The sequence below is a fragment of the Electrona antarctica genome (genome assembly GCF_951216825.1).
Source record: "Electrona antarctica genome assembly, chromosome: 14".
In the NCBI taxonomy this organism is placed as follows: domain Eukaryota; kingdom Metazoa; phylum Chordata; class Actinopteri; order Myctophiformes; family Myctophidae; genus Electrona; species Electrona antarctica.
This window is the reverse complement of record NC_136795.1, coordinates 16,137,224-16,195,007: the sequence shown is the minus strand read 5'-3', so window position 1 is coordinate 16,195,007 and position 57,784 is coordinate 16,137,224. Positions and strand designations below refer to the sequence as shown.

At 42.2% G+C, this 57,784-nt stretch overlaps 2 protein-coding genes and 1 long non-coding RNA gene across 5 annotated transcripts; 1 reads left to right on the top strand and 2 right to left on the bottom strand.

Moving 5' to 3' along the window:
- Positions 1 to 6,781: 6,781 nt before the first annotated feature.
- On the top strand, positions 6,782 to 10,295 carry LOC306936693. Its single transcript, XR_013791522.1, has 2 exons — positions 6,782 to 8,775; positions 9,018 to 10,295. It is a non-coding gene; the product is annotated as an uncharacterized lncRNA (long non-coding RNA).
- Positions 10,201 to 38,577, bottom strand: nacc1a (nucleus accumbens associated 1, BEN and BTB (POZ) domain containing a). 3 transcript variants are annotated; one of them, XM_079520298.1, is made up of 8 exons: positions 38,212 to 38,577; positions 30,265 to 30,418; positions 27,281 to 27,556; positions 26,057 to 26,684; positions 20,489 to 20,659; positions 17,719 to 17,824; positions 15,525 to 15,622; positions 10,201 to 12,141 (listed from the first exon to the last, which is right to left on the bottom strand). In XM_079520298.1, exons 2-8 carry the CDS (start codon positions 30,388 to 30,390, stop codon positions 11,825 to 11,827), a joined length of 1,722 nt encoding a protein of 573 aa, XP_079376424.1. In that variant the 5' UTR covers positions 30,391 to 30,418; positions 38,212 to 38,577; the 3' UTR covers positions 10,201 to 11,824. The 3 variants fall into 3 exon arrangements, with proteins under 3 accessions (XP_079376424.1, XP_079376423.1, XP_079376425.1); XM_079520297.1 differs by having other exon boundaries at positions 10,203 to 12,141; positions 38,121 to 38,577; XM_079520299.1 differs by having other exon boundaries at positions 10,414 to 12,141; positions 20,489 to 20,656; positions 38,121 to 38,577.
- LOC306937022 (Ig mu chain C region membrane-bound form) lies at positions 37,934 to 55,609 on the bottom strand (the record flags this gene model as incomplete). The annotated part of the gene is made up of 5 exons (XM_079520697.1): positions 55,440 to 55,609; positions 54,896 to 55,189; positions 54,471 to 54,616; positions 45,846 to 46,073; positions 37,934 to 37,996 (listed from the first exon to the last, which is right to left on the bottom strand). Exons 1-5 carry the CDS (start codon positions 55,561 to 55,563, stop codon positions 37,934 to 37,936), a joined length of 855 nt encoding a protein of 284 aa, XP_079376823.1. The 5' UTR covers positions 55,564 to 55,609.
- Between the last annotated feature and the right edge of the window lie 2,175 nt (positions 55,610 to 57,784).

The following is a 57,784-nucleotide window of genomic DNA, read 5'->3' as shown; positions in this document are numbered from 1 at the left end:
ATTGGTCCTCACTAATGTTCATGATAAAACACCACCATCTTTTCCTACTCAGTCTGTGTCTCATAGGAGGGCTTTGGGCAGTTCGGACACCCGTCCACCAGTGACATCATCATTAGGCAGATTTGTTTTAAAAAAATATTTGTTTTAAAATACATTTAGATTTTTATTATCGCGAGAACGATGGCTTCAACTTTTGCATTGCAACTTTTCAGGAAAAGAAAGCCTGCCGTTTCTATTAGCTTGGATTCACCATCGATGATGTCACTGGTGGACGGGTTTCTGAACTGCCCACAGCCTTCCTATGAGACACAGACTGAGTAGGAAACTAGAAAAAGTGCCCTTCTGGGCACAGGTCTCCACCAGGAGGATAGGACTGTGTGAGATGTTTGGCAAAATGTTTAGGAGTAATATAAACAGGTTTTTTTGTTTGTTAGTTTTTTGCAACAATTTTCTTCATTTTGTTGAGGAAATGCAGAGTGCCTGGTGGCACTATAATAGGCCAATGTGAAAAGGGTTTAATGGCAATTGGACGATTTGAGGCATTTTGTTCCAAAAATGTGTTTTGCAAAAATCAACCTGTTGGTGGCGCTATAACAGGCCAATGTGAAAAGGGTTCCTCAGCCTAGTAAGAAAATGTGTGAAAGATTTCACGTAAATTGCATGCTGCGTTCATGATTTGAGGCTTTTGTTCAAAACGGGGCAATCTTGCAAACTGTGAAAGCCAATTATAGCCAATTAGGATGGAATATGAAATATCGGACAGATCCGACTTGAGCACATGACCATAGAGATACTGTGTAACGATTTGTGAGATTTTTGGACAGAATCTGGAGGAGTAATATAAAAAAAATTGTTTTACAAAAGTCGGCCTCCTGGTGGCGCTATAAAAGGCAAATGCGAAAAATACAGGTCAAAGATTTGTCCTTGGCCTCTAGGGAGTGTGCATGCAACGTTTCACACAGATCGGTGCAGTTTTAGGTAAAACATTTGAAAAGCTGCCTCATGGTGGCGCTATAACAGGCCGTTCTGGAAAATGTGGGGCAGAGGTTCATCGTTGGCATCCAGGGAGTGTGTGTGCAAAGTTTGGCATGGACCGGGTTAACGGTGCCGGAGATTAGCTGTACACAGACGGACGGAAGGAAGGACGGACGGACACACACACACGGACGGAGTGCAAAACATACTCTCTCCCCATGCCTTCGGCCTGGTGGAGACAAAAATGGTGGTATCTTATCATGAACATTAGTGAGGACCAATTATAGGAAGAGAAGTTGAAAAGTGGTGAAGTGGTCCTTTAAGTAACTGGACGAAAGTCCCCCTGAACATCTGGTTTAAGGAATGTAAGGATCAAAAGATGGATAAAGAGATAAAGAGATTGAAATGGATAGCATATGATACAGATTTTACACCAGCCCAGATGGATGCTAGATTCAAACGATGGATTTGGGATGGTATAACAACATATTGTCTGATTTCATCCAGTACAGGCCTAGAAAGCTTCCAATATCTGAAAGATAGAAAAACAGGATTTTTATAGGTACCTACAGTTAAGGACCTGATTAACATCTTTATTGAAGCCTACAAAGGTGAACCCACCAAAAAGCTAATATCAAAACTATATTCGAAAATACAGTCTGCTAAAGATCACTCCACATCTTATGTCAAACTTAAATGGGAAAAGGAGGCAAATCTAACCATCGCAGGAGGACTGGCTGAATATATGTAATATGATATCCACAACCACTAGTTCTGGCCTATGGAGAGAATTTTCATGGAAAAACATGATTAGGTTCTTCATTACCTCGAAAATAAAAAGCCTACAGAGTGGGACCACGGAATCAGGGAATTGTTGGAGAAAATGTAATAAGGCAAAGGCAATGGCTGACCACTTCCATGTATTCTGGGATTGCCCAATAATACAAAAATTCTGGCTAGAAATAGTCAACACAACAATCAGATATCAACACAATAATGGGTTTCGAGATTTAATTTGAATTTACAAATATTTATTTGTGTAACATACCAGAGGATCTTAATACGCCAGATAAATACCTTCTTAAAATACTGCTAGTGCATGGCAGCTAAAAAAGCAATAACCAAGAAGTGGCTGGATAGAAGCCCGCCTAAGAGAGGAGAGTGGACAGCCATTGTACAGAACATATACGAAATGGAGGAACTTACTTTTTCCGTTAGGATATGTACAGAGAAATTTCACAAATACTGGATGAAATGGATATTATACATGGTAATAGACATTTTGTAAAGGATCATTGTATGAATGAATAAGAGGTGAACGTGTTATATGGGATACTTCTGTGGGGGGGATGAGGTTACTTACTTATACGTATTCAATTAAACGGTCATTACTCTGTCATTAACAACGTCATTATGGTATTTGTTGTGCTCATGTTTTTTGTCTTTGGTTTATTCTTTGCTTCGTTTTGTTTTTCTCTTCCCTCTGTTTTCATTTTTTACTTTATTTTTTATTTTTCACCTCCCTTCATTGTTTTTCATTACCCTGTACATTGGACACGAAGATCGATTATTCTCAACAACAGTAGAAATGGAATTCCGATTCAATTCAATTGCCTTTATTGTCTCCGAGGAGAAATTTGTCTTGGGCACCAAGAGACAGCGTTATACATTACACACACACACACACACACACACACACACACACACACACACACACACACACACACACACACACACACACACACACACACACACACACACACACACACACACACACACACACACACACACACACACACACACACACACACACACACACACACACACAGTTCATAGTTCATAGTACTAAAATACAGTTCATAGTACAAAACATAATTATCCTACCCACACTGTGCAAATATATCAAGGTTCAAGTATTGCAGTACACTCTCCCAGTAGTTGGCATGGGGAGAGAGTATGTTTTGCACTCCGTCCGTCCGTCCGTGTGTGTGTGTGTGTGTGTCCGTCCGTCCGTCCGTCCGTCCGTCCTTCCGTCTGTGACCAGCTAATCTCCGGCACCGTTAACCCGGTCGATGCCAAATATTGCACACACACTCCCTGGATGCCAACGATGAACTGCCCCAAAATTTCCAGAACGGCCTGTTATAGCGCCACCAGGAGGCCGCTTTGTGCAAAACAAGTTTTTGGACAGTACACTTACAGATTTTGTCCAAACATCACGCAAATTGGTACACAGTCTCTCTAGAGCCATTCAACGAAACGGGTCTTTCAGATTTCTCAGACTCCATCCTGATTGGCTAAGATTGGCTTCCAAAGTTCGCAGGAGTGCTCAGTTTCAAACAAAATGCTGCAAATCATGAACACATCGTGTGATTTCCGTGAAATTGTGCACGCACATTCCCACTAGGCCGAGGAAGAAATGCCACATGAACATTTTCAACTCAGCCTCATGGTGGCGCTATAACTGGCCGAAAAGAGTTTTGACCTCTAACTGCACGGATCTGTGGATAACTTTGTATGCCAACTCCCTAGAGGCCAAGGAAAAACCTTTGCCTGGAATTTTTCACATCTGCTCTTTATAGCGTCACCAGGAGGCCGACATATGTAAAACACATTTTCTAATATTACTCCTTCAGAATTTATCCAAATTTCACGCAAGTCGGTACACATCTTCTTCATAGTCATGTAATCAAGACGGGTTTGTTTGATTTCTCATCATCCACCCTCATTGGCTACGATTGGCTTCTAAACTTTTCAGGAGTAGCCCGCTTTGTACCCGTTTTGTACAAATCGCCACAACTACTCAACGCAGCGTCCGATTGTGGTGAAACTGTGCATGCATATTCCCACTAAGCTTTGGAAGAAATGCCACTTGACAGTTTTCAAATCAGCCTCATGGTGGCGCTACAACAGGCCAAGCCGTGTCACACACACACGTTTATATTGCTCCTAAACATTTTGCCAAACATCACACACACACTCCTATCCTCCTGGTGGAGACCTGTGCCCAGAAGGGCACTTTTTCTAGTTAGTTATTGAGTGCTTTGATTGACAGTGGAACAAAAGAGAATTTATATCTGTTTAGCTTGCAGAATGGTGATCTGTACCGTCTGCCAGACGGCATCAACTCATATTCCTTATGGAGGATGTGGTTCGGGTCTCGGGTGATTTTGAGGCCCTGCTTCCTCACTGTACTCTCAAATATATCTTGAAGAGAACATGAACATGAACATGAACTCTGTCACTGGGAGCGAACGGTCTAAGAAGGACTGAAACTATTCAAATAGGGGACCCTTACTCTCCTGGGACTGTATGACCCGTAACACAATGAATGTTAATACTATAAATGTAACAAATGACTTGTAACAATTACGAAATGTACTGTGATGCCCAACATGACCCACCTGTTTACCAAAAAATAAAAATAAAAACAAAGTTTCAAAAAAAGAATTCAGCCTGTCAGATGACAATGGTGGAGTCCTTACGTAGTTCAGTAAGGCAGTCTCTTTCTGCTTTGGACATGTTGTTAAACACTTTTTATTCCCCTTTTCTTTTCAGAGCACTTTGCATGTCGACAAGCCGACAATAAGTATCAAGTGAGGCATTTCTATTTTTGGCAGAAAAGTAGATTTCTTTCTGAAGGTAACATATCAGACATCAGGGTGGGTGTATAGTCGTCCAAAATGCCACTGATGACAAGGAATGATGGTACAAAGTAGACCTTTGGTATACCTTTGGAGCATCAACCATAAAAGAGTGTGCTTATCACGGTTACTTCGCACCCCAGGTAATGACCCAGCAGGAACTTTATCAAAATGAACCGACCACCGTGTTATACCTGTTATTTATACCCTTCCTAAAATGTATAAATCACAAACTGTTACTTTGGTTGGGAGACCCATTGTCAGTGGTATTGGCTCTTTGACTAACAATGTTTCCACCTTTGTAGACCATTTGTTGAAACCATGGGTCGTTTCTCTTTCTTTATACTCTTTATACTGAGGACCCCCACACGGTAACTCTGTCATTTCTCGACCGTTTCGGACGGGGGCGGCTCGGCGGAACCGGGCCGGCAGCCTGGGCGTGTTCCTGTGGGTCTGGAACTTCCGGGGACCCCAGGGGGACCCCCACACAGAGTTGCACCACTCACTTCACACGGGTGTGATTCTTTTTTCTCAGACAAAGGGACCCACTGGACAAACCCAGTACTGCTTGTATAGTGCACTCACTGAACTTGTTCTCACTACAAACTATTTTGAAATTGAAATTTATGTACAAGTTAAGGGCACTGCTATGGGCAGCTAACCTGACTCTGCCAGATGGCAGCAGCAGTGAGTTCCTCAGGAGGGAACTTGTGAACTCAATACTGCCGCATGGCAGAGCCAGGTTTCGATGGCTCCCAACTATGCCAATCTATATATGGGTTTGTTTGAACATTCCTTTGTTTTGAATTCTGAGGTTAATACATTACAACTCAGATTTATACAGAGTACTCTGTCTTCTTTCCCAAGCTTGACAAATAAAATCTGCCACAACAAAAGTCCCTTTGGCAAAACATATCTCCATTTTTACATAGTCTTAAATCAAGGAAATCCCCACAGATAGAAGACATACCAAAATATCCCTTATGTCTTCATATTTAGAGCAGTAAAACAAAAAGTGAACTTCATTTTCAATTTCACCAATTCCACACTACATGAATACCAACGTTATATAGATGATATATTTATTATTTGGAATGATAGAGCTGCTAATCTGGGTCTCATTCATCTATCTAAATGCCAAGTCTCTGTACGTACGCGTGTAATCCACCACCGACTTCAAATTCGGCACACGAGTTCCACACCACCGCAGGGGGTGCAGTGCCCGGTGTCGAGTCGGTCGGACCCACAGTTGTCCAGAACCGCCACAAAAGGCCTCTGCCCGGGCTCTGGACAGGGCTCCTGCCAGCGTCCCTATATGGAGCAGGCCTGTTCTGACCTCACAGCACTCCATATTTGGGCATGGCTGACACAGAACTCCACAAGCTGGCCTGTTCTGACATCCCAACACTCCATATTTGGGCATGGCTGACAGAACTCCATAAAAGGGACACAGACATATCTGGGTGCATGGGGCTGCATGCATTCCAAGTAGGCCAGTGCCCAACGGGCACTGCCGTAGAGGCCCCACGGGCACCGCTCTAGTTATTTAAATTCATGTATTGAACACCTTAAATTTACCCTTGAATTCAGTGACAGCAGGTTAGTTTTTTTAATGTTTTAGTGAAAAAAGAGGTGGGCAGATTTATACCGTAAGCCCACTGACAGGAATACTTTACTTCATGGGGACAGTTTCCACCCTGGACACCTTATCAGGTCAGTTCCACGAGCTGTGTTAATGTGTTTGCTGTGGGTGTTGGTGTTCATCATGTTTTACAGGCTGGGCTGACTTGAAATACAATCATAGCAGTTAATAATATGTAGACTTTAGACAGCTTGTTTTGGCAACAACCTGCTGGTCGTTGCCAGGCTGTTGCCTCTCGCAAATTTCAAATGCTTCCTTCCTTCCGTGTGTGTGTGTGTGTGTGTGTGCGTGTGCTAAGACTATAATATCAGGTACTAAAAAACAAGGGAACACAGTGACGAGCTACAGTATAGGACATCATGTATGAAGTTTTTTTAGTTAGTTATAATTAAAAATGTGATACTGGGGAGAAAATATCATTTTAATTTCAATATGGCCAGACTGTTTACTTCACAAATTTACATGTAAATGGGCATAATTCAAATATTAAAATATCACAGTAAAACACAATTGTTATAAACCTTTTTATTAAGATATTGATTTTTTTTTTTTAATTCATGTAGACATTTTCTCTATGACGTTTCTTTTTTACAGTAGTTAATGTGCAATTACCTTGGATAATGTTGGGTCACAGTAACAGGGCTTTCACAAAGTTATTGGCACTTGGAACACAGAGACAACAGGATGAGCAGTATAGGAGTATTGGCGCTACGGGGTTACAGAGTGCTAGGAGCAGGGGCAAAGTCAAGACATGGGCAGACCATTACTGTACAGGTTTTCAAGAAGCGCTGTTTCTGGGTAAATATATACCTCATGCTGCGAATGCACAACAAACAATCTGACTTCTATGTGTGCCTCTATATAGAATATACAGTATTTATCTATACATGTATATAATCATTTTATATGTACTGTGTAGCGATATAAGGTTTCCCCATGCCACGCCTTTATTCAAGTGTGTAGGTCCATGTGTGTATGAAAGTGTAAACAAAGATGCTGATGTGTATGGAAACTATAAATTACCGTGGACACAGAAACACGTCTTTTCATCTTATTTGTCTTCAAATGCAGACAGGCGAGTACAAACCACAGAAACCCATTTTGTGATATGAGGTTAGTAATTTGCTGCTGAATGCTAAAGACCAGCTGAGCTTGCTTGACCATTTGTATGTTGCAGCAGAAGTGACATGGACATGTCTGCTTCTGCTTGCCTGTAGTCCAAGTTATCATTGCTTTTAAATATGTTAGCGTCATCTTTCACATGTAAAATTAACCGGCCATTTTAACAATTTCACCAGTTATTTTCCAATTAAATTAAGACTAAAACATACCAGTTGAGGGATGATGTTAACGTCTCATTCTGGCTTAAGATGGGCTAGACCTCACAGTTTCTACTTTCATGCTACTATGGAGAAACATGCCCTAATTCCTGAGACTGGTTTGAAACTGGGCAAATTGGTCAGGCTCAGGCTGGATCACTACACCTGTTGTGGTGTACATAGTGAGCTCGCCCACGTGCTTGCTGTATGCTGCTCCAATATTACTTTAGAAATCATGGCTTCTGTCCCATTATTTTATGTGATTCCATAGTGCTCAATGTCATACTGAACTCTGTAAAAGCCACGGCGCTACACAGACACAAAGTCATTGAAAATCACTCAGCTTGAGAAACCAATTGGCGACCAGTCATCGGACATTTCTGCAATGGGTTTCAATGACAAACTGTGGAGACAGAACATTCCTTCACATTGGAAATGAACCCAGACGCCTGGACCACATTGTTGTGTGATTCCTGTAGCCAGCATCATCAGACTTGTGTTCTGTTTAACCCATTCAGGAGGGGAACCCCTTTTGGTGTTTTAAGCATTATGTTTATCTATTGAAAAATAGCAGATCTACAAGCTCATACGAGCTTGTAGATCTGCTATTTTTTTTTAATCGTGAAAATGTGGCACAAATCTTTGAATATATATTCTTTCAGAGGGAATGTTTTACTCAAATCTTTGCTTCTGGGGTGGGGTCCCTGGAACAACATATTTTCAGATGGGGGTCGGCAGCCAATTACATATATTTTTGACGGTCTTTTTTCAGAAAACTGTCAGGATTTAGAAGGCATTTGTAGAATCATCCTCAGGTTTAAATGGTTTAAAGACTATCTTTTGACTAAGCTCTTTTGTTTTTCTCATTACCCCACTCATCATAATCTTGACCAAAACACATCGAGATAACACCCATTTTCCTTTACATATTACTCGCCAAATATTGGCAACTTGACTCAATTACCTTGAGTGAGAAGCAACACATTCTCAACAGTACATCTTTCTTTAGCAAAATGCTAACTAGCAAGACAATACAAACAGTGAGAAATGAGCATCAGAACATACATTTTGGTTTCAGAAAACCAATCAGCGATTCAACGTTGTTTAGGGTGCGGCAACTGGGCCATACAGCAAAGTCCTGAGTGTCCATTTAATTCTGAGACCATTAGTTTGTGCCAATGCAGTGTTTTCTCAGGCTTTGTACAGACATATCAGACGAACATGCTCTGTGCTGTCCGTGTTTCATGGCCGCCTCAATGCTTTTCCAATGGAAGTCACGTGGTTTGACCAAACAGTTGTGTGTGATGGGGGGAGGGGGGCAATCAAACACAAGTGTTTGGTCAAACCACGTGACTTCTATTGGAAAAGCATTGGGGCGGCCATGAAACACAGGCAGAGCACAGCACAGTTGTTCTTTATGTGTGTACAAAGCCTCAGGGTTCCACACAGGTGCTAATGAAATCTCCATCACTGTGGATCTGGATGTGTCAGCAATGCTGACAATGTGCAAGTTTGATTAATGACACGTGTTGTAATCAAACCTGCACATATATTTGTTCCTTTCCTCTATAACAGAAAACCTAAGTGACTGGAGTTGAAACACAGACTTGAAATAAGATGCATTAAACACCAGTGCTCTTGTGGTGGGTTGTCACTTTTCATTAGGCCTTTATGCCAGCGGTACCGGTATTGTGTCAAACATACAAACCCATCAATTGCGCTGGACAGTAAAATCCTAAGCGTCAGAGGTTTAACAAAATGTAACCAAATGCACCCATAAGGGTCCATTTGGTTACATTCACTGTGCAGATAAAATAAAGTACAATTACCACTCAAACTAGAGGCCAGGGAGTATAAGAATGGAGCTATTAGGGGCTATTTTTGAGTCTCAAGATTTAAATTCAAATTCAGGATTTTGCTGTGTAATAAAAACAAATGCTGCTACCCCTACAGCACAAGAGCCAATTCGGACCCTAACAACTTATCTCCATCACCTGGAATATTGATTATATTTCAATCTTTTTCAGATCTGCATGCCAACCGTTCTCATGGATTAACTTGTAGAGATATAAACATTAGATTGAACGCCAACATCCCTGATGCTTCAAAAGACACAATTAATAGAAACAGGTGCGTAGGGGTCTCACACACCAATCCTAACCATGAGCATCCAACAAAAGAAGACAATAACATTTGGGACAACAGTCTTGTTGATTTACATTGAGTTTGTCACACTCATTTACAAAAGATGGGCAACAAAGAAAAACATAATACATCACCCCTAAAATCTAAATTACACTTCGGCGAGTCGTATGATGAAGAATAAATTAGGCTAAAGGGCTTTATTCTTTAGATGACAACTTTTCCCCCTTCCTAAAAAGGTGCGTGAACAACTAGTTAAGGTGCAGGAACTTCCCTCTTAGCGCTCCTGGAAGGTGCAAAAATCATCACAAATATAATGTGATGATACATGTCAAAGAAAACTGTTAGCCACTCTGCATTCGCATTGTAAGTAGCGGACAATACAGCATGGCTACAATAATACAAGATGTTTTTATCAAAGAAACCGACCACACACACACACACACACACACACACACACACACACACACACACACACACACACACACACACACACACACACACACACACACACACACACACACACACACACACACACACACACACACACACACACACACACACACACACACACACACACACACACACACACACAGTTTCATGACAAGGCACATATTCCAGTATCTTTTACTTGTCAATTTAAAATGAAAGTTACGAATGACCACCTCTGGCAGTCAGTAGGGATGAAATAGAACTAGGAAGAGGCAAGCTAAAGCCTGATGTATACTTTACTTGATTTATACAACTGGGTCACATGCTGAAAGTAGTTGATCTAAGCACACACAATCTCTACAACTTTGTGAACTTGTAGATCAGCCATTTTCGGCACTGTCATACGGCAAAGTATACATTAAGCATAAGTAGTCATATGCAGCACGTCAATCAAAGCTGTACATTTCCAACCTTGGCTGACAAAATTAGGAGAAAGCATGTGTTGTAAGGGCTGCAAATACCTGTACAAACCTATACAACCTACTGAAAAACTGCCACCACAGACAGTTCAGTCTCAGAGTCGTCTCACTTGGTCTCGACATTTCTCGAAAGATAATGAATGGAAGATGAAATGCTTGGCTTCAAATGTAAAGGATCAACTGCAGTGTCCACTCTGTGCAGATAAAAAATAACAACTTAAAAAATAAATCAACAACTAACCAGTCTTACATTAAGACTACTCTGACCGTCATTATATATATACCAGACCTTTGAATGCAAAAATAGCACTTTTCCTTTTTCAACAAGACATTTCTCTGCAAAACCGCTCCTTAAAATACAATAAAACACAATGATTGAGATTTTAAAACAATCCCTCTCGCTCTCTCTATGCACACACTATACAGACGTGTGCACTTTTATATAGAACTTTTTATCCTCAAAAAATATCTCTTAACTTTTTGTTTCATGCCTGTTCGCTTTACAGTTTTCTTACAGTTCACTGCATTCGAAATCTCCCTCCTGTACGGGTCGCTGGAAGGTTACACACAAAGAAACATGCTACAAATGACATTAGATGAGACGTACGTATAAGACACAGCACAGACACACAATGGAGTGTGATGGATTTGCTCTGGTCGTGAGGGTGGCGTGGAAGGTGTGAGGGCATGAGGAGGGAAAGGAATCAGCAGGGCTTTTGTTTAAGTTGTTAGTGTCATTTTTTATCTCCATAGTTTAAGGCTGGAATGCAGTTGAGCACCTTCGCATCCTTTAGCCCCATTAATCCATCCATTCTTTCTGTGCGTCCAGGCAACCAGCCAGCCAACCACCTCCTCAGCCTGAGGTACTGACCCTCACACTCATCCCGACGGGGAATGTGTTTAATATAAGAGGGCGATTGCAGTTAAATGGCTAAAAACAAGCGGAGGAAGCTTGGGGGGCAGGCGGCGGAAAAGAAAAATCTGAAAGTGATCTTTTTCACTCCCTGGTTTACGGCGGGGTCAACAACTGCCATTCACCCCCCCTGTTACGTAGTGTACAGTGAGAGTCTGACGGGAGAGGTCAAGGCAGGTGGCGCCCCCTGGAGGACGTGAGGCGGCGAGCAGAACCAGGGGGGAGGTTCTCGCTTGTGTTTCCTCATGGCACGTCAACCTTTTCCCCAGCTTCACCTGTCAGAATAACGTCCCTCCGTCCACGCCCACGCCTTGAAGCGATTCTCCGGAGGAGCCGCCGGAATCCATGCCGCCGCCCACGCCGCTGCCGGGCTCCAAGGTCGCGGAGTCAAACGGCGGCTCTGGCCCCAATGCGTCGTCCTCCAACTTGACGGCGTCGGGGAGGAAGGCAGAGTACGCGTCGCTCTCGGCCATCAGCAGCTTCAGCTTGGGGATCCAGCTCTTGCGGACCACGCGGCGCGCGTTGGTGCACATGTCCGCCGCGATGGCGTTCATCTCACTCTCCTTGAAGCTAGTGGCAAAGTTCTGGCAGTAAACTGGTGGGCGAGAAGGAAAGAGCTTACGGATCAGGGCTGCGCTTCACAATGATGTTACATGTGGGAGTTACAGTATCTATGGTAAGTTTCTGTATGACTATTTGGGCTGATATCCTATTGAGAGCAGACAACCATACAATGGATGAGAGCATGCTATGATTTTTATGTTTTTAAATGAAGAAAAAGGCTGCACTGCTCATACGCAATGCACTATATTTTATTGAAAGACAACTAACAATTCGACCAGATAAGGTATTCTTCAGGGATTGCTTTTTCTTTGATGATTTCTCTGTTTATGTTAAAATTTTGACCACCTCCAAGCAGACGAGGCCTTAGTAATCTACTGCACACAACAAGCAGACGAGGCCTTAGTAATCTACTGCACACAACACATCTTGCATATCTCATATGTGAGGTTCTGAGTGGTGTTAGGCATACATGGCCTTTGTGCAAGACCTGGATCTCATTATATAGTTAAAAGTTACCCTTGCTGCCCACATTGCAACAACAAAATGGACAGTCAAAGCTGAATAGCCAGAAAGCCACCCTATCAACTTTGTTGGAGGGTCTTTGTCAAGCTGGCATTTAGTTTCACAGGGTAAATGTCGCCATCTTGTGGCCACTATGAGCTATTGCTTATTATCTGTTAAAGTGGACAAACTGACCCAAAAAGGAAAGATCCCACGTCCAGTATATAGAGTCTATATACTGGACGTGGGATCTTTCCTTTTTGGGTCAGTTTGTCCACTTTAACAGATAATAAGCAATACGTTAACTGCGACCATGAGACCCGTTTCTGAACGTGTCTATATTATAGACACGTTCAGAAACGGGTCTCATGGTCGCAGTTAACGTATTTCCTGTAGGTGGCCAATGGTAGAGTGACTGATTTTAGTCTGCTCAAACGTTACTCTTTTACCCGCTTTTTACTAACACTAACTTTACAAAGATGCCCAGAACATCGGGATGAACCTGAGCCATAGAGTAATGGTTGAGACGAAGCAGTGAAAGGTCCTGAAAGATACATAACGTCAGTCTTACCAAATACCCAATCTTTCTGTTGTATGAACACAAGGCTGCTGTACTTTATACCTCATACTAAGCATTTAAAGTATGAGGTATAAAGTACAGCAGAAAGATTGGGTATTGGGTAAGACTGACGTTATGTACTGTATCTTTCAGGACCTTTCACTGCTTCGTCTCAACCATTACTCTATGGCTCTGGTCTCAGCCACCGCGGTGTATTTTTTGACATTCCGTTTCTCTCCAAAGTTGAATGTTGCCACTACTGTTGGAGCAGCCATAAACTACACAGGTTCATCCTGATGTTCTGGGCATCTTTGTAAAGTTAGTGTTAGTAAAAAGCACGTAAATGAGTAACGTTTGAGCCGACGAACACAAGTCACTTTTCCATTCACTGTAGTAGAAGAGGTGCCTGTTTACACCGCAGCTATGTCGGCTCCGCCTACAGGAAATACGTTAGCTGCGACCATGAGACCCGTTTCTGAACGTGTCTCTAGGATACACTGAACTGAACCTTCTCACTCACTGCATGGTAATCTAGAAAAGGTTATCAGCACTCCTAACCTGTGCCACCCGTCTGCTCTCACTCCTAACCTGTGCCACCCGTCTGCTCTCACTCCTAACCTGTGCCACCCATCTGCTCTCACTCCTAACCTGTGCCACCCGTCTGCTCTCACTCCTAACCTGTGCCACCCGTCTGCTCTCACTCCTAACCTGTGCCACCCGTCTGCTCTCACTCCTAACCTGTGCCACCCGTCTGCTCTCACTCCTAACCTGTGCCACCCGTCTGCTCTCACTCTATGATCCTTGTTTCATTTCCGGGTTATTCAGTGAGGTGGGGGCTGTTGTTGTGAGCACAGTCATCGTTAGCAGTAGCTCATACCCCTTAGCTCTCATTACAAACAGTTACATGTGCGCAGCGATGCGATACAAACTCACAAATGATTTACGATCGCCGGGATGCGCGACAGCTCACCATGGACAGCGCTCGAAGCTTTACAGATACAAGGCTTTGAAAATCCTGTTATAATGGAGGCTCAATGGAGCTGGATTTAAAAATCCCATAGCTGGTGGGGACGGAGGCTCTCCATAGCAACCGGAGCAATGCTAAAAGGTAAATTGACGGTCGCCGCTTTCATATATGAGTATACGGTTGTCTACGAACATGTACGTAGTTAGCACCTAAGGGCAGTATTATGCGTGTCTTAAGTACCAGGTCTTATTACTTAACTTAAGACCTGGAGGCGTGATCAATGCCATTTGGCTATTCTGTGAGTGGCCAAATGGCATTGATCACGCCTCCAGGTCTTAAGTTAAGTAATAAGACCTGGTACTTAAGACACGCATAATACTGCCCTTAGTGTCTTAGCCTAGGGCTACGTTTTTATAGCAGAGAAAAAGTGTAATAACTACAGTGCAGCAGGAATCAACAGAGCACACTACGATATGAGTTTCATGAGTTGTATTCACATTGGGATTTGTTCACTTCTACCAGTTAAAGACATTTAAGAGAGTTAAAGAGAATTTTGGTAGAATCTTGGTTTGTATAGCAGCTATACAAACCAAGATTGTACCAAAATTCTCTTTAACAGGTACTACTATACTATAGCTACCTGGTAGCTATACTATAGCTACCTGGCCATGATATAAGACCAAATATTATCAATAATCTTTAATCAGTTGCTCTGTGAATGGGGAATGACTTCTCTCCATGCACTCAAAACAGGTCTCCAAATCACACTTTTAGCATATAAACAGACATATATTATACATATATGTATATTTTGGGGAAGTGAAAAGGCTCTATCTATTCAAACTATATTAATCCCAAGCGATGCCTGCAGGCTTCAGGTGATATATTTCTTTGCTTTGTTTTCATTATGTGCTAAAAAGTGATTTTGTTTTGCCATGAGAGTGAATGGACAGAGAGAAAACAATCTGCAACTCCTCATCTCAAAGTACCAACTCTTAAAAATGATTGACATTTATTATTATTAAAAGTAAATAGCATGGTCACATTTCACATCTGTACCGTTCAACATCGCCCGTCTTCATTCCTACACTTTCCAGTGGACATGTTGCCCTGATGAAGACCGTTATAGGTCAAAACATGTAAGTATCTTATCCCTTTTTAACTTTGAGCGCCCGGATCTCCTTTTTTATCTGATGTTTTATCCCGACTGATCCAGGAGCACCTTTTTACTGTTTTAACATTTTTTACGTATACGTCTCCGGTGAGCACCTGGTTGTTTCTTTGTCTCTGCATTTAGTGAATGTACATTGACATCTCTGCCCTGCATCATAGTAAGAAATACACACGCTTTGAGTGCACCCTCACGCATGCAAACATGCATACTCACATTTCACTGCATGCAGCACTCTGTTGTCCAAGGGCTTGCGGCTAGGGTCATTGGTAGAAGAGCGGATGCCTGTTCCACAGCTGTTGGCCAAAGTGTTTCTGAGACAGGAGAACACAGTATAGTTATAGTTAACCACATGAACCCTAGCGTCCCTCCCTAAGCAGATCTACAAGCTCGCAAGCGCTGAGCTTGTAGATGTGGTGAGATTTAGAGGGACCATTTTGTGAACACTCTCTGAGTCTCTGTGTTACTTAGAGCTTCACTAAAATGTGAATGCTTGTCTCGTCTTTTAGAATAAAATGAAAAGTATTTTCAACTGCTAGGTAAACATTAAACCATTTCAAGATGTCTGTCTGGGTTGAGATAACATGTGACTTAATTTTTCTTCAACATCACCTGGGGTAAAAACAGCTGACGGTGATGACATTAATTGCAGGTGTGTTTCAGTTAGCTGTTGCTGTCTGCCAACACAGTTAACTTCATGCAGACACAAAATAACACTTAAACGAAATGCACCCACAATTAACAGTTTAGAGGCCCCAGACGGAGATCACCGTCAAGTTCAAGTTCATGGTCAAGTGCCCCAGACGGAGATTGATAAACGGGACGGAGATTAATGATATCAAAACCGATCGCATCGCTCCACAGCCTAGGAGCGCTTGTTGCCCAATCCTCGGTGTTGCACAACAGTGACACGTCATCGAAAATGTTCCCTGTCTGTTTAGCGGACGAAAACGAAAATCTTAAAACGTTCATAACTCGCGATCTAAATCATCCCGTCTAATTCTGAAAAAAGATCCTGTGTTAGACGGCGCTCCGCTGTCCAGTCGCTAGTCGCGATAGATTTATTCTTACCTCACGTTGTTGTCGATCAACTCTAGAGTGTGGCTATTGTTAGCTGCTACACAGACATTCACAACAACTTCCGGTGCCCCGGTAAAAGTGGTCCGGGCGCTATAAATGTTGGGCACATTTTATTAATGGATTAAATAGGTCCGGGCCATCAAGGTGTTAACCTTCCGCTACGCTTACCTCAAAAGGTCTGCTATGAAAAGCAGACAGATATTAGTTGCATAGATAGATAGGAACTTGGATTAAAGCAAAATAAAATCTCACAACTGAAAAAATGTGTATGGCCAAGTCCTAATGTGAAACAGTGTGAAAGGAGCCTCCCACACTAGCACTGTTTCCTTAATAATATGTAAAATTATGCTTTAGTAATATTGTTCCTGTAGGAACAATATTCCTGTAGGAACAATATTACAACAATAACATCATACTACATACTGTCAACCAGGTGAAGAAATCACAGACTGAGGCTTTATCCTTTGCTTTTAAGACATATCCAAGAGACAGAGACTATTAGGGTTTCATGGAAAACACTAAACATATCTAGTTTGACCACTTCAAATGCTCTAATCTTTAAAGAATTTACCGAAAATAGCCGATCTACAAGCTCTCAATGCATCGCAGACACAGACATGCTGGCTTCTTTGGAATCCATCTGACTGAAATCAGTCATGGTGGCTGAGAACTTCCATGTAGGAATAATGCAAAACAAATCTAACTATATGGATCTCAGGATGCACAGCGGTGTAGATCCAATGTGGATGTCAGACTTCATGTGGCCAATCTGTGTGTCATGACCTCAGTCGTCTATTATGACACATCTATGACTATGACATGAATTTGGGAAATGTTTCAGCACAATCACAGCCCAAAAAGGTATAAGAAAAAGGTTATTACCATAACTACAGTGTTACCCTACACAGCAAACCTTTAATTTAACTTTAACAGAAACTTACATTTGTAGAGTCTCTCACCTCAAATTAAATCTGTAATCCATAAAATGTATGATTCAAACCTGGGTCTCCTGCGTAAGCACCAGACAAAGCTCCTTCAGGGAAGGGGACATATTACTCTCTATGCAATAACACTTGTCAACTTATCCGACCACAGGATTCTAAGAGCACCACTGTTGGGTTAGTTATATTATAATATACTCTACCAAACAGTTAGTTTAACATTTTGTTCGCACAAAGGAAAAAGAAAAATACGAGAAAGCATCTGTGTACTTGCCATCTGGTATTTATAAACATTTTTGGAAGATTTTGAAAGTGTGAGAACTGATTTAGAAGGCATTTGTGGAATCATCTGTGTAATGATTGAAACAAGCAGACAGAGGGAAAGCTACCTGTCAAAGAAAGCAGCCAGCAGCCTCCTCAGCAGCACCTTGTGTCTGGTCCCGGCACTGACGTGACAGTTCATCAGCTGGGCTCGTGATATGAACACTGATGTACCTGCACAAAGGATATATTATAATCGCATGCCAAAAGTATTATTATGCACAAATGCACGAACACACACACACACACACACACGAACACACGAACACACACACACACACACACACACACACATCTCCGTTACACTTGAACTGTTTTTGGTTCACAATGTGTGACGCGCACACACACACAGTTTATATGGGAAGGTATGTAAGCCTGGCCATAAGGTAATACAGATAATTGCAGGCCGACATGCCTTCTAATATTAAACGCAACATGTGAGCTGATCTGCATGCCAGTGTTCAGCTCAGTCATTCAAGGACAGTTCCCTTAGAGGTACACAATGTGACTGTGAAATACATCGACGGCATCTGACTGTCTCTGTTTCGGTTTCTACACTTAGCTAATGAGATGTACATTAGCATTTTCAGTTCACCATCGCTGCTATTATATCTCTGCTGTTGGGAAGAAACCATTTCACTTTTTTTAGGAAATGAAGAAAACCATATTTCGAAAACAAAGCAATACTGCCACATCAAAGTTGGTGTTGTGACTTTATATGTCAATGACTTGAATGAGATGGGGAGAGGTGGTGGAGTTAGTTGCTTTAGCCGACAGTTTGAGGGCCCAATGAAGTTAAGAGGTTTAGTCCCAAGCGCTTTTTACTACTTTTCATTGGTTCAATATTTTCAAAACAACACACAGACATAAAAGGTGTTCAATAGCACTGATTTATGCCAAAAAAGAAATCAAACCTCAAAAATGGAGTTATTAAATTTGGTTTCCTCCCGACAGCAATGAGGGTCCCAAGTCCCATCCACTTTTTTTTCCCCACTTAATTTTTATTGAGAAATTGTCAATGACAACAGGAAAGAAAAAAGACAAGGAAAAAAAACAAAAACAAAACAAGAGACAAAAAGGCTGCATTGTTTCATATTACAGGATACGTTCATGAATTCCTCATACATTATCGATAGGCTGGAAGAAGAGATCCCACTTTTTATAGAACTTATCCTCTTGTAGTCTAAGTATGAATGTTAGTTTTTCCATGACATACAATTCCTCAGTAATGTCCATCCAATGTTCTTTCGTTGGTGGGTCCTGTTGGTACCAACGTCGTGTGATTGCTTTCTTACTTATTGCTAAAAGGATCTTGATTAAATATTTATGTATTAGAATCTCTTCAGGGATATTTCCCAACAATAAAAAGGAACTAGTCTGAGGTATCTTAAAACACAGAATGGTCTCCATGGTGGAGTGGATATCCTGCCAGTATTTCTGAATTTTAAGTCCAGGATATATGAGCGTGGCCCGCCTCCTTGTGGCCACACTGTCTCCAGCATGGCTGTTCTGTTTTTAATTGTCTTGATTTAATTTTAGGTCTCAAAATCTCATTAGGTTCTTCCAACAGAATTCTCTCCACATTCTTGAGTTGATAGACGTATTTTGTGTTTTGCACATATTTTCCCATTCCTCTGTAGTGATGGTAATCTCTTTTTCCCAATTAGTTTTAATGTACTCTGTGGAGTTAGTCCTAGCTGACACCAAGGCATTGTATACACTAGACACTGCTCTTTTGGACTCATGTTTATATGCCTGTATAAAAACCTGTATGAGATCATCGTTTGAGGCCACCGGCTCAGAAGCTTTCACCTCACCCATGAAGTACTCTCGTACTTGAAAGTCCTTGTTATCTATACACATGCACATATTCTTCAGTTTTTCAAAACTCAAAAACACATTGCCCTACATGGCAGTCCTGAAAGAGGAAAAGCCTGCCACCTCAACACCCCGATTGTCCTCCATTCTGAACTGTTTCACGACTTTGAACCAGATATTTAAAGTAAATATTGTGAATGGGTCCAAACTGTCATAGTAGGACTTTGCCTGTTCTTTATTTCCAATTCAAGTCTGAATAGGGATGTTGTCCCATCCACTTTTAAAAATGAGTTTAGACCCCCCCCCCCCCCCCCCCCCACACACACACACTTTACCCTGTTTTTACCACATCAAAAAACATCGGTCATCATCTATTGTTTACTGAGAGAATGTCCAGATGAGAATGCACATTATCAATGAAATTCCATACCACGCTTCACTGTTATATTGCACCTAAGCAGGATTCTCACAGAACACACACATTCACACACACTTGTAGCTTTCCTATTTTCAGCGTGCAACACTGTCACACAAGTAATCACTGGTAGTAATCAGTTAACTTCTGCTAAATAACTACCAGCAGAGTCCATTGTAAAGGCAGCAGCCTTTTGACAAATGCTTGGCTGGTCCAAAACTGGATCACAAAATCGTTTGCATTTGCCATGATTTCGAGATAATAGCTCTGAAAAGAAACCTCAGTGATCATGTGCATAGTTTCACTTGCACATAATATTGTATACCATACACTGATTTTTCAATAACCCTAACCCAATTATTAATGTATTATTTATTATTTAGGCTACTGTCATTTGAGTTCGGAACTGGGTTACATGTATGGTGATTATTTCTGCTGGTTTATGTTCCTTTTGCCCATTTGTCATACAAATAAATATCACTGGTTAAGAAACGAGGGGTGGCCCGGGCCCCTCCCCCACACATTTTCAGCGCTCGCTACACCCATGGTTGTCACATAATACACACATTAGCATTGCTGCATGTGTACAGGTGGCGCGCACAAACCTGAGACTAGCTCCAACTTCTCGGCTGGGTCTCCCTCCTCGTACAGTTTGGGGTGACAGCGGTTTCCTATCTGCGATATGAGCTCCGTAGGGAGACACGTCAGGTCTCTGCCCCGCATCCGTCCCCGTGTCTCTGTGTGGTCCGGCAGGGCATCAACTCGCTCACCGGCTGCTGGAGAGAGGAGGATGAAAAACGTTTAAGAAGGTTCATTTGCATACAATACTATAAAAGCAAAGCACACGTTTCTCCCTCAGTATGTGAGATCAAATTCAAAACACTAGTAATGACCTACAAGGAATAGGAAACCAGTGGCATGGCACGCCCCATAGTCCAGCCCTACATCCCTATCCCTTCCCACACACTTAGGACATCCGTCCTCCAATCCCTCCCTACGACACCCTGGCCAACACCAAGCGTCCTTGACTCTTCTCCCCCTGCCTTCAAAGCTGTGGAATGACCCCCCCCCCCCCCCTGTCAGGACTGCAGACTCACGCCCCATCTTCCGCCGCAGTCTTATAACTCATGTCTTCACACTCTACCTCACTCCCTACTAGCATTCTTTGTTCCTTGTATCACTTCTTGTTGCTTATTTAGATAGATTCTTATGTTCTCCAGATGTATGTTGGTAAGTTGTTCACATGCTATGTATAATGTTATCCAGATGTAATGTACAGTCAGTTAACTGTTCACATATTCCATGTATATGAACACAGTTATTACACGGTTGAGGTTGTATTCGTGACTTGCATTGTTAACGACTTGCCTGTAGCATATGTGAACAAGTACCTGATATACTCTGGATAGAATAACTAGCATCTATCTAAACAGGCAATAATAATTAATTAATCAAGGACTTATGAGGTTTGGGAATATTTATTGGTCAGAATTACACAACTGCACATCAGGTGGGGTTTAAACAACCTGAGGTTAGGTTCGTCCTATTTTGACTACATTTCCATGAATCCTTGGGATAAGTATAACCAAGACCTACTAGCACAGCTGAGCTGACTGAGGGGAAAAAAATAAAACCACAGGCTCGGCTGAGGATGTTTACCATTCAGCGATTCAACCAGACCAGCTCAGTCTAGGCGCACCACCGAGACTGAATTGGCCAGCACGAGACTAAACGTCAGAAACATATACCACCACAATGGCATAATGTAGTTGTTTTCCATGACATATGTGACACAACCCGTCACACTCCCTATAACCTCACAGGAGTGTGCACTGAACAAAAAAACTATTGAAGGATATTTGGTTTTCACTGTTACTATTTTAAAATGGAAAATAACAAATGTGAACCCATAGTCATACTGTATATTGTATCGCTATTGGCATAAATATTGAGATACTGTATGAACCTTTGTCCATATTGTGCTGCCCCAGGCAGCTTGGGCCAGGCTAGCATGTGCGTGGACGTATCAGGCACCAACCTCCAGTAGCACCTACTTTTCCTCCCTGCCATTATTTAAATTACGTTGTTGGCAACTTGTATGTGGAGACTTTGCTATCTTTGTGAATAAATTTGGTGTAGAGAGAAAAAAGGAGCAACCAAGTATAGTCCCCGGTCTAGACTCTAGTGGCAGCGGTGGCCGAACGGATAGCGGATCGGTCTTGATACCGGAAGGTCGCCAGTTCGAATCAGCGGTCCGACACGTTAAAATTACCACCGCTGAAGTGCCCTTGAACAAGGCATTGAACCACTACGATGAAATGTGTTCTATGAGCAGGGCCTGGCTGGAAACAAGTTCTTGAGCTTAGCCCAGATACCCTGGGTAAATATAGTAATCATTTCATTTCATAACTAAAATAATGTATATGCCTTATTAATGCAACAGTCATGTAAAATGTTATCCTTTATACTTCATGGCTTTTGGCATATGTAACCCAAATGATTTAACAGGCTATTATTAATTGCATGTTGGTTATTAAGCAACCACTGCATTGTTTGTTTATTTTGTTTGTAGACCACACGCACGCACGCACGCACGCACGCACGCACGCACGCACGCACGCACGCACGCACGCACACACGCACGCACACAACTGGAGTTGGAAACAAACAAACAAGTTTGTTGTTGCTCTCCAAATGCCTTAAAATGCATAGATTTATACGGTTGTCTGCAAAACATTCTGGTTTGGTGGGGGAATGCTAAGAGTGACCTCAGTATTTCTAAAATCCTGGCTCCAGCCCCGATGATGCAGTGTTAAACTATGTGTAGCTCGCTGTACATACATTAACCACATTCAACCTGGTGTCCCTATTTTGTGTCTTATTTTGAAGTAAATTGGGTTCTGGGTTCTTTTCCCAAATGTTCAAAGTGTATTCTCTGTAAGTCTATGACAAACTATCATGCCAACCACGGGTAGTAGTGAACGACCAAAAATATCTTACAATACTAACGGTTTGTGATTTATCCTTCCATCACTTTAAGTTGCAGGCATCTGTGGGATAACTAAAAGAACAGAATGGTCCTCATTCACAACGACATTTACGCTCATAAACGTGACGTTACGTGAGCGGAGCGTGAGCGGACAGGCATTTACGTGGATTCCCACATTACGTGGGAATTCATGGCCATCTCCGTGAACTTGACGGTGACGTTGGTTGATCGGAAACTCCGCACATAGCTACGCCAGCTCTCATGGTAGTGTAAAGGCCATACGCTTGCGTAGAAGGCTTTAGTCTTCATGCTGAATCAATAAAAAGTTCCCAAATCTCAGATAAAATATGTAGGCATGTGTCCCCAACATTGGTCAGCACATAAAAAATGATATAGCCTATATAAAAGCCAAGTATCACTTGTATATGCCTATATGCATGCATTCTAGAGGCAAGTTGGCCTAGAGTCCCATACGGAAACTGCCCCCGAGCCCGACGCCTTTTTATTTATTTATTAGGATATTTCTAGCATGCGCGATTGCGCTGCACTCTCGGCAGACAGTGCAACGCGTTGTGAGCTTGTAGATCGGCTCTCCTATCTCCCCCCCTGCAAGCAAAATCGAGGGTTACTAACTTACTGCGGCCGACCACATTAGCCTATTGATTGGCATCAGCATGTTGACAGAGACTCAGCCAATTAAAGTTTCACGTAGGCCTAATGCCTTTGCTGCAAGCACCTATATCTGCCTCCATTTGCGTCGTGGTATTAATTTATAATAATGTATGTTAAATCACATGGATGCCACACACAGAATAGTTTAACTCTTACCATTTGGTAAGGAAACCAGCTGCGCAAATTGAGCTGGTGGGGTTGAAAATGTAGGCCGGCAGGCCCACCTCAATTAAACTCACTGGATTATAATTTCTTCAGACAAGAGGATCCCAGGTCTACGAGGTAGGCCTATAATTATTCACTGTAGGCCCTCAAGACAGTGTCTTGAGGGCCCATGCCCCTCCCTCCCTCTCTCTCTCTCTCTCAAAAGACGACTTCCCCGCATGGATCAATGCAGGCTGCATTGACATATATCCGATAAAAATATCGGATATATGTTTTACCTCTGCAAAGGTGTGAGTGAGCACCCGCCTTGGTCCCGAATTTAAATAAATAAATTGCGGAGCACGCGTTCACCGCTTGGAAATCTTTTAATTTCCTTTGGTGTCCTTTGATGGATTGATGTCAGTTTGTACATATATAGTAGCCTACAGTGGTAGGTCTACGAGTATACAATGGTGCAAAAACGATATAACATCAAAGCCCTAATTTATGAGGGCTTGTTTGTGGTCCTGCTCCTGTGTAGAATTATTAAATGAATAGAGTGTGGGCTATATTCATATACAGCAGTGACCGCGGCTGTGATTTCTTTCCAGCAATCATTTTTATTGTAATTTGTGAAGCCGCTAGTCACTGGAAAATATAATTATGTTGTTGTTGTTCCACCATCAGGGACCTCCATTTCATTTGAGCTGCAAAGCCTTTTTTCTTTTTTTGTCAGATCTCAGACAAACTGCTGTCTGCTGAGTCATGCTTGAAGCCTTTTATGGTGTGACATGAGTTGTCGGGTGATTTTCCGATCACTTGGCACCCGCTCGCATTCATTATGACATACACCTGTCGTACACACCACTCTTTGAATTGCACGGGAAAGTAGCTTCAACGTTCGGATGAATACGATATCAATACGCATCACCTTTACACTGTGGCGTATTTCTCCTTTGTGAATGAGGACCATTGGGCCTCATGCGCCAATAAGTTCCTAACTTTTCCTCTTACATTTCTTCCTAAGTGAATTCCTAAGAGTAGTCCAGTCAGATTCATGAAACGTTCTTAAGTAGGCAGAATTGTTCGTAGGCATGTTCTTATGATGATGAATCCAAATCCTCGTAACTTGAAGGGGTGTGCCAGTTCATTCAAATTATCATAGGTAGACGCCCCATATATCCTAATTAGCATCCTCATTACCATAGGGAACCACCCCACCAATCCCATATAAGGCATTGGGAATTCACTTTCCTACCTGTGTTCACCCAGGTGGGTGTGGTTTTGCATGACTCCATGGCCTTGCCTGCAGTCACACCTGTGTGTGATTGCAGCACACAGAAATCACAGGACCTCACACATAGAAATAAAGTTGAGTGAAGTCAAGAATACCTAAACTAAAGTCTAAATATGGTGGAACACCAAACTCCAAACATTAAAAATCAATAATACTGTGGAGGTACTGAAGTGAACAGAAATTTTCATATTTTCAATATTCATGAATGTATTTTATTATTTATCTCACAATAGTCAATTTGGGGGGGGGGGGGGGGGGGTGATTATGTGGTGGGTATGGTGCATTTGTTTGGGTTGGGTTGTAAACTCTAAACCAGTGGTTCTCAAACATTTTCATGTCAAGGACCCCCAAATTGACATGCATTCTGCAGACCCCCATATGAAAATATTTTCTGCTAGGGAAATGCTTTGAAGATTTATCAAAATAGCCGATCTACAAGCTCAAAATGGGCAGTAATGGGACGCGTTTGTGAGCTTGTAGATTGACTATTTTCAGTATTGTCAAGTATAAAATGGGATTAAAGTGGTAAAATGTTCCATATTTTGCTGTGGACTGAATGGAACTTCCTCAAGGACCCCTTGAGGTCCTCAGACCAAACTTTGAGCATCATGCAGATGGCGCTGTTTTTCCTTTATGTTTTCAGATTGCACTTAAGAACGAAAAAGGCACCCTAAGAGTGCTCTACAGTGTGCGTAGATTCTGTTCTTACCTACGAACAAATCACAGCTAAGAAAAGATTGAGGGATCCCAAAACCTTCTTAAAAACGTCCTAAGTGGGTCTAAGAACAAATTTCCTCTTAAGAACTTCTTAAGAACGGTTGGCGCATGAGGCCCATTGTCTTTAACACCATTGAACAATTCAAGTCAGAGTTTGACACACAAGTGCAATAATAACAAATGAGTGTGAATGCAATACTTAATTCATACAGCGTTGTGCGCAGAAAATAAGCAATCTATAAGCTCACAATGCCTTGCATCGTATATACTGTAGTATAAATCAGGCTTAACCCACACCTTGTAGCCCTCCTCAGTACTGTAGTTCACACTCACACAGTGTCTCCAGTTCCTTACCTGCAGCACCTACGTTGAGCATGCTGTACATGGTGTACATATTGCAGATCTGTCTGTACTGCTCCTCGGCGGTTTCGTCGACCCCCTCCTCCTCCTCCTCATCGTCGTGGTAGCTAATGGGCGAGTCGCTGGCGTAGGCACTCATGGTACCGGGGCTGGCTCCCTCGGACACAGCCAGGCCCGCCACGGAGCTCCCATTGTGGCCGCTGCTGCTGCCAAACCCTCCTCCTCCTGTCGGCACGCCGCCCAGGCCGAGCCCGGTGGCGCCCGCCGTACCCATGTTGACCAGTCCCTGGATGGCGCTGCCCCGCACCGACTCCTGGGAAAAGCGAGCCGCCTTCCGCAGACCCCCTCCTCCCCCGCCCCCCGAGCCGCCCCCGTCCCGGCTGCTGCCGCCCTCCCACAGCCGCTTTGCCACGGGGGTGCACACCACCGAGTAAGGGGAGGCCGCCTCCGCCTGGCTGGCCGGCTGCTCCGTCTTCACCCGCGACACCATGGGGAGCGGCGTCAAGCAGGGGGCGGGGCGGGCTCCGCTGCTCCCGCCGGTCTGAGTGACGGGACTCTGGGGCTCAGAGGGTGGGGCCTCCTCCGGGTGTAAGCCCTGCGAGTCACAGCTCGGCGAGGACACCTATGGGTTCACGTGGGAATCAACGCCGTGTCAGGTCGCACCAATTCACAGAGACAAAAGAACATTGCAGAATACTAGACTTCAGAGTTCATAGAGAAGTTATTGTTTTACCCAGTTTTTTCTAAACTTCTCGTCAGACAAAGCCCAATCTTTTCTGCTACAACACATATGGCAGTGGTTCTCAAAATCGCGTACAGGGAGCGACATACAAAAGCCTATACCGCCTGTGACGCATGCGGACTGCCTCTCGTCTACCAAAAAACACACCGCTTTTGGGCCAATAAAGTATAGTTTTTTACCTCAATGGAGGCAAGCGAACTTGAGCCACGAGAGGCCCCGCCGAGCGAGCTCAGGCGGTTCGATGAGCCGTCTCAATGCATGTCGCATTGTGAGCTTGTAGATCTGCTATTGTCATTCTTTGAAAAATGTTAAATATTTTTGAAGAACAAATCTTGTATGGGGGTCCCATACTCACTTCATTTATATATGCATTTGGTCCACGGCCAAATGCATATATAAATTTGGGGGTCCTGGACATAAAAACGTTTGAGAACCACTGCCATACGGGACCTGGCATAGCAGCCGGCAGTGTTTACCTTGAGGAAGAACTCGGTGCCCTTCTCCATGATCTGCTGGATCTGGAGGAACCCGGCGGTGTACATGAGGAGGAACTGGTCTCCCACGGTCATGCTGAGACGGCCGGTGTAGCAGAAGGCCAGGATCTGCTGGAAGCTCTGGGGCTGCACAGCCGGCGGCAGCTCCACCACAGCGGGGCTCTTCCCACAGCTGCTGCCACCTCCACCGCCACTGCTGGTGCTGCTGAAAAGGTCCCGGAAATAAGAGCTGCTGGCGGCCAGGACAGCTCGGTGGGCCTGGGGTGGAAGAGCACAAGTTTATGGGTGACGCTGCCACTGCTAAAGTGTCTATTCATTAACTCCTGTATCGACACTATTACCTTTCACGTACATAATACAGTACAGGCTTACTTCACTTATTTTTTTATTTTTTTAATATGCCCTTCCTCACGGCCTCAAAAATAATACAAATAATTAGTCGTATACTGTCGCTGTGGGGCAGTTGCAAAGTAGTGAAGTCACGAACCATGCAAAAATCACAACTGAGTGGTGCAACTCCCCCCCTTACACCCCCCCCCCTCTCTCTCTCTCTCTCTCATTAGCAGGCAACAGTGCAGCACTATTTCTCTCTCTCTGTTTCTGGCACGACAGCGCCCCTACTGGTACTCATGAGTCACACATGAGTCACACACAAACATAGGTTAACACGAGTCACATAGGTGTCACACGGACACGGACATTGCTGTTCCTTGGAGTGGTTGCACCACTCAAAAATAGTACATCTACAAGCATTGCGTTGTGCGCCGATAATTAATGACATATAGAGAGAGACAACATCTAGCTTGGAAGTGGTTATGTCTGTCAGTGGATTTCATAACTATTTAACGAATAAAAAGTATTAACAAGATAATGTTAATAATACTGTTTCGTATCCACTGGAACACAGGTTATTTTTTTCCATGTCTTGATTTGGACAAACAAGGTTTCCGCCCGAGAGCCTCAATATATTTTGGTCTGGTATTCCACACAACAGCTTGATATCAATTCACACCAGTATTGCATTGGTGATTTTATCTTTGGTGGGATGCTATTTTAATGACGTCACGCGCACGTCGCTTAACACCTACAGGATTTTAGCAGGTCACACAATGGACCCTTGATATGAATCCAGGCTCATTCCAGAAGACTTTGTAAACTTTGTTGATGTGTGACTGTGAATTTAGGATTATTTTTAATCGATGCATGTGTGTGCGCACGTGCTCCTGAAGAATCTTTGGTGGGACGGTGTGGTATCATGTGCAATGACCAATGCAACACTGATTTACACACAATATGAATGAATGAATGAATGAATGAATGAATGATCTTCGTGTCATGCCACTTTGGCCCATCCCATATGGGATTATATGACACATTTAACAGAATACAGTACAGTCCTTCAGTGTACAGGACAGTACAGTCCTGTACAGTCCTTCCTGTTTATATTCCATCTTGCATTATTTAAATACATAAATGAATATTTGTACATTATTATTTGAACAAAATGAAAACAAATAAAAAAAATCCATGTAAATGGCCCTCCTCCTCATTGACCAGGCCTGATATGAGGAAAGAGGCAAATGAAAAGATGTAATTTTGAAATAGACGTTTCAGTTTCTCCGAGTCATCCAACCGTACAAATTCATAATTTGGATCTATCTTATTAAATAAGATAAGTAAACGGGTAAATAAATGTTGTAACCCATTTCATTGTCCAGGTAAAGTTCTGTACAATAGCTGTTTTGGAGTCTATTTCATGATATACAGTACTTCACAGTGACAAAGCTGTTATGAGAAAGAGTTAAGATGCCATGAAAATAGGGGTGGAATGTTAGTCCTTCTCAACTGACCCTATGAAGACGCCATTCTAAGAGTCTGAGAGGAAAACTCATGCTCTTATGGGGAGGCGTAATAAACACATGAAGATGTTTAGAATTTACACGCCTATAAAATATTTCAATGATTTGTTTCCTTTGGTCCATACCGGTGGTTTGAAATGTTTAGCTTATTGACCACGACTCACTGTATACTTGACATTACTGACATTTTCCATGGCTTACTGTGGTTTGATTGATCTTTGAGGAAGCCAATGTTTCCATTAATTTCAGTGCGGCAAGAAAATCAACTTGCAGAGACTTTAAAGTTTAAACGTGCTTGCAATAGGTATTATCAGGTTATTGTCTCATCATGAAAAAATGTTTTGATATGTCCTTGTTGCGTTTAGTGCATTTTAAATATCTTAAATCAAAGGCAGGTGGGGCCTTGAGGCTTGTGAGGTGTGGCTGCTTTGGCCATGCCTCGCGACCCCCGCCCCGGCCCACTAGTCCGCTACAATAACCTTAATAATAGAGAAAATACATCATAAATAAGTACTGAAACCAGATCATCATTAAGGAAAGTTTATGCATGCACTATGTGTACTACAGTATGTAAACTCTAAACATGCTAATGGGATTGGCTGTCATCTGAGCCTTAAGGCCAATATATGTTTTACCGAATAGTGTCAACCGACAGTTTTGAGCATTCATACCGTGACTCGCCGACACAACAGCGTTGCCACAAACATAAAGGACATGTATGTAGCCTGGAGCATCTTCCCAACCAATCACAGTATGTGACATTTCATGAAGCCGTCCGAATAGGTCTCGTCTCACAGTAAACATTCTAGCCTAGGGGCGGCAGTGGCTCAGGGGTACAGTGGCTGGTAGAACAGCCGATTGGGAACCAGTTAAATGCCGGCTCTCCCAGAGTTAGTGTCGAAGTGTCCTTGAGCAAGACTGAACCCCTAATTGCTCCCGATGTGCAGGTTGGTGCCTTGCATGGTTTCCTCCGCCATCGGTGTATGAATGCGTGTCAACTGAACGGGTGAATGTAATGCACAATCAACGTAAAGCACTTTGGATAAAAGCACTACATAAATGCACCATTATTTAGCCTCTTCACTAAGGGGTTAAACTTGGTCTCACCTTGAAGGCGTGGCCCTTGACCACCACAGAGACGTCACAGTAGAGGCCCTGTAGCCGCTGCTCATTAAGACATTCAAGAACGTTGTTGCCAAAGTTTGGGATCGCCATCTGGAGGGTCTGGGCCATGGTGCGCCCACATACACCACCGCAGAGTCTAGAGAAAGAACGGAGGAGAGAATGAAGGAAGGCAGAAAGTAAGGGTGAGGCAAAGGAAGACGGGGACAAAAAGCAGAGTTCTTTATGGACTTCATTATGATATATGTGTATGTGTGTGTGTGTGTGTGTGTGTGTGTGTGTGCGTGCGTGCGTGCGTGCGTGCGTGCGTGCGTGCGTGCGTGTGTATAGACAATGTGAGAAAGCAAATTCAGGTTAAGACTGAAAATCTAATATTTATATTCAGTTAGGTAATATAGTCAACAAGGCAGAAAACAGCTGATTAACAGTGGCCTGCACAGCCCATGTAGCTACAGCAGTGGTGGAGAAGTACTTAACTCCAGTAGGCTACCTGAGTCAAAGTATAGATACATGGTAAAATATTACTCCACTACAAGTAAGAATTTCAGTAAAATTTTTACTTTTAAATAATACTTAATTATCCAAAAGTAAATTTTAATGGAGAAAATATCAATAATAGTGAAAATAGCACATCTACAAGCTGACAAAGTGTTGCAGTGCAATGCATTGAAGGTTTAAGTTGCTAATTCTTAATGTACTTTTTTCCCCTCTTCCTAGAACTGTAGTGGAGTCAAACGTACAATGTTTGTCTTTGAAATGTAGTCATAAGTATCCAAAAATACAAATACTCGTACAGATTCTCAAAACATTTACTTCGGTATTTAGGTAAATCTACTTTATTACTGTCCAGCACTGAGCTACAGTACATACCAGACAGATGTCCACCCACTTAACTCAATTTGACTTGGTCTAGACAGACCAAAATGAATTGGGAAGTGTTGCATAAATGGGCAGCAAAAACAATTCCATAACACACTCTAAAGATGATAAATGCTTAACAACATGCATTATTAGTACCCCAAGGCAGTGGTTGACGGTGGTTCCCAAACAGTGTGCCAAGGAACACTGGCCAGTCCAATGTTCCATCATGAGATTTTGACCACGTATTATTACTGCAATATACAGAAACTATACAAAAACAATCGTTGTACTTTGTACTTTCTATACCTATAATATAATAATATAATATAATATAATGTTTTCTTAAAAAATAAATTTTAATTGTAACCACTTTCATTACATGCTTAAATTAAGGTTTTTAGTCTTTAGTTGTTGTTTTTTGTCTCCACCAGGCCGAAGGCATGGGGAGAGAGTATGTTTTGCACTCCGTCCGTGTGTGTGTCCGTCCGTCCTTCCTTCCGTCCGTCTGTGTACAGCTAATCTCCGGCACCGTTAACCCGGCCGATGCCAAACTTTGCACACACACTCCCTGGATGCCAACGATGAACCTCTGCCCCACATTTTCCAGAACGGCCAGTTATAGCGCCACCATGAGGCAGCTTTTCACATTTTTTACCTACAACTGCACCGATCTGCGTGAAACGTTGCATGCACACTCCCTAGAGGCCAAGGACAAACCTTTGACCTGCATTTTCCGCATCTGCCTTTTATAGCGCCACCAGGAGGCCGACTTTTGTAAAACACATTTTTTGATATTACTCCTCCAGATTCTGTCCAAAAATCTCACAAATCGTTACACAGTATCTCTATGGTCATGTGCTCAAGTCAAGTAGTATTCCATCCTAATTGGCTATAATTGGCTTTCACAGTTTGCAAGATTGCCCCGTTTTGAACAATAGCCTCAAATCATGAACGCAGCATGCAATTTACGTGAAATCTTTCACACTTTTTCTTACTAGGCTGAGGACTATATCCCACCCTTTTCACATTGGCCTGTTATAGCGCCACCAACAGGTTGATTTTTGCAAAACACATTTTTGGAACAAAATGCCTCAAATCATCCAATTGCAATCAAAGGCGTATGAAGAAATGGCAATCGGTACACATGATATCTGTAGTCGTGTGATCAAGACGAGTCTGTTGGATTTCTCAGATTGTACACTGATTGCCTTCCAAAGTTTTCAGGAGTGGCCCGTTTTGTACAAAATGCTGCACATATCCTGCTCATCCAGAATTCTATCCTCAGAGATGCTATGAGTGATCTGGCTCTGCATTTCCTCAACAAAATGAAGAAAATTGTTGCAAAAAAAAAAAAAACATCCTCCTAAACATTTTGCCAAACATCACACACACTCCTATCCTCCTGGTGGAGACCTGTGCCCGGAAGGGCACTTTTTCTAGTTTTGTTTTGTTTTTACAAATTTCCAAAAACAGTGAAATGCTCAAAATATGAAAAATAGATATATATCTTGAGCATTTTAATAATAGATCTACAAGGTTATGACGTGTTTGACTTGCCCATTTCTGTGCCCTGAGCATGGGCACAAAAAGATTGCATTCCCCAGGCAGGGACGTGCTGGGCCCATAATTCAAGGAAGTGGAGTTGCGGAGGCCCTCTAGCGAATTGATGCAAAACGAAAACGAAACACAGACGAATCAAGGGCGTGCGAGCGCATTTTAGGTCACTTTAGGTCCTACAGTGACCTAAAATCATTGTCCATGGATGTCATGTTTATACCTGCCACAGAAGACAGTGCTGCATTGTTTTACACAAAAGGGATTTTTTTAGTAGCTCAGGAAACAAAGTCCAGAAATTCTAGCTTGATCAAACCAAGTGATGAGACAACCATGGGAAAATCAGTCAGTAGGACTATAAAGACTATAGGCCCAGACCGGCCTGGACTGGACCGGCCGTTCGGGAGTTGTCCCGGATTTCCCAATGGCCAGCACGTCTCTGCCCCAGGGCATGCATTTTACAACCAAGAAGTTCTGTGAACCAGCATTGCCAAACCCCAATCCTTCCAGAAAATTAACTACAGTTAAGTAAAGGCAACATTATATCACTTGATGCAGTCGACCCATCCTCCCAATAAACTGCTTCACAAATTCCTACCGATTATGCCTAATTCAATAGTAATTTGTTTTGAGACAGGATTCACAGGAACAGTTTTATTAAAACTTCAACAGGTAATCTCTGTGTTGCCTTAATCCTGTTCTTCATTGGCTCTTTATTGCACTTTTTCTCAGTGACTAGGCCTATAAAATCCAGTGTCCTTAGATAACTGGGTCATGTTCTGGTATTCTATGTGCAAACGCCAGAGTGGCCTAAACAAACACCATATAGCATGTGTCAATTCATTTTCCATAAACAATCCAAGATAAACATACCACATCACCCTGTACCCTCTGAGAGCATGCATGCCCTGTAAACATTTTGTAATACAGAACCTATGTTTACTTTTACTTTGGAAATGAATATTATGCACTGTGCAGACTAGGCAGGCATATGTCTCAGTACTGTTAAGTGGCTACATCTTTCATGCCCACTTCAACCACACTGACATTCAAAAGGCAGCATAAGCAGACGCAGTGCAAATGTTCTCTCATGCATACAAGAGAGAGTCCCAGCTAACAAAGACAGTATACACTAATAGCCAATGCTATAGGCCTACAGCAGTGATTCTCACCATTGTTTGAGGGCCTATGCACAGCTTTGTGTGTTTGTGCATGAGCACGGAATGTGATGATTTGATTGGCTGAGCACGGAATGTGATGTATGATGATCAGAGCGCGCCTCACTTCACACAAGTGTGATTTTTCAAGGGACCCTCAGTTTATTATGCAATAGTCCATGGACCCCCAAACTATATATATTTGTGTGTGTGTGTGTGTGTGTGTGTGTGTGTGTGTGTGTGTGTGTGTGTGTGTGTGTGTGTGTGTGTGTGTTGATTGGCCATGGGCTTAAAAAGTGAGGTTAAAAAATTCTAAGCATTAATGAGATTGTGCTAAAGGAAGCAAATGGACCCGGAGTAAGGGTCTATTTGGTTCCATTTGTACACTCTCTAAGTTACAGACCCGTAAGTGTCAATTTGGTTCCTCAAAATCAAGACCATTTAGATGGGGTCCCCCCTGGCCCCTGGAAACTTCTCAATGATCCCTGGGGGTTCCTGGACCCCACATTGACTATACTGTTACACAGATTGATGAGGACAGTAGTGGAAATGAGTCATTATTACTTACTTTATTGCTGACTAAGGTTATAAACCCCTATGTATATTTTATAATCTTCAAATAAAAATCAACCAAACGACAAAAAAAAGCAGTTGGCAACCCCTGAAAAAGAAGAAATTAGGGCAAGACCGTAATATCAGACAATATTTAAGGTTTTTCTGTATTGGCATTGTCCCAATGTTTTTTTACACTTTTAACCTGTCATCCTTATTTTGGACCCAAGAATCTGGCATCGATTAGGCTCTACAAAGAATGACAACCAATGTATGTCAGTATACGGATACCAACTGTGGATCGAACAACAACATACCCAAAACTAACAAGCATGTGTGCACATAATATGATACACTAAAGTCCTGAGCGGTAGAGCTGCAATCCATAAATTGCATGTCATACTCATGTCATACCCAGGATTTGAACAGGATTTATTTTTTGGAGACCAAATTTCTAGAAAACTGATAACAAAATCCCTACTTGTTTTTTTTCTCAACTGATTTGGGGTCACCTCTTAAGAATTCAAGAGGGTGCCCAGTGATATCCCTTGAGCATTTTTTTTGTTATTAACCCCTTAATGCCAGAAACACTGAAAATCCACCCAAAATAGAGTTATGGTATTTAATGCAAAATACTTGGTCTAAATGAATCAAATTGGCTTTCTACAGTGTTTATGAATGTGGATGATATGCACAATGAATTAGATTTATGATTAATGCATTAGGCCAATATGTTTCGTCCCCCCTTATTACTGTGGGAGAGTTCAATCATCCAATCCACTAAGCAACTCATAGCAAAGGGTTGAATACCAACCACTTGCCATTTTGGCACATTTTTTGGAGGCGCTACCCACATGTTTAGCTGTGTTGCTCATTCCACAAATTGGTATTATTAAAGTGGAGAAATAATGGACCAAAGTTAAGTTCCCGAACTTTTGTTGCTAATTATTTTATGGGAATTTTGGCATGAAGGGATTAATATGCATTAATTAATAATGCATTAATCATAAATCCAATTCATTGTGCATATCATAATTCATAAACACTGTAGAAAGCCAATTTGATGCATTTAGACCAAGTATTTTGCATTAAATACCATACAACTCTATTTTGGGTGGATTTTCAGTGTTTCGGGCATTAAGGGGTTAATAACAAAAGAATGCTCAAGGGATATCACTGGGCACCCTCTTGAATTCTTAAGAGGTGACCCCAAGCTAGTGAAGCTACAAGAATCAGTTGAGAAACAAACTTGACGAAACCACGCTCAGCCAAAAATCACCCTTTCGCTCCCGGACTATACCTGACAGACTGATACCAGCGTCTACAATTTTCAATGGAAGTGGAAGCCACTTCTAACCACTGCAGGCGTGATTGTTAATGTATTATATCTACCATACACAGATTGGTTCAAATTATACTGTATTCGTTAAAATAAGTTCCTGCTTTAATTTAACTCGGAGTGTAAACATTGACAATGAATATGGGTCCACTTGTACACTCTCTGAGTTAAATTAACGCTCAGGATCTTGTTGTGTGTGTGTAAAGTGTACCAACTTTAGTGTGACTGTGATGAAGGCTGCAGCGATCCGCCCCATCATATCCAAAGCCTTTCATTTGGGCTTCAGCCAAGCTCCGGGGTAAAGAGAAATGCTCTCTTTGTCTCTGTGTCTCTCAAGCTCCCTCTCTCTCATACTAAAACACAGATGCGCACACACAAACTCAAACAAACCCACAAAAGCCATACTGAGTCACACACACACATTAGACAATACTGCTTGTTTACAGTTTGGCAAAGGGAGCCACAGCGTGCACACACATGTGCACACAAGAACACACACACACAGGGCTGAGAGCAGGGGCGTGTTTGCACAGTTTGCCCCGGGAGTGTGACAGTGTGTGTGTGTGTGTGTGTGTGTGTGTGTGTGTGTGTGTGTGTGTGTGTGTGTGTGTGTGTGTGTGTGTGTGTGCGTGGCAAAGAAAGGCTGTGGGGCCTGCAGAAGGGCTGTTTCTGGAGAAGAGTGGGATCATTCTGGGGTCTTAATTTGATTAAAGATATAAAGTTAGAGTACAATAGCACCAATGAAAATAAAAGTTAACCCAAGCTGACCCTGTGGCTTAGATCTCATACCAGCCGGCAAAGACACAGCCTGGCGAGAAAAGTGGGTCAAACATACAACATACTTCAAGACCAAGTCTTTTCATAGCAAGCCTGCAGAATGTTTTGCCAGCATTTGAAGGGCTTATGTTATGTTATGAAGGGCCGGCTGCCAACATATTTCAGAACTTATATTAAGTCTAAAGAACATTTTCCACTTCATCCAAGTCCAAGTCTGAAAACAGCAACAGCTAAAGTAATTCACATTGCTATGTTGATTATTAGTAGGGAGATACTGGTAGGTAGCCTATACTGTAGATGCCCTCTCTCTCTCTCTCTCTCATTTCCTGGTTCAAGTGCCCATGCCTACAATATGGCTGTCTTGCTCGTCTTATCAAACCACAAGGTACATTAATTCAAGTTGTACTGAAGCTGGATACCATGGTGCATACGCAGCATACCAAATGCAACACACTTCTACTGTATATATTGACACAACTTTAATCCTTAAGTTATAATAGCTACGTTATACACTTTGCACTGCAGTGAACCGGTCCGGGTATATTATACCTTGTGAACTACGTGCGTCCTTCCTCCCCGTCCCCGATGGAAGCGCCAGAGAGAGGATGCCAGATCAAACGGAGTAGATAAGGTCGCACCGCACCGATCAGTGCCAGTCTGTCTGCCCGGGACTGCTGGCATCCGGAGGGCGACAGTCTCACAACGGAGGGCAGTAAACGTTCTATTTCGCGCTGTCGGTAACGGCAACTAATCCCGATTATATATTCTGAACAATGCTGGAGTAGATAAAGACAGTCATCTAATTTGCCACCTTCCGGTAGCATAGATGTTTTGATGCCGTGTGCCACCCTCCGTCCCGCAGGCCCAGGAGCTACCAGGTGGCTAAGCTAACACACTTCAATATTTTTTGGATTCGCCAGGCAGCATCCACATTAATGCTCGCTCACTCGCACAGCTGGAACATCAACACTTCAAGTGGTCGCCCCCGCCCCCCGCTCCAGGTTGTCATTAAAGTGACGAATAATAATAAGCGACGAACCCGTGATGACACGACTACACACCGGCGGCTGTCAATACCAAATGTCACTTATTTAAATATATTTGGGGATGGGGGGGAAATCGCTCCCCCTGCCATTCTCCATTTTCCCGACATCAACAGGTCATCCCAGGACACGCAGCAGCTGAGAGGGCAGAGCCAGACGGAACCAGTGCGGCACGCAGCGGAGAGGAGAGGACAGGAGAGGAGAGGAGAGGGGGGTGGGAGCCGCACAACAAGGCACAATTCATTTTAAACGTCCGAACCTGGCATTTATTTCCAACATTCATTGCAACGCTTCGCTATTAAACGTTCCGTTATATCGGTAACGTTACTGCGCTTTGAAAACACTCCCCTCTGATATGAAGCGCTGAGGTTTCAGGTTTGTGTAGGAACAAGAACGACGATGAAGGTGAATATAAAGTTTATGGCCGTGCCAACCTGGAGCCCATACCCCAAATCACATAGATAAAAGTTAGTTCTGTATGTATGTTGAATACTTTTTTTTTAAATTATCAAACCAAATGTACTCTGTGCCGCTACCGCTATTAAACTAGTCACCTACCCGGCCACGGGACAGACGTCCTCCCCCCACCGTCGCTGATCCTCAGACGACCCCGGCTGAGAGCTTCATACAGCGGCAGACAGACACTCACCGCCTCGCCAGTGCTGGGAAGTTGATGCGGAGCCTTTCAGTGGAAGGGACGCGGTGCTCTGCTCTCTCTCTCCCCGCTTTCCCTTGCTACAAGCAGCCATTCATTATGAGAAAGACGCCGATAGCAGAGCTATCGAGGGCGGTACGGTAGATCCCAGGGGGTTGCTTGCGGAACGCAGATTCACCGATCGCACCGTAGAACAGTAGGGGAGAGACACAGGAGGCATGACGACGCGCCCGTCACTCAATCGCATGATCATTTCGAGCGCAGCCTCAATTTGGGGAGACCTATCCCACCACGGCATGGACTGTTTGCGCATTGGCACAGCAACAGCAGCCTGCGAAAAGAATCCGCCTCTCTATCCACTGACTCTCTCTCTCCGCATGTGCGATAGACACTGGAAAAGTAGGCCGCTTGCGAGCGCGTGCGTGTAGACTCGGTTAACTTAGGTGAACCCGGTGCGCGCACAAAATACAAAGGAGGGATAAAGCCGCGCCCCGAGTTAGAATAAAGGAGGATAGGATATTAGAACGAATGAACGAACGCCGCCCCTCATACTAATGTGTTTACCGGTATTCAAAATGCCACCTAATATAATGTTTGCGACAGTTTAGGTCCCCCTCGTCCTCGCAGAAATAATGTTGAGTAGGTTGTTATGCCAGTTTGTCTTGCCTACAGTGCCCAGCATAATATCCTGGCCTAGCATATAGGTATGCCTCCTCCGGCCCTGTACGCTCCAGTAGGCATGCTTTATGCATAGACCTATATATGCATGCATTCATATGTGCATTGTAGCCTATACTTTCATGCATTTATTCATACTGCCAATGTGAGGCTCAGAGCAGCGTGAATATACAGCCCATCATACATATTTCATATGCCACCAGTGTGCACATATAAATATAATCTAAGTTTGACTTTAATGCATTTATGAATAAATGACTTCAAAACATGTTGCCACTACGAATATTGAATAGCCTATAGCGGGCAGAATGTAGCTTGTGGCTGTGACTTTTGTTGAAGAAAGAGAAAGAAATACTTTGCTATGTGGTACAATGCCAGAGGAAAATTCTTTTAATTGTGGGTGTGCATTGTGCATATCTCAATATTGGACAAAGGAACACATCTTTGTTTTATATAGCAAAATACAACCTCAATTGTGAGATACAGATACATAAGTATACATTTGTGAATTATTTCCATTAAGGATCCAATGCTAATTGGTGAGAAAATGCTGTGAAACTGAATGAATGTTCGTGTTGTTAGGCTGCAGGAGACTTTTTTGTCATTGTTAAAGATAGGTAAAATCTGCAGGCAGTGGAGAATGATAATTGTATTTTCTTGTCACATATGGAAATTATTGCATGAAAGTGTATATACCTGTGTAGTGTGTGGTGTATTTTACATGTTATTATTTATTTTCTAGGTTATTTGATAATTGTTGGGAAGGACTGGAATCTGTAATTAGATCTGGTTGGGAGCCAAGTATAGAGGATAATGTGACCTGATCACATTTCCATGGGTTAATCAAGTTCTGAGTACTGGGAAGGGGCTACTCTCATACATGTATACAGTATATGTGCACATATGCAATGTCATAATATTCCAGCCTAATGAGTTAATCTGTTTGTGTATGATATTAACTGAGAAGTGCCTATATGTGGTACATACATCAAGACTCTTGATGTATGTACTGAAGAAATACACTCCTCATAGGCACTTCTCAGTTAATATCATACACAATTTCAAGACCAGAGAAAGCATTATACTGTACATATTGGGGCATAACATCCGACTGCAGTTCTATGTGTTCTGTTTTGGACTTTGGTCTTGTTTGGAGCTCCGTCCATAAGGATGACATGGCTATGGAGGCCTTGGACATCTCTCCTTGCAATGGATTGCAAATGATAAAGCATTAAAACTCCACTACTACAACTGTTTGAGTGTCTGTCTATTCATGTATGTATAGGCCTACAGGTATACTCTTTCTTTCACTTTCATGCAGTATATATGGACAAGGAAAAAATATATATATTGCAGATTTGTGCTTGAGTAAAAAGTTACTTAAAACATAAAACAAAAAGTTCCAAAATGTATTATTTCTCTCTGCTTCTCTGGAATAACCTTTATACTGGAAAGCCTGTTTATTTCCATTCTAAATTGTGCCCCATTTTGCGGCTATGACATTTTTTACAAACCCTCTCTGCCTATGGCAAACAGCTTATTCTGCTGTTACTATTAACTCTTGTTGTAAGCTTCCTACCCCAGGTGTAAGGTACATGGGGTACCTGGGGCTCCATGTCTCCCAAAGTCCCCATAGGATCTCACTGTATAACAGACCTGCAGGCCTGTTCCACTAATCTTATCCGATTGGCACCACTTAAATAAACAGGCTTTCCAATGCTGTACAGATTATTGCCAAGAATTTAAGAAGCATTGTTACACCAGAGAAATCATCTACCTAACACACATTTATATTTTTGTGTTTGTTTAATGTACTTTATCAATTCAATTAAATTCAAAGGAGCTTTATTGGCATGAGAAAACAAACGTTTACATTGCCAAAGCAAATACAATACAATAAAACAATTTTGTAAACAGAGCTATCTCACATTGCATCGTTATATACATGTTATAACAGCTAGGGTATAGCTTTTTTTAATTATTTGTTTAAAGCAGCAATTCTTTGCAGTCACTTTGGGACAAATGGCAGCATTCTTTTCTCAGGACTATTTAAATAGTATACAGGAAAAACTCAGATTTAAGATCTATTTAAAGGTAGCAGCTCTGTTTTGTGCAGGGTCCAGATAGTAGTCCTTAGGGTGGTTGTATTCCACATGGCTATCCTCCTTTTGTAACAACAGTTCACAAATCTTGCTGCCGTGTTTGCACATTGTTGTATTTCTCCCAATAGGTATGGGATTTGTTTTGTCATTGGTCATAGTTTCAAACTGTGTGTGTGTAATCTGTGGGAAGTATGTGTCTCTGATGTCTTGGTATAGTGGGCAGGTGGTTAGAAAGTGTAGCTCTGTTTCCACCACATTTTGTGTGCAGTGGGTGCATAGTCTGTCTTCCCTTGGGAGCGGGGTTTGTCTGTGGCGGGTCTCTATTACAAGGCTGTGTTCACTGAGTCTGTACCTATAGTGATGCGTCGGTACTGAGTTCAAAGGTTATCTAAAGTCCAATAAACAGGCTGTAAACATAACTCATGTAGGACCTTAAGAAATTGCATATTTTAATGATTACCAGGATACATATCCCAAAATGAATGGGTCCACGTCGTGATATGAATATGAACAGCAAATGACATGGATAAAAGCAGATACGACCTGTTATATCACACATTCGGATTCGATCATATCAGTCCGTTGGTCGGGGCACCCCTCGAAGCACAGGCCAGAGGTGTCGTCTGTCCTGGAGAGCTCTGACGTGTCTCTACTTTTTCAGAAACTGAGACACTATATAGAAAGATCTTCCTGTCTCTCTGTGACCTTTCTAAGCACAGCTCACTCTTATAAGTACTGGTAACTGCTTTAAAGATGGAGTGCCACGATTTTTTTCCACCCTAAAACATGATCATCAGGTATTATTATAATATAAGGGGGAAGAACTTTTTCCAAAAAGTGTACAGTATTGGTTAAAATCATGCTTTTATGTGGACACGCCCACCAGTTCATTAAGTATGCCTGGTTTGCCTGGTGGGTGGTGATGGATGGTGATCCACCTGAACTGAAGCCGCACCCACAGCTGTAGTTGTATGATAAAGGGGGAGGGGTTAGGGGAGGGGCTGATAGTGTGGTGTCACTATATTACTGCCCGTTTGACTGTCAAGGGTTCAGCCTCCAGGAAGAAATCCTAAATACAAAGTTAATACACCATTGCACATAAAAACGACTCCAGGTATCTAATGAAGTACTGTCACCTCATAGACACATGAAAAACTGGAAAATTACAAAAATTGTGGCACTCCATCTTTAAAGGTCTACTTTATATCATCATGCTTTCCTAAGTTTTGGGTATTTTATCGTGTTCAGGTATTCAGGCAATGTATATTCTATGCCAGGTAGCTTTCTTTTTGTTTTCTTATAATCTGTTTGAGTCCAATGGGTTTTCCATCTGGTGGTTGTGCTTGTGTTTGTGTATATAGTCCCTGGACCAGTTGACTAAGGGGGCATCCCTGTAGATTTTATCTTAGCTTTAAATTGTAATAATATGCTCATTGGCAGTGTTGGGGGGCAATTCATGCGTGGGACCAATCAAACCTGACATCTACTGAAAGCAAGAGTACTGGTATACTATTGGCTGGTGTTGGTGACAGGTAAAAACATAGCTGTTTCCGTAAAATATCTAATTTGTGAAATATAATAACCTATTTGAGATTTATTTGAATGGCCATGCATGGTCTATTATGCCTTTCATAGTCTGCCACTCTCTCTTTCATTTGTCAAGTGAACAAACAAAATAAGGGAAATGATTGACGGCCCACCACACATATCATCTGTGTTAGGCGCCTTCGTTTCTCTCAGCTTATGAATAATAAGTATTCTACAGAGTATTTAGAATTTCATAGTAGGCTGTTTTGCCCTCTAGGCTTAAAAAAGTTGAAGATAACCATGTTGCTTATTCTAATATGAGTTCACTCAAAAATAATGCAGCACGCAGACAATACTCAACACAGCTCTGTCCTCGAGTCATGATTGCTCTCTCCATGTACCCAAGGAATGCTGAGACAGCATTTGTATAAATCTGCTCAGCAAGATGAGACTCAGACTCTTTTGATATCTCGAAGACTGCTGTTCATATCTGTTTGAACATATTACCTTCCAAAAATAAAGGCAGATGGCATAGCTGTTGCCTTTCATTTATATTCCTATTTAAAGAAAAAGAGGAATAATCACACACTCAGCTCCATACTGCAGGTGAGTTATTCCTCATGCAGTGTTTTTGCCAATCCTGGACTTTGTCAAGGTGTTTTGACATATGAAGCTATAGTCCTCAGTTTCTTTTTTTTTTGCATATGTGGCTGTGAAAACATTGAGCATGACATTCTAGAACAGCGGTTCTCAACTCCATGCAGAGTCCAGTCCTTCAGGGACCCCTGCCGCTGCTGATAAACCGGTTGGAGGTGGTCTCCATGCTCTTATATTGATGAAGGTCGACCCTGGCCTGGTGTCAGGTAAGACACCTACTGATTGACAATTAAGTTATTTGAAGCAGACGGTGCACCAGATTCAGTGTGGCGCCATTTTTAAGTATTACGCGATAATGACATAAGCTCCTGCATGCCTCGATCCCGTCTTATTCAAGTCTTTGGCTCTTCAGATATCAATGCAAACACCTCTCTATTGGGAGTGGGAGACGATTGACATACATAATTACATTAATTTCTATAAATGTATGTTCCAGTCCTTTTTTGTCACTCACATCATTTCCATTCTCATCAATAACATATTTAATTTGTGACACTGAAACAAAACTGTGTGGATATTATCAAGCCAAAACACTCCCATCACCACAGACTTGTTTTCACTGTTGGATAAGACGGATCACTCACAATTTATGTATTGAAATCCACCTTCCTTGGATGGTGGAGTGCCACGATTTTTTTAGTGTGGTGTCACTATATTACTGTTTATTTAATTGGCCCGTTTGACTGTCAGCCTCCAGGAAGAAACCCTAAATACAAAGTTAATAAACAAATGCACATAAAAACGACTTGTGTCTAATGAAGTACTGTCACCACATGAAAAACTGTAAAAATACAAAAATTGTACCTCAAGAGTACCTCAAGTTGCCATGTATTGCTTTATTTCAATATATTTTGATGATAAATATTATGGAATATATACATTGGGTATAGTAGGGTTAAGGACTTAAACCACTTTCAACCTGTGTTCATATTGTGTTTTTCAAATACAGCAGATCTGTGAGCCTGTAGATGATAGATTGTCTATTTCCATATTCTTCGTAAGAAATTAACAGTATTGCCAACCACTGATTTTGACAATGACGTGTTTTTTTGATGATGATAATAATAATAATATCTGGGACTTATATAGCGCTTTTCATGACACTCAAAGACGCTTTACATGTGTGGGGGCCGGGGGGGAACAAGAAAAGGACAACTTTATTAGAAAAACAATTAAAAAGAATAAAACCAATAAAACAGTATAACAAGTTTAAAAACAAATCAGCTTGGAAATGCAATTCTGAACAGGTGGGTTTTCAGTGCGAATTTGAAGGTAGGAATTGAGGGGGCGTCTCGGATGTGTTTGGGCCACAGAGAAGGCCCTGTCGTCCCAGGTTGTGCGTTTGATTTGATGATAATGATGGTGGTCCAGTGATTATTATTTAGATGAATATAAAGATGATATTGTTTGGGGCAAAGTTGACAGTGACTGACTATTATAATGATGGTTATTGTGGTGATCATATATTCATAGTATTTTGTACTATTTAAGAAGATAGGTAACTACACTTTCTTACATGCTACCCTTTATAAAACACAACATTTAGGGGCCCTGGGGGCCTTCATCAGGTCTACAACACACAAATGCAGCTGGGAGCTATACCAATTAACTTGCATACTAGATGGTGTCGCAGCCACCCAATTTATCTCTATACAAGATTACAAAATAATTTGTAGTGTTCCCCAGAGGGATCAGTGAAGGGAAATTCAGCATTTGACCCAGCAGTGTGTTGCTCGATGTGAGTGCAAGGGGGAGCAGAGGTGTTAAGTTATAGTTATACTGTAATTACCTAATAAATCATACAACATGTTCCTCTAATATGGATATTAAAATGGGAGTTGCGTGTTTAATACTGCGTTCACACGGGCAGTTGCAAATGATGCAAAGATTCACAGAATATTTGTCGCTTTGTATCTGAAGTTGAAGCCAGTTCATCTTTTTTGTTGCTTTGTATCTTTTGCAGCAGCTATACAAACGTCCGATGCATCTTTGTATCTTCATGTTGCTGGCTTACATTGACAATGAATGGTAGACTGTATCATTGCATCTGCCCGTGTGAACGCACCATTAGACACAACAAGGGCTTCAGTGGCGCAAACGTTACCACGTGTGAAAATCTAGCTACTTATTTTTTCCAGACCAGCACCTGGCTATGATGTGACAATCCCCTCTTTCCAGATTGTATACATGAAAATCCTCAGTGGTCATTTATCCAAACAACCAAATGGACTCTTATGGTCCATTTGTTTATACTTTTACACAGTCTCTGAGTAAAGTTTTGAGTTTGCAGAAGTTACCATACTTCACTTGATATTCCCCCATGGAACCTGGAGTGACATGAGGTCCAAGGCGAGGGAGGGCCACCTGCACAATGGCACTTCAAAACATCATGCAGTAATCATGGTAATGATGTACCCCGCTGACCACCATAATAATTATACCAATCTAGTCAAGTGGCCATTAGAGAAGCACTCATATAAATCTTGACAATCATCTCGGTGCAGATGTTCAGCCATTACTTCTCCATGGATGCATAGAGACAAGGTGTGGGGTCAAGCCAGGATCCAGAGGGGTGTGTGTGCGTGGGGAAGGGGGGGGATTTGGCACAAGGGTATAGGAGTGAAAGGGGGGGGGGGGGGGGTGTGGAAGGTCAGACAGAGAGACGCTCGCTGGCTGCCTGCTGGGCACGGTGCCCTGCTTCCCTGTCGGCAGCCCCTCGGCGTTTGAGACTGGCAGCAGCACGCCGTGACTCCATCCTGGCAACAGCGTCACAGGCTCGGGCTGGCTGCCACACTGTCCCCAGCCAATCGGGTCCACACTCGGTGCCAGGTCACACTCGAAAGCGGCCAATGACGAGGAGCCCTGCGTCTCATCCCTCCCAGATGTGCATTCCTTCAAACCCACAATGTACACAACAGCAGATCCAAACACTGCACAGCTCACACTCATAGAAAGGGTGCGCACGCGTGATCGCGTGCACGTGCACTCTGGCTGGCACACACTCGCAAACTCAGTCTCACACGCACGTGTGCGCACGCACGCACGCACAGACAGACAGACAGACAGACAGACAGACAGACAGACAGACAGACAGACAGACAGACAGACAGACAGACAGACAGACAGACAGACAGACAGACAGACAGACAGACAGAACTCAACACACAGTCATTCTCTCACACACCATTTCTTAATGTATCTAGTTGTGTCGTCATGGAAACGATTTGACGTACGTATACATAGATTCTGTGCGATTATTGTAAGATAGTTTGTTGATTTATTTTGACGCTGTAATTACAGTATCTTATTTATTATTATTATTATTATTATTCATAATTATTATAAATTTGTCAGGTATTAAAAGGTTTAAAAGTCTAAAAGTCAGTATAAGTCATATACTGTTGGTTTGTTTACTGTTGAGTGAGGAAATAATGTTGCACATGCAAATAATCTGGGGACTCCCCCAAATCATTTGGGGAAAATGTTCTTGGGGGAGGGCCCCCAGACAGAGGGGGGGGGGGGGGGGGCATGTGACCTCTAGTCAGTAGGTATTCCCATAGTATTCCTGCATAACTTCCGGGTTTGATGATGATGTCACGCGCATACCCTCTATATTGTGTGTGTGTGTGTGTGTGTGTGTGTGTGTGTGTGTGTGTGTGTGTGTGTGTGTGTGTGTGTGTGTGTGTGTGTGTGTGTGTGTGTGTGTGTGTGTGTGTGTGTGTGTGTGTGTGTGTGTGTGTGTATATATAATTGTATATCTAAGGCTGTGTGTGACTGAGTGGTGACTGAGTGCCATCTGGTGTAAATGCTGAATGAGCAGGTGATTGGCTCCTGTCTTCCTGGTCTGGACTATAAAGCTGCCTATACCTTCTGATCATAAAATCTCTTCCTCCATGCCAGTATTCAAACCACACTATGGTGTTTTAAGTGCTTTTATCTTTAGCCATGTCAGTATTTTAGAGGTTTCACTGTTAACAGGGGTTACAAGTCTTGGTAATGTAGGGGTTTCTGTTGTATTCTTTGTTTGATCCTGTGGTCCTTTAGTTGATGCTAGGAAAGTTAAGCTAAGTTTTGTGTTTGGAGAAGGCAAGTATAGGGATAGGGTTTATTTTAGTTAAGTATTTTCTGTACAGGTGCCCACCCTGAGGTAATTTACCCATGAATCTTATGTAACTGTCTTATAAAATAAACCACTGTACTTTGGATTTTCTACCGGTGTTGACTGGTAGACAGCAGGGCGTTGCATTACCGAAAACGAGTTCTTCCAAACCCCAACAAGCAAAAAAATCACCTGCAAAGAATTTCTTGACAGGAAGTAGCTCATCTTAACATGACAGGAAGTAGCTCATAACATGTCTATGGTGGATTCTTATGAAACAAACACTTCAGATCTACGTACTTTTGTTTGGTTGCATGGGTCAGTTTGCACAGTTTGCACACAGAAAAATCCCAATGATAAAATGCCAGATGGAGCTATTGCATCCTCTAGTGGACAATGCTGGTACAACAAGTGAACTACAAGACGTGGTTCTGTGTCCCTAAAGTGTGGTTTTGTTTTTGTTGAACTTGTGACCATTTGTGTTAATGATGACATCAAGATGTGATTCACAATGTTAATGATTTTTTTCAGTTCTAGGAAACAGAATGGGGTGACTTTTTAATTATTTCCACACAACTCTATAAGGTAATGACATAGTAAAATGTTGAAAATTAGTGGAATTCCCCTTGGGGCCAAGCCCAAAGAGCTTTTTGTATTTGTATATTGTATTTGTCTGTTTTTAAGGGGCGAAGCACGAAGGGACTTTGGTCCCTTATTGTATTTGTTTTTTCTTCTCCAGGAAAGAAAGTAGCTCATAACATGTCTGGTGAATTTTATGAAACAAACAGATAAAGGATAATTCAAGCTTTTCATACACTGCAATGTTGGTGAGTTTGATGTTTAATATATCAGACAGGACCTTTCTGTTTGGATGCATGTGCTGTCAATGGGAAATTGCAGCCAGTTACCACCTTGCTGGCAAGATGGCTGCAGTGTGGATATAGTCTGCTCTAGTCTAGGGAGTATTAAATGGTATTAAGACATGTGAACAGTGAATCCCTTGACTCCTTCAAAACTGCTCTCGAAGTGAGCGGTTTTATAGTGATTCCAAAAGATATATATATATCTATAATATTTATGAAAAGAATTATGATCCTGTTTCTAGGTCAATAAAATCAGATCTTACCAGATGGTCCCTGTTGCCATATGTCTATGTCTAATAGAATTGAAATCATAAAAATGAATGTCCTTCCACGCTATTTGTACCTGTTCCAGTCAATGAATGGAATAAGATGATTTCAAGGTTCATTTGGAAAAGTAAGAGACCTCGGTTGTTGCTATGTTACAAACATAGCAACAACTCTGGTTAACAAACTGCCCTCCCACTCTGGGCTCTTTGGTGTAGAGCACATTACAACCTTCTACAGAAACCTAGGTGTTTGTAAAGACGATTTTAAACTAGTTATGGTAACAACTGATGAGGTAATTAAGAAACTGAGTGCCCTCCAACCCCACAAGGCCACAGGCCATGACAACATTCCCTCCAAATTTCTCAGAGACTCAGCCATCTCTATAGCTCCAATCATCACCCACATAGTAAACCTCTCCATCAAACAGGGACAGGTCCCCCAAGATTTCAAACTGGCCAAAGTAACCCCCTTGCACAAGAAAGGGAGTAAATTAGACCCCGGCAACTACCGCCCTATTTCTATTCTTAGTTCCATCTCGAAAGTGATGGAAAAAATAGTCTATGAACAGGTTGAAAAGTATCTTGCCACTAATAAATTATTGTACGAGTTCCAATCTGGCTTCAGAACATCCCACTCCACTGACACATGCCTTCTCTATTTGAGCGACCACATCAAACAAGAGGTGGACGCTGGCAAATACTGCGGCATGGTCATGCTGGACCTCCAAAAGGCTTTTGACACCGTGAACCACTCCATACTGGTTAACAAGCTAAAAGCAATTGGTTTCGATAGCACATCAGTGAGCTGGATGCAATCCTACCTGGAGGGGAGAGAACAGATGGTGGAAGTGAACGGAACACTGTCCCCCCCCCCTCCCAGTGAGCTGTGGCGTTCCACAAGGAAGCATACTAGGGCCTCTACTGTTCCTAATATATGTAAACGACATGACTTCAGCTTGTGACTGCAACTTGTTCCTGTTCGCAGATGACTCAGCACTGCTGGTCTCGGACAGGGACAAACTGCAGGTTGAAAATGCCCTCAGCTCTGAACTCGGTAGAATCTGCACCTGGCTCGCTGATAACAAACTATCTTTACACCTGGGAAAAACTGAATCCATTCTCTTTGGCTCTAATAGTAATCTCAGCAAGGCAAATGGCTTCTTGGTTAAAGTGGGTGACAATGTTATCACACGTAAAGATGAAATTACCTACCTAGGTTCCATCCTGGAGGCTAATCTTTCCGGTGATAAAATGGCCACCAACGTAATCAAAAAGGTCAACCATAGAACAAGATTCCTTTACAGGATCTCCTCACTGGTCAACAAAAACACCTTGAAGACCTTAACAGGAGCCCTTGTACAGGGTTTCTTTGACTATGCATGCACCTCCTGGTACCACAGCACCTCAAAAGCCCTTAAAACCAGGCTCCAGACTTCCCAAAACAAACTGGTCAGGATCCTACTTGACCTAGCCCCCCGAACCCACCTCACCCCTGCCCACTTCGACAGGCTGGAATGGCTTAGGGTCGACGACAGAGTACAGCATCTTGCAATGGGTCTGGTCCACAAGATTCGATACACCACCAAGATACCCATGTACCTGTCTAGATACTTCCTTAATGTTAACGAAGTCCACACCCACAACACCAGAGGGAGTGCAACGAACCATGTACAACCCAGATTCGGCACAAACAAGGGACTAAATTATTTTCGCTCCTATGCCACCAAAATGTGGAACGCCCTACCAACTGTCATTAAGACATGCGAATCCCTTGACTCTTTCAAAACCGCTCTCAAAGGGCACCTACGGACGGCTGCAATTCGAAACTGGCCCCTGTAAAATCGGAATCCCTCAAACACGAACGCAAGGACAACACTAGAGACGGTCGCGGCCACACAGCCAACTCAAGGTATGGCCACTGAGCCAACTTGGGGACCCAACGCAGCTCCTCCAAGGAAAACAAACAAATTAACGGAGCTGAACGTGAATCCCCCCCACCGCCCACACCTTTTTTCCCCTCACTGTATATGTTTCTTTTCCCTTTTTACCTCCTTTATGATGAATTCCTGTTCTGTCTATAGAAGTGTCTATTTGTACGTCTCTAAATGTTTTGATGATTTGAACATGGTGGACCCTATTGGAAACAAGTGTAATGCTTAATTGGGTCGTCCACTCACAGTTAACAGCCTTTGTATTGAGTTTGTGCTTGAAATGTACTGTAATTCTGCAAACTGTTAATAAATTCTTCAATCAATCAATCAATCAATCGGGTGAAATATAAAACCCTTATTATCTAAAGACAAAGGTGGATTTTCTCTTCCATGTTTGGAGGACTATTTTATTGCTGCCCAATAATGACTGGAATTTAGTCAATTTGGTATACCTGCTCAAACTATTTTAGGTGATAAACCTCAATGGGCCCTACAAGGACAAAGTTAATAGGTGGACTAAGATGGCAATGGGGACATGGTTTGGGATCTGTAAAAGATTACGTCTTGATAAACATATACGAATAGTGACTATTCGTATATGTTTATCAAGACGTAATCTTTTCAATAGTCGAATACTGAAATGGGTGATATATGACTCAGAGTTTAAACCATCGAAGATGGATTATAGGGCTATATCTTGTGCCACCCCTTAACCCTTATCCCTAAACTAATTTGCATTTATTAAACATAAGAACAGCCCGACTTTCGATTCAAATAAAAATAATAAAATAATTCGTATAGAAGGCTTATTCTGCTAGAAATACAAATTTGTGTGGTTGGTTGAAAATGTTTGCCCTGCCGCTCTGGTTTCCGTTTGGATCACCTGCCTCATCACAGTGTGACACCCATAAGTCAACGTCACCCTCTGGGACATCACATTACCATAACAATCGGATGACCATCGCATTCATAATAGTAGCAGCAAAAACAAACAAAATAAGCCCAACAAAAAACATTTCATAATATCATTTCATATAATATTTCATCAGGCATAATTCATAGAAAATAATCATAAATCAAATGTCCAAATGGCTTCAACATATAGGCTATGGGTATTTTTGCTTCCTTTAGTCAAATGTCAGAGGCTTCTCTTGATAAAAAGTAAGTCCTATGGCTTTTTCAGATATCTCCAGGTCAGGGATTATTTCAACAAGGAAATTAAACAAATAGAGATTGCAGAACCCAACCTGGTACATTGATTTGTGAATGCATACATACATAAGGATAGTAAACGCCTCATATCACAAACGTATAACAGATTACAAAATTCTAATGACCATTCAACTATAAAAGTTAAACAGAAATGGGAGAAGGAATCAGGTCTGGAGATATCTGACGAGGACTGCATGGAATGATATTTTGGGAAGGTCAAACAAGAAAACTCAAGAGCTTGGCGGGAGTTTGCTTGGAAGAATACAATACGTTACTTTATCACCCCCAAAACTGAAGTTTCCAGCAGGGCAGTCAGGGAGAGGGTCAATGTTGGAGACAATGTGGTAAAAAGATGGCAGATCATTTCCATATCTTTTGGGATTGTCCCAAATCCAGCCCTATACTGGCAAGAAGTTATCAAGGAAATCAGAGCTACATTGAAATAGAAATTGACTGTTCTTTTCTTACTGTATGGGGAGAATTCCTGTTGAACTCACAAGCCGTGATTTATATCTGTATCAAATCATATTGGTAGCTTGTAAGAAAGCCATCACTCGGAAATGGTTACAGGTCATACTACCTACCAAGGAAGATTGGATCACAGTAGTCAACGAGATAGACACTATGGAAAACTTGACCTTCTCTCTTAGGCTAAGGGCAGAGCAATAGCGTTATAGCGTTTGTTCACCACCAAGTGTCACTTTTGCACCGCCTAGCACGCACGCACGCACGCACGCACGCACGCACGCACGCACGCACGCACACACGCACGCACACACACACACACACACACACACACACACACACAGGCCAGGGATGAGGGCTTGTGCAGTACGTACAGCACAAGTACAGTACAGCACCACTCACTTCAGACGGGGCTGATTTTTGTATTACTTTTTTGTTTTCTGTGTATGTGCTTATCGTGTAATTGTCCTTTGGTTTACTGAATTTTGCTGAAAATGTCAGTAAAAATGTAAGTAAAAAAAAGAAGTGTATATTTGTATGTCTCTAAATTTTCTGATGAATTGAAAATTGTGGACCTTGTTGTAAATACGTGTAATGCTTTATCATGGATCATCCACAAAGTAGCCTAACAGTTTTTGTATTCAGTTGTGCTTTCGTTTGAAATGTACCCATTCTGCATACTGTGAAATAAAAGCTTCAATCAATCAATCAATCTGTACCTATAGCCTGGCTCCAGCCCTGAATCGCTCGCCATGAGTGTAGCCACGCACATTAAAATTAAAAAATATATAACTAAATGGAAATTCAGTGTGTCCTTCAGAGTGTCAGGCTATACTGTACCAGTAGGCTAGTGTGGCATATAACCAAACCAAGTGTGCATTTTCAAAGCATGAAACTTTCAGCATATCATCTACACGCCCGAATAAGGTTTGATTTCAGACATGGAACCACTTTTTGACTGACCTCTGGTGACCTTGAATTGCATTTTTGCCACTTTCTTCCCCATTATTCTCCATTACAACAAAATCTATGTTAAATGGAAGTTTTGTTCTAATAAATGCAAACTTAACTACAGAAATGGTGATTCCTGTTAATTTTTATGATATAAATGTTATGACATTGTTATAACATTAAAAACGAGAGGAGAGATAGCATCAGCAGTAAAATAAAATAAAGAAAATCAATCATCTTCGTGTATTAGATCATAGTAATCCATGGGAACATTCCGTTTTTTACTTCACTTGTTTCCACATGTGCCTTGACTCATGGGGAACACAGCTGTCACTTTGACCAGTAAGCTCCGCCTTCAGACTTTGCGCCATTTTGAGCAGTTAACCTGATTTTCTGCCTGGATTTTTGAGCAATTTGCGTGAAACGTTCTATACACAATCTATAGACCATTATTTGAAATCCCAGGTGAAGAGAAGTTTGTTCGTGAACATTTGTAAAATAATTATAGCTGCAAGCAGCGATAAATCCGATAATGAGCACTTTGAACAGGCATAACTCATGCCTTGTTAGGCCAAAAGCCATGGAACTTGTTTACACATGTGCCATTATATATAGCTGGGAGCAGCGATAAGAGGGGCCAAGGAATGCAGAAATAAGAAAAAGAAAAAGTCTGTTACAGTACAAACAGCTGCAAGGTGACCTAAAGTGGCATTGTTGAGAAGCCTATAGGGCCATTCACACTGAGCACTATACTGTAACTATAAGTGCAGCCAGCCAGCGGTGTGAGCAGCCTGCACGCTCAGTTCAGTTCACACAGGTCTGATTTTTCTTATTGCTTGGTCCCGTCTTATCGCTGTTTGCAGCTATATTTTTTAGCTGCTGTTTTCAGTTTTATTGATTTCTAATATAGTTTGCGGTATACAAAACTGGAAAAGCCATGAGAATAAATAAAACATCGTAAACAAAAGCTATAGCAAATATAGAATGACGGCCCTTCAATCAAGTCAAATAAAATAAAGTAAAATAAATGCAATATCAATCTCAGAAATATTATTCAGTTATTATCTTAAAAAGGGAAAAGAAAAGACCCTCCCATCATGATCATGGCACACACTGATCCAGTCCATCCTTCAGTGGTCTTCATCATTTAATCTGAAAGAAAAACGGAACGTGATAGTAGTAAAATAGCAGATCTACATCTCTGTCACTAACGCATGGCATCACAATGATTTTGAGCTTGTAAATTAGCTATTTCATCATTCATTAGTATTTGGGCTTAAGTGGTTACTACATATTGAACAAATAATGCAAACCACTCCAACAATACATGGTGTTGTACAACTACCCATGGTGAGCAAGGGGCAAGGCCAGGATGCTTGAAGACCCTACAGCTGGCGCTTAGGCACCGTCGGAGGTGCGTCAGGCAGAAATGCCCTGCATGGTACCAACATCTGCCTGTCATGAAATATGTGATATACAACTACCCTGAGTGCCATCCTCACCTTCATGAGGGTGACCAAGGTGCCATAAAGAAGAGAAATGAAGAAGAGGGTGAGGAAGGTGATGGCCATGTACCAATTCACCTCTGCCAAGTCTTGAATAGGTTCATGTCTGCTCTCATCAAAGAATACAGCCTCCTCTAGAATCTCTGTGAAAGAAAAGAGATTTGTGTTGCCATAATAGGCAGACATTGGGTGAAAAGATGTGGAGGGAATGGTTAATATGTTGATCATTGTATAGTCTATTAAAACTCACTGTAACTCATGAATTGTAAAACATCTGAGTTATGCGTACCACATTGGTAAAAGTGTAAATAAAAGGCTAAATGAAGTATGTCATGAACACTCCAAAACTGCCAGGTTCTACCATTTGCACCTGTCAGCTGAGGTGAATCCTCAGATTAAAGACATAATGGAGACAAACGCACCTGGTTTGGTTATGTTCAGGGCTAAGGTGGTTGTAGTATGTGTATGTGTCACCCTGCAGGTGTAGACCACCCCAGGGAGCCAGTCTAGTGGGGTCAGGTGGAGTTGACTGTGGATGCTGAACTTCCCATTTGGATCCCTGCTTGGTTCACTGGTGTTGTAGCTCTGCAGCTCCGTGCTGCCATTCAGAAGCCATGTGATGTTGATGGTCGCAGGCCTGAAGCCAAATGCCAGGCACACAAGCCCACCAGAACCCTGCAGCAGGGTGGCTGTCGGTGGGGAGGGGGTCACTGATACTGGGGAAACGTTACAACCATTCACAATTGGATTGTTGAAATTCTCTGAAGTTATTTTTACATTTTCTTGAATTTTGAAAAAAAAGAAGAATCCATTTCCATTGCCTATAATGAAATGCCATGGTTAATGTGGTATGTGGTAGAAGGAAACTCAACTATAGGCGTTGTCATCTCAGAGTAGCCTAGTCACTGCTGAGTGAATTAATTAATTCTGCACCAAACTGCAATACAATTATCCATTCAGCTATACCTCTGTTTTTGCTGATATGAACCTCATAGCCTTGGCTGGAGCACTGGTGTTTTGCCTCACAGGACACTTGTGTGAATGCTGCCCAAGTGTCTGCTGACACGTTCAGGATGCTCCGGATAGTCATTGTCCCGTTACTGTGGCTTTGTGGTATTACTATAGTAGAATTTTGAGAAGATTTGGTCCCATTCACTTTCCAACGGATGGAAATATTATCAAGATTTGCGCCAACCACACGGCAGGTGATGGGCACCTGTTCATCTACCTCCTGGAGCTCTTTGAGAGGTGGCCCCTCAAGAAATACAGCAACAGTCTGAGATGATGGCGTTACTGAAAAGGAATAATATGGAGAATATTCAATTGCTTGGAGTGAGCACTTTAGCTGTTATTGAATGAATGTACTATCTATTTTTGTGTATTGTCTTAAGAACCATCCCTTGAATTAGGCCTAATTCAAATTTGCTTATTATTCTGAACTGTACAGTGTGAAATTATTCAGAAATATTTTATTGCATGACATGTTTGATAGGGGGATCATAATGTTGTGGTTTTGTGAGTTTTTCTGGTTGTTCTACCTGAGCAGAGACTAATGTTTTTTCCAATAGTTTTTTTGGTTGACTGGTCCGAGATTTCACAGGTGACGAACTTCCCTGTTTTCCATTCAGTTTGAGGTATGTTGAGATGACTGGTTACTGCAACACGTCCATCTTCACCCATCCTGATGTCACTGGTTTGTCCGGATATCTTCTCAGACTCACCAAGCCATTGCATCTGAGGGTTGAAGCCACTTCCAGAGCAAACAAGTTTCTGTGATACCTGGTCTTCACTGGGAGCTAGGAGAAGCTCAATCGATGGATCACCTAAAAGTCCCATTGCAAATTGAATACAATTAAATGACAGCTGACACATAAAGAAAATATGAATATTTCAACAACAACACATAAAATAAGATCAATAAATCACCTACCAAAGAACTTCCCAGTGGAGTTTGACACCCACTTGCTGGAGAAGCCTTGGTTCACTGCGCATGTGAAGGTTGTTTGTTCATTCCAGTAATTTCTGGGAACAGAACATCGTCTAGTGATTGAATGGAGATCTGTGCTCGCAGGAAGTTCAACAAACTGTTTTTCAGAGATCTCCGTTCCATTGGCCTGAAAGGTGATGTAGAGATCACTGGAGGAGATCTGAGTGACGTGACATTCCAGCACAGCGCTGTCTTCTTTTAGTGATTGTGGGAAAGATCTTCTGATCAGCACTGATGGATCTCTCACTGCACGACCTGGATAGCAGAAACGATGCAATATGTTCAGTGTTCAGTTCTACCAAGTATCATGTGATAGCATTTTCCCCCCATTTCTCCAGCTCTCCTACCTTTAATTCTCACAGTCTTCTCAGAAATACGGAAGCAGCGATGTTCAGCTTTACATGCTATGCTAATGAGGTTTTTCCATTGACTTGTGGAAACAGTGAGGTTGCTGATGATAGCAGCTGTGGTGCTGGCCTGGTCCACTTTGTTTTTACTGGGTGAGATGTTCTCATCAATGAACCAGGTGACCCTGGCATCAAGGGCAGTGTGGACAACACACGTAGCTGTCACCTCAGACTCTGCCATCATCACTGTCTTGAAGCTGGGGGTGTCCAGATTAATGGAGGGAGGGGACGGTTGATGAGCTAGCAATAGCAAGTTGGGGAAAGTCAGTTTGCAGAATAATCAACTGAATATGTTTCTGTCACACAATTCAAACGACCTGGTTGTTTTAGTATGGAAGGTATATTTAACTTTAGTCTTAAATGGATTTTCAGACATGGACAATTTAAGAAACAGTTTTCTAACAGAAGGAATATGCTGATAATTTCTTGTGTTTCGTTTTACCTGAGCAGAGAGTAATGTTTTTTCTAATGGCTTTTTTGGTTAACTGGGGGTCTGAGATTTCACAGATAAAGGTCTTCCCTGTTTTCCATTCGTTCTGAGGTATGTTGAGATGACTGGTTACTGCAACACGTCCATCTTCACCCATCCTGATGTCACTTTTTGGTCCGGATATCTTCTCAGACTCACCAAGCCATTGGATCTGAGGGTTGAAGCCACTTCCAGAGCACACAAGTTTCTGTGATCGCTGGTCTTCACTTGGAGCTAGGAGAAGCTCAATCGATGGATCACCTAAAAGTCCCATTGCAAATTGAATGACAGCTGAAAAAGCATGATCAAGATGAATATTATTGATCACACATTAAATGAGAAAATCAATAAATCACTTACCAAAGAACCTCCCAGTGGAGTTTGACACCCACTTGCTGGAGAAGCCTTGGTTCACTGTGCATGTGAAGGTTGTTTGTTCATTCCAGTA

Excerpts from the sequence above, each read along its gene's own strand:
- nacc1a (XM_079520298.1), bottom strand. The coding sequence starts at position 30,390 with ATGGCCCAGACCCTCCAGATGGCGATCCCAAACTTTGGCAACAACGTT. Across the intron at positions 20,660-26,056 it reads GCTCAACGTAGGTGCTGCAG|CAGCCGGTGAGCGAGTTGAT; the intron begins GTAAGGAACTGG and ends TCCTCTCTCCAG. Across the intron at positions 17,825-20,488 it reads GAAGTTGGAGCTAGTCTCAG|GTACATCAGTGTTCATATCA; the intron begins GTTTGTGCGCGC and ends TCCTTTGTGCAG.